Source organism: Lepidochelys kempii, chromosome 3 (assembly GCF_965140265.1).
Source record: "Lepidochelys kempii isolate rLepKem1 chromosome 3, rLepKem1.hap2, whole genome shotgun sequence".
In the NCBI taxonomy this organism is placed as follows: Eukaryota; Metazoa; Chordata; order Testudines; family Cheloniidae; genus Lepidochelys; species Lepidochelys kempii.
Window position 1 is genome coordinate 194611313 of NC_133258.1, and position 72089 is coordinate 194683401.

A 72089-nucleotide genomic window follows, 5' to 3' on the forward strand; every position below is an offset into this window, starting at 1 on the left:
CTTTTCGATATTTTTTGTTTTAAAATTTTTACAAAATCACCTCTTTGATTCCACGCTGGTGAGAGTCTCTGGAAGCCTGTCCTCCTCCCCACATCATCAAACAGGGGCTGTCCCAAGAAGCCCCCTTAAAGAAGGGTTCTTGCTACAGTGGGATGTGCAGAAATGTAATGCAGCTTTGGGCTGCCCAGAGATACGTGTGGCCAACGGTGGGTGGAATTATGTACAGCTATCATCACTGATGTATGTCTGAGCAATGTAGGAGCAAAGATTTGGGACCTGAGAGCAGCTAAATCCCAAGATCCCTGCTTAGTTTTCACTCTGTCCTTAGGAATACTCTCAATGAAGTCAATAGCAATTTGCTAGAGTAGAGATTTTAGGACTGGGACTTTGGGGGTTCAAACCCGCAGTCCCCTGCTCAGGCCCTCTGGGAGTTTTGTCTGATCAAGATCTCAGATTAGGAACGTAGGCCCGGTAATGTGTTATGTTTTCTACATACAAAGAGCAAACTGTGTCGAGATTACTTTTATTTCAGATTAAGGAAACCACCAAAGAAAGAACAAATAATAATGTTCAACGAGAGAGTGAGCACAGTGTCACTGCCTCTGTCACAACCATTTTGCTGTGAGCTGCAGCGCTACATTCCCCACTAGACAGAGAGGGGGACTTTTGTACATTTAAAGGTGCAGTACACAGAAAACAGAATCATAGCTACCCAAAATTCACTGAGTTACCTATACAACAATAAGATCCTTTATGCATGTGCGCGCACTCATACAAATCTGAGCTAGATGGATAATAACTAGACTTTTATGGAGTCACAAGGGTCAAACCAGAGAATATCTTTAAAATACTATTATTTACAGACATTCACGAAGTGCACACAACAGCACTAGATAGATAGATGGATAGCTATATATATATATATATATATAATGGAGTAGTTATAAGTACAAGCAACATTAGTTTTGGTCTCAAGGCAGATACTTGTATCTGAGGGATATTAGTTCAGTCACCATTGAAAAGCTCTAGTACGGATGTTGGAGTTTTTTGTGTTTTATTTTATTAAAGGAATTAAATTAACATATAAAAATATAAGACCTGTCCCTCCTAAGGAGGGACAGTTTGTGCCTATGAAAAAAACAAAACCCACATACGCAAAGGCAGAAACATTAACGGTGAGGAGTTGAGAGGGTAAAGGAAAGACACTCGCTTTTCCCATCTCCTTGAATCAGGTTCCACTTTGATGCCAGCTTGTCACATACTCCTCTTTATCTCCATTGTCAACTGAGTCACTTACCTGGGGGTGCATAGTTATAGTCAACACCCAGACAGTGAACAGGGAATCAGGCCAAAGCACCTTAAACACAATGAGGCAGGTTTCATAGCTCTTGTTTAGAATTAGACTCTTCATACTACATAAATGTGTCTGGTGCCTCTGAGTCTAGCCTGTTGGTCAACCCCCCAAAGTATGAGTGGGTCATGATCAGTTTCCCCTAAACAAGAGGGGCTCCAGAGAACCAGAAATACCTTCCATTAACATACCACAGATGAGTATTGGGTTCCTCGTGCCAGCGACTAGTCAGGCTCTCCCTAAGACATGATTCATGATTCAAGCCATACAAAGGTGTTACAAAGATCATCAAGATAGATGTTAAACAGTGTAAATAAAGTGTTGGATGGAAAGTAACGTGAAATAGGTAATGAGATAGGGCCAGCTTGTGAGCCCATTTCTTTCACTCATGAGCAGTTGCGCTGGTCTGTAAGGTGCTATTGGTAACATAGGGCCTACCGGAATCACAGTGAGGAGCTGGCCAGAACTTAGCTGGCTTGATTGGGACCATTAACCATGGAACCCTGCTTAGCTCCCAAGGGTGAAAGACTATTCAGGTCTCGTCGCGTCATCTCTAGGCAGCTGTTCAGCCCAGCCCCTCCCCCAGAGTTGGAATCTATGGCTCCAGCTCCCTGCAGCAGGCCATAAGATGCTCCAGCACTGGCGAGCCAAGTCAGGGGAGACAGTGTTAACTTTACTAACAATGCACTAAAGGGCCCTGGTCCTCGCTCCGATCTGTTCCCTGTGGCAGCAACTACTATGGCAGGAGTCGCCTCTGCAGCCAGAATACAGAGTGGGAAAATGAATCCAAGGAATTAGGGCCACCTGCTTGGGGATCAGGGCTGATTCATCTCCAGAACTAGTTGTCTTTGAGTGGATCCAGTTTACATGGTTACTTGGCTAATGATGAGTGCCCCATGACGAAGATGCCTCTCGGAATGTCCCACAATCTTTGAAAATATGCACCTCTTTCCTCTTTATTACACGATGGGCATTCTCATGAACAGTAGCTTCTTAAAATGAAAACAATATTGGGACAGATCCTCAGCTGGTGTAAATTGAGGTAGCACCACTGAAGTCAAGTCCATCAAAATTAATGGAGCTATGGTGACTTATGCCAGATGAGGATCTGTTTCTGTTAGTACTGATGTAAACTCCAGTGTGTACTAGTTAATATTTGGGGCTATTTTCATCGTTATACAATATGAATACTGTTCTCTCTGTGGGAATGTGTTTAATACCCAGGGGTTTTTGGCAATGTGTATACAATTTCCTTGGAGCAAAGCATTCTGGAAAGATCTCATATTTAATTCTGCAATTTGTACTTCAGTTAGCATAGGTTTTATGTACACATAGGTTGTCTTTGTTCATAAAGTAAATATTAGCTAAATAGTATGTTGCACTGATCAGCCTTATGGGCCCATGTGATGAAAGACCTTGTCATAATGCAGTTGCACAAAAGGACAGAGCTAACATTACCCTGAGACTCTTCATGCTGTATTTCCTGGCCTCTGTAGATTTAAAACCATAACATTCATGTTGCTTTAATACAGGGTTGTCTTTGCAGTTGTTTACTCTGTCAGGTTTCTGTAGCAGGTTGACCTTTTGTATGAGTAGGCCAGCCTGCCTTGCAGCCAACTTCTGTGGCCTTTTGGGAACTTGCCTACCTGGAAAAGCCTACTGTATGTTTTTGTTGAGTGAGGCACATGGAGTCTCATCCTCTGAAGTGCTGAGGATCATCAGTTCTCACTGAAGTCAGCGGTAAAATATGAATTACACCCGCTGTTGTTTGAGGATTCTCAGAACCTCAGAATCAGGCTTGTCAGGAGGTGTCAAATAAATGAGACCCTCATTTAATGTTTCTTAGCTTGTGAGAACTTCATCTCAAAGGAAAGATGAACCTTTACATGTTAACTCTTCACTTTTAGTTTTCCACCCAGTATAAACCAGAGTCTGTGACATCTTTCCTCAGCCTCAAACAGCAATATTCCCTGCCCAATTTATTAACCCCAGAATGATGTTCTGCATCCACTACATATTCATTATTTTTGAGGGGAAGGATAGTCTTCTAGCTAATGCACCGGACTTGGAAGTCAGGAGAGCTGAGTTCTATTCCTAGCTCTGTCTCAGACTTTCTGGGAGACCTTTGGCAAGTCAGTTCACATTGCTGTACATTCATTTCTGCACCTGTAAAATGGGACAATAGTACTTGCCCATCACAAATGTCTGTAGATATGTGTATGTGGGCAGCACAATGGATGCGTGAAGAATTAATATCAGTATGAGCTGTATAACTTCTTCAGGTGTGAAGATGGAGTTATTGTAGCTAGACAAATTCTGAGCCGTTTTCATCACGTGGAATAGATAGAATGGAAGCTCCTTCAGTGTGCTGTCCAACGTTTGGAAAGGTCTTGGAATCATTTCCCTTGTTGCCTTCTTTCCTCCATGAGAATGAAGTGGCAACGGAACATGGTTCTCATCAATACACTCAACAAACTCCATTTTCTGTTTATATAAAAGCTGATGTGTGTCATACTGAGAAGCTTTTGCCTCAGCCATTCAGCATATAGAAAAGTGGGACAGTCAGTGATCCAGAATTGTACTGTTATTTCTCCATGTTCATGGCTAATAGCCAGTAGCGGTTTATCAGAGGCCTTGAATTAGCATACGCTGTATGCTTATTTCTCAATAATTGAACACCAGACAAATCTCTGCACTCTGCCTGGCCTCCCACAAATTTTTGCCAGAGTGGAATATGCAAATTCCTGCGATCTTTTACACTTTAGCCCATACAAGTCCCTGTCCATTTGCCCATAGCAAACATGGCCACCTTTGCTTCTCAGCCCATTCCCTTCTCTATCAACCCCCCACATTCCTCTCAATCTCTTCCCACCCCCAGCTCCTCCTCCTTCCTCACAAGCAAAGTGTGTCCCCTCCCGCATATCTCAGATGAATGGATTCCTTTATTACCTTCACAGTTGTAAAGCTTCTACTCTAGCCTTCCTCGAACATCTTATCACCTCTTTGGCCTTAGGAGTTTGTTTAGGATACGGTGGCTATTGCCTAGTACACAGAAAGTTCCCTCAATGTTTCATCTAATGTTTCCGTCCAATGATGTCACTGCTCATCCATATGTAATTAAAATGATGAAGAGACAAATGAGAGCAGGATTAGATTTTTCCCTAGCTTCCACAAAGTGTTTATATAACTTAAACCATCCAGCCACTGCCCTAAATCCCTATTCTCCTTCACCAGTGTTAAGGTGTGCATGGGGACCCTTATATTAGCAGATATAGAATAGACTCATAGACTATCAGGGTTGGAAGGGACCTCAGGAGGTCATCTAGTCCAACCCCCTGCTCAAAGCAGGACCCAAGATACATGTGGGGAAATACATTTTCCCAATACTTACTCTGCCTTGTGGTTCTAAATGAGCACTAGTTATTCCACTTGATTTGGCCTTCAAGTAATCCAGCATCAGGATGGAAGGCTGTGATTTCACAGGGCATTGCACTCCCTTGTTTGATCAAAGCACACCGCTTTTGGCATGCAAGCAGATCTGAAATTGCTCCACAAGCATCCACTGAACTAGCACAGTGAATCTAACCTGTAAGAGGTCAATTCCTTTATCTGTCCAATAAAGAACACGCTGCACCTTGTACACTGCACCAGTGACTTGAATTGTTGCACAACAGATTGATAATGTTTAGTCTTTGGTTAATTATTATGTTTTATTAATTATTATTAATATTTAGGGCTTAGAGCACTTCACAGACATTTTAACTCCTTGCTCCTCACGCTACCCCTATCAGGTAAGTATTGTTATTCCTATTTTAAAGATAAAGAAACTGAGTGATGGAGGATTTCAGTGATTTGCCCATCTCCACACAGTGAATCAGTGGCAGGATTAGAATTTAGGGGGCCGACCTTCAGCAGGTGTAAAGTGGCAGGGCCCTGCTGAAGTAAATGGATCTCAGGCAATTTACACCAGCTGAGGATCTGTCCCTAAGTTTCCCAACTCCCCGTCCTGTGCTTGTTCCTCACTCCTTCAAGGGGAGTTATTTATAAGGGTGGCACCTGTCGAGACTGAGAGGCAAAGGATGGATCTCAACATCAAGAACGTTGTCAGTGGGCTGTGCCATACAGAACGGGGCTGTGCTTGTGGAATGCTGTGAATAGAGATTCAGCCCCAGAGCGTTCTCAAACTTGACTCTCTCTGCAAAAGGTACCTCATGTATCTGTACCTCAGAAGTTTGGTATGTAACACAAGGAAAGGAGACAGCCCAGTGCTCTATAATTTTGGATTTGGTGTGTGGCCTGCCTGACAGATGAAGCTCTTTCTTCAATAGCTGCCTAATGCTTCAGCCTTTATTTTTTTACTGCGGCATACGACATACGTTTTCATAAGAAAAAGGGATTCACCAGATAAGCAACCATGCCACAGGAGCCAAATTATCCGGCAAGAAGGTGGCAGGGGTTTGGTTTTATCAGTTGATTTGGTCATGGCTAACAGCCCTTGTTTTTATTCTTTCTTGAGGGCCAACAACGTGCACAGCATTGTACAATGCACAACTGTAAACACAGCCCCTGCTTCCTGGAGCTTTCCGTCCAAAACTATTGAGCACCGTTCATCCTCCATCTAAGCTTGTGTCTAGCAGGCAGGCGTAGCCATTCTCACCAACCGTGAGGGACATCCCAGGAGGATCTTAAGTACTCACAATTACTGCGTTTCATGCAGCCTGACGGCACCACTACAACTCAACTACTAACAATAAACGACTTTATTCAAATGTTTCACCCCGTGAGAAGTATATTGACACTTCCTCTGCTTAAAATAGAAGCAGCTTGTTAGGCAACCCCTCCATCACACCAGCAGGGGGAAGAGTCCCCTTTCTCAGGATAACACGGGTACGACTGAGCATTTCCAAAGCACAGCACTTGCTCAAATCGCTGGTCAGACAGTAACTAACGAACCCTCACAATGCCCCTGTGAGGGAGGTAGGTATTATTAGCATATGGCTGGGAACAGACTGTCCAAAATCCCATGCTGACTGGCTGGTGGGGCTTTCTTTGTCTATACGCACTCACGCACCAACATCCACCTGTGCACAGCTGGGCATTGATCACTGATAAATACATGGGTGGGAGGCATTTGGGGGTGTAGGGGGAATGTGAGCATGAAGAGGCACAGCTGCCAAGGGAAGTGAAGGTGTCAAGCTGCCATTTTGGTAGCAGTTTGGGGACTCCACCCCTTCTGTTACATTATTATTACATTCTAGGGACTAGAAACCAGGACCACAGTGTGTTTGGTACTGTACAACCCAGACAGAAAGACTTGGAACCCCCTTTCTACTGTAAACTCTACATTGGAAACTCAAAAACCTTCTACCTTTAGCATTTATACCACAGCAGCCTTGGAGCCAAACTCTTGCTCCAGGAAACATTTTTAAAAAGAGCATATACACAAATTGTGCGTGTGTGTGTGTGGTGTTTATAACCACTTAACCACTTTGCTTCTCTTTCCTCTAGTCTTCTTCTAGGAACTACTTTTCACAGAACCAGGAAGGCTATGTGGCACACCCCATTCTAAAAAATGGCCACTGAAGATGACTGAGCCGTACGCTAACAGCGCTGAGCCTTGTCAGACTGCGCATCAGACGGCTCCGGGAGCACTTCCTGCGTTGAGATTGCGTTTCAGGCTCACTCTTTGCAATGCTGCCGAGGCACAACGCATCAATAACGACTAACACACACAGGTGTGGCTTAGTACTGCGCTGTCTCCATCTGCAGAGGGAAATGAGGAGAGAGGGACAGATTCTCTTTTTTACCCTAAGGCCTCTTTACGCCGTGCTGGCAGTTTAAACAGACATTGAAGCCCCAGTGTCAAACTGTTGTAAAGGAGTCTTAGGGCAGGTCTGCATTACCGCTTGAGTCGATGTAACTTATGTCACTCAGGGGTGTGAAAAAGACCCCCCCACACACACACTGAGCGATGCAAATTAGAGCGACCTAAGTGCTGACGTTCTCTCTCCAACATAGTTTCCGCCTCTCACAGAAGTGGAGTAATTGTGCCAATGGGAGAGCGCTCTCCCACTGGCACAGAGCGTCTTCACCAGACACACTAAAGTGGAGCAGCTGCGTCAGTGAAGTTGCGCCAATGTAGCGCTTCTAGTGTCGACCTGCCCTATGTGTAAATGAGAATCTGGGTCAGAAAACTTAAGTGACTTGAGTCAGTGGCAGAACTGGGACTGGACCTTAGGGGTTCCTGGCCACCAATCCCCTACTTATCTCTAGCCCACACTGCCTCTCATAGGCCGTGTCCCCAAACCGGAAGCATTCCCTTCCATAGTACACTCCACCGTTGAATCACAGCAAACTGACAAATTGGGAAAAGGGCCACATCACGTCATAACAAAAACAACAGCACTTTGGAACTGCAATATAAAGATTGCTCCTCATACTGACAGCCTGAGCAATGTTCAAAGTACCAGAGTGAAACCAACAGGTCCCAATATGCTGACCCCTGCTACCCTAAGGACGAGAATACTCCTGTTTGTATAACTTCTTGGACTGTTCGAACTAGGAAACTTTAGATACCTCCCATTAGCCTCCTACCCAAAGCAAAGGCAGGTTCCTTGAAGTCTCCAAAGACCCTCTACCCGCTGAACAACAATGTGGCACTCTCTTCTCTGATGTCACACTCAGAAGTGCCAGCCACCTCTGCAATCAGTATTTGCATGAGCGTTGCTGTCTGGAATAGGCTGGTTGACTGGCATAATGAGGTGATCCTGTTGAAATATCGCTTTGTGGAATAACGTTTCCAGGAGTGATGTCAAGAAAACAATGGTCTTGTGCCAGAGAAACCCACCACTAAACCAGAGTCTGAGATATCTGTGGATAACCTGGTAGATCTTCTAATCCCACCTACGGTCCCTCTCTGCCTCTCCCTCACTGGTATAAATCAGTAGTAACCTTAATGAAATCCACACAGCTGCACCAGTGCTAAATAGGGTTAAGTGAGGGCCTTAGCACCTAAACTATGCTGTTATGATCCTGGCCCCTGGCTCCCGCCCCTTAGACAGTGCAACCACAGGAAAGGGAGGGCACCACCTCAGAAGATGCCATGGCATCCTGGAGTCTGTTGGGGAGGGCTATCTTTCAACCCCTGTGGAGTACACTGGCTGCAGGGAGAAGGCACAGGAATGACCCCCTTCTGATTCAAAGGCCAAAAAATACTTATTTCATACAAGGGAACTGGTATATTAATGGAAGGAAAATCAATTGACTCAACGTGTTTCCAGCCTGGAGACAAATCATGGCAGGGACCAGTGAAATTGTACGACTCAATTATGCACGTTAATGCAAAGTAATTTGAATTGTTTACAGATTGTATCAATATTACAATGAAATCCTGGTGATCTGTGCTGGCAGCAGTACAGATGTGATTGGCTTTACTGGGCGGGCTGCTGAGCATACAACAGCTGCTTTGTCTGCCGGCATGCAGTCCCTTTGCCACAGATTCTGTAAAGTGCTCTGAAATATGGTGTTCTTTGTGTAATACGGTCTGGTGCATCATAAGAACTATAGCTGAATACCAGGACCTTTTATATAATATTTTTTGTAATGATGTTATTTTAAGGACCCGATTTAATGCCAAGTGAAGTAAACAGAAAGTTTCTCATCAACTTCATTGGGTTTTGGATCAGGCCCCATGTTACAACAGGGACAGATGCTAAAATGTTTAGTGTTATTTGCATAAAAGATACTATAACCTTGGATCCATTACAATTTTGCATAGTACATGCAACTCAAAGAGTACAAACAAAAGGAACACCCAAATAGAAATGACAAAGTCATCATCTAGGACTGCACAGTGTTTAAGGCAGGTAACATCATGTGTAAGAGCAGACAATGAGAAATATTACTTATGACAAGGATTATCAAAAGAAATATGTAGTTTGACTGGCACTGAGAAAGTGATTTTCCAGGGAATCTCTGGGTTGTCTCTTGCTACATTAGAATAATGAAAGGACTGGCTCAGTTGACAAGATTAAAATACAGTTTTGCTACCTGCAAGATTCCAGATTTCTTGACCATTAAGAAGAATGGTCCTGAACAATCTTGTGGTCCATACAAATCCTCTGGCACATTTTTGCACAAGCAGGAGCGTTAGCCTTGGTTAAATTCCAACTCCAGTAATTAGCCTAGCTCCCTAACTTTAACTAATGCAATGCACTTTATATGAGGCTCCATCTAAAATCTATCCAGAAACTGAAGCTGGTGCACCATTCCGCAGCTCGTTTGTTACAGGGTACACCCTTTGGGGAACACATGATACCCGTGCTTTTGGATCAGCACTGGCAACCTATCAGGTACCGTGTAGAATCTGAACTATGAGCTTTGCCCTACAAGGCCCTCAATGGCCTGGGACCTAATGAGCACGCTATGCTGCCACAGTTGGGACTGTAGGATAGGGACATCTGGGTTGGAACCCCAGAGGGAGGGGGCAGGGTATTCTGTCAGGGGCCCTCCAATCTAAGGGTCATACCCCACCTTGGTCCAAAATATCACTAGTGTATTGACCTTCAGGGCAGGTGGTAAGGCCCCTTTTGTGTTCCTGAGCTGAGAGGAACTGGGAGGAATCTTATGGGGGATTGTAAGATTGTGACATTACTGTCAGGTGCTGGGTGGTGAGCACATGTTAATTACTGGGCAAAGGGGAGTCCTGCGAGGAGCCTCTTTATACCACTGTATTTTAAAAATGAGTCAAGGAGTGTCATGTGCTCTTTTTTATGAACATGTGTTTAAATCAAAAGAATAAATTTTACGTGCAGTTTCAGAGCTGACTGATTCATTTGCCGCTTTCTATCTTAAGCATGTGTGTAGCATTTCTGTGCACAATTAAGCATGCACTGCATATCACCTCATAGGTGGCTGCGTTTCATTGGTGCAGGCTGTGATCCCTGTGTACATCTTGTGTATCAGTTTGTAAAGGAAGACTAAGGGAGAGAAATGCTGCTTTTTCCTAGGGTAAACGTTCATTGCTGAGACAAGCCAACAATAGCCCAACGGCTCCCCGCTGTTCCACAAGCAATAATCAGGCTAAACACACGTGGGAGGCTCACACAGAGAGGAGCCGGGGTTATGCATTGCATTGATTTATGGGGAAGCCCCACCATTTGAACAGTGTTCATTTTGAGGCCCTGTCTCCGTGGCAGTCTGGCCACTTTTCAGAGTAACAGCCGTGTTAGTCTGTATTCGCAAAAAGAAAAGGAGTACTTGTGGCACCTTAGAGACTAACCAATTTATTTGAGCATGATTTGGCCACTGATTTCAATGAGATGTGGCTCTGACCCTGTGGGGGCAGTGTAGAAGTCAGGGAGCAGCTGACTCAGTTTCAGGCAGAATACCCTGTAGGAATTAAAACTTGCACCATTAAGTCCTGGCCTATGGTTTCTTCCACCTCTTGTGGTAAGAACAGACATGATAAGAGTGAACTGCTGCAGACAAGGGGCCTAACAGCAGCACATCCACCAAGCTGGCTATCTTCTTGAAGGGACAGGGACACCAGGGCAGCATACAAAGAGGGGCAGGCACAGCCGTCCCAAGAGCCAGGAGGATTATTAGGAATCACTGGACTCCACACTCCTTCCCCCTCTCATGCCATCAGTAGTCCCTACTCTGGACATCCAGGGAATAATGCTTTGGATTTTTCATCAGTTTAAACATTTTGAGTTTTTATATTCTTTTCTTGTCTGAGAAATGTTGCTTGGAAAAGGATATGTTCCAATATGTCTGACTTGAGCCATTAAAGAAACATGAAGAGTTTCTAGTGGCAGTAGATGCATGTGTGTGTTTAGGTGCGTAGAGCTTAATTATTTGTCACTCAGTGTTGTTATAGACAATTCTCTTGTAGACACAGTTATACTGTAACTTGCTCTAGAAGTTCTCAGCCCAAGTGTAATTACTTTGCCAAAACTGGGTTAAAACTGGTTTGTCAGTTTTAAATACAGAGCAAGGCAGATCTTTTGTCTGCATCCAATCTTTGTTATTTTAGAGTTTAAAGTTGCGGGGTTGATTTCTATCACTGAAAGCTAGGAGAATAGATAGCGAATGCTGCCACAGTGTCTGCTTCCTGGGGATGTTTGGATAAAGTTGCAGGGCAATGGACTGAGGATCAGACTCCCTTGAGCTATTCATTTGGATTTTAAAATTTCTGGTCTTCAGCATTTATTTGCGGTAACGTGTGCACAAAGGACAAGGGGAGTGGTGTGTTAGAAATGCACTTCCTTTTTCCCACTAGATACTATTAAATAATAGGTGTTTCTGAGAAAGTATTGGCACCTACATAACATTACCCTGCCATCCGGGATCCCCCAGCTCTCAGACCTGTTTGTGGTGCAAATTCCATCTACAACCAGTATGTGCTCTCTGTTTAGCCTGGCCCCCCAGACTTTTATTAATAAATATCTTTTTAACCCCAAAAAAGAATCCTTATTGGTACCATTGTCATATACATGTATGCATGTACGCACACCACACACATACTTGTGTTGTAGGAAACATCATAACATCATTATGAGTTGATTGCTCGCTCCAGGGAGAGACAGACACACACACACACACATGCCTAACACGTCTGTAGCTTTAAATCATTGCCACTGAAACTCAAAAGGTGAACACACAGCCAGTCCCTAACAGCAGTGCAAATGGTCTAGCATGTTAACAAGTCAGCAGTCCACCTGTTTGCAGGCTTTCCCCAAGTTCACAGTACTGATTCTTTTGACTCTGGCTCCGCAGTACTGGCTGGGGTTGGGACTTGGTTCCTGTGTGTTACCAGAGGTGATGTTTCCCCTTCAGATTTGCAGTTGGGAATTGCTTCTACATTGACTTCATTTAGCTCCTGCTCTTTTGCCTTCATTTCTTTTTGATTCAGATAATGAAGGATACCTGCTCCCAGGGCATCTCCTTCAACGTTCACAACAGTGGTGGTTCGATCCCTGGTCAATGGCAAAAGCACAAAGGCACCCTTTTAACGTAAGCAATACAATTCCATATATGGGGCCAAATTCATCCCTGGTGTAACACCACTGAAGTCAATGGAGACAGAAGGAATTCTTGTGGATAGACAGTGGCATTAGATGTTCTCTATAGGGACCATCACAGTTTTAATATAGAAGTGTACAGTGTTTTATGGGTGGCTCCAACTATTAGTGTTGGTTGTTCTCAATCTCTATGCTTCCTCTTCAGCTGCCAGTGTAACACTTCCCCTCTAGACAGGGGAGCACACACAAGTGATCTCCCTTGAGACAGATGTGCTTTCTCCACTATCCCACTGCTTCCACTTCCCTCCCTCCACAGCTGTCTCCACCAGCACAAGGAAGAGAGAGCCCTGAATCCATTCCTGAACTTGAGTCCCCTGCACAATGAGAATGAAATGGGTGGGGGTGAGGTGGGAAGGAAGAATGACTGTTGCCCTTTTCCCTTGCCTTGTGCATCCAACAATAACCTGGCCCAAGGATTTGCCTCAATAGCCTTCTCTGGCCAATGGTCTTGACTGCAGCCTAGGTCAGTGCACTGTAAACCGGTTATTTCACTAGCACTGCAGTGTCGGTGGTAAAGTACTTTAATGTTAGGCTCTCTGGGTTATTAAGATTGATAAATTTTCTGGCCATCGGGGCAGGGAGGGGTTAAGAGTCAGCGGGTGAAGCACTGCTGTAGCTAGACATACCAATTGGTGGGAGCTCACAGGCAGACAGCAATGATTAAAGTGCATAAGGGATTGGTTGAGCGAAAAGTCTAAGAGCCCCATTTTGGATAGCTCAGTTAAAGTGACAGGAGAGCTATCTACGCCTCTCAGGTATTCGCAGATGGTCCCCATGTCACTAAGCAGAGCTACACACAAGGAGTCTTTTAACCTTTCTCCCTGGGAGAGGAGTTATTTAGGGCAGTACAAGAAGGTAAATCATGAGAAGAAAGTTAGTCTGAATAGCGGGATAAGACTCTTCACACTGGGATCTGTTAGGCTGATTTCAGAAGGGAGATTTGTCTTGGTAAGAGCTGAGCAGAACTGAATAAGAATGTCAGAATTTGGGCCTTATCTGGCTCTTTCCAACAGCAAAGAAAGGAGAGGTGCAAAAATAGCTAACTAAATCCTGATGAACATTGCACCTGCCCCATAACATGTTCATGCAGCAGCATTAGCTCTGTTTTATGATCACTGGCTGTCCCTTGACTCCATACTTCTGCCAATGTAGGATTGTTCCCTACAGTATATTCCCCAGTCCTTTGTCTAACCTAGTTTGAAATGTCTGAAGCAACAGGATGTGTACTGCTTTCCCCAGGAGACCATCACACTGCCTAATGAAGCCAATGCTCAGGAAGCTTTTCCCCATTATTCAGCCTCAGTTCTCTTTTTCTTCTATCTAATTTATAGCAATGCCCTCTTGTACAGCTCTAAATAATTCCTCTTCAGGGAACTATAGTCAATGGGAATTTCATCTCAACAAAGATTAAGTAAAATTTGAATAAGTACTTTAGGATCTGCCCTACAGTTCTTATTTAATTGAAACAGAATTATGTTATTCTCGGCCTTTTCTGGTGAAGATAGAGAGAAAGAGTGTGTGCGCAAACTCGATATACAACTGTGTGAGTTGAGTTTTTATTTTCAAGACTATTGCTTTTGTTCCCCCAGTGCTGTGCTTCCAATTATATATGCTGCAGCAGATAATATATATTATACAGTACTTACACAATCCAGTCCACTGCTAATATCAAGGATAGATCGTTGGTGGGAAGTCCAATGGCCTCTAGGATAATAGCAATGGTCAGAACACCTCCAGCTGGGACTCCAGCCGCTCCAACGCTGGCTGCAGTGGCAGTCACACTGAGAACGTTTTCAAACACGAGTTAGTGCAAATTCAGTAACACACTCATTCAATGGTTACAGAGCATATTTTCCTACAGGGGCAATTTTAACCAAAGCAAAAGGAGGGGGGCAAATGTAACTTCTTTGTCTACAGATTCTTCCGTATTGGGCCATGTGTTCTGCTGATGTACAGTAATGGAAATGAATACTGTTGGGTACTGAGTGCTGTTATTCTGCAAGAATCAAAACTAGCTATCCAAGGAATGACTCTGCTGCTAATACTACCAGTGTATTTTCAGATGAGCAACGTGCATCACAGTTTATCTCTGCCATGTACATGAAAAATGATAAAAGCAATCAAAGTGTGCTGGATGCTTTGCAGTCAGAATTAGACCTGTTCCTGCCCAGAGGTGTGTAAGTGATCCAAATGGACAACATGCAAGCAAAAGAGCAAGGAAAGGAAGCGGATGGCTGGGAGGAAGGGGAGTACCCAGAATATGTCCCAGGGATGTCTGCGGGATGCAGAATGTTGGTGTCTTCGGGGTGCTAAAAATTACTTGTGGGATCACTGAGGAATTTTGGAGGGTCTTGGGGAGGGATCTGAAGGATGAAAAGGACGGCTCATGGTATATAGGCTATTTCAGGTGTGGAAGGGACAGCCCAGCATGAGGGTGCTTGAGGGAGAAGGTGTTTGATTAACACAGGGATGGGTGCAGTATTGATAGACAAATAGGAGGGCAAATAAGGGGCATGCAAAAGGATACGCGGAGTAACGGCTCTGAACAGGGCAGTCATGGAAAGCTAGGGATGGGACACAGGCCAGGGCAGAGGCATACGGCACGTGAGGGTAAGGCGTATGAAACTGACACAGAAGGTGATGTGGAGCTGCCAAAGCAAGCGCGAGGGGAGCAATGTGGTCAAAGGGCTGCGTGTGGATGACGAACGCGAGGGCAGCATTCTGGATAGACAGGGCACAGGAAAGGCCAGCAGCATGGGCACAGGAAAGGCCAGAGAAAGGGAAGTTACCGTAGACAAGGTGGGAAATTATCAAGGCAGGAAGGAACACAGCTATTAGCAGTGAGGAGGGGAAGGAAAGGACAGGGTTTGGATTGGTTGTAAAGAAAGAAGTGACTTACTGGCATCCAAACATGAGAGGTAAAGGAGAATAAGGGGTTAAGGAGGATATGGCAGGCAAGGGCATAGGAAAGGCCATGGAATTACCTAGCTTGATGGCCAGGGGATGGGGAAAGGGGAGCTTGAGATGGAGAGAAGAGTTCTGCACAAATGGCATTTTTGAGATGCTCAGTATCCATTTAAGATTCAGATCTAGCCCTTAATCTCCAAATTTATCAAACCTCCCTAAATTCCAGTACACGTCAAAACGAGATTTATAAACTTTAAAGACTCCTGTTGTATTGTTGGATAATACGTTCCACAACAATGTACAACTGCAGTTCAGAGGTCTGGTTTGGGTTGTCCTGGAGTCTCCAGGAATCAAAGATTATGTCATGTGATGAAATCTTCAGGAATACATCCAACCAAAACTGGCAACTGTAGGTCTGGAATTTGAACTGCTAGGTATTAAAAAATGATTTGTGTTTAAAAACAGAAAGACCCCAGGCTTAGCATGGTGTTTGGGGGCCAGGGAGATGTGGTTTGAATTACAAGCAACTTACAGAATAGTAAAGATCTGTCCAGCATTGAGGTCAACATTGTTCAGCTGAGCAATAAACACAGCTGCCACGCACTGGAATATAGCGGCTCCATCCATGTTCACAGTGGCCCCAATAGGAAGGATGAACCTACTGATCCTCTTGTCTACTCCATTGTTTTCTTCAATACACTTGATCATTGATGGGAGAGTAGCTGAGCTAGAAACAGACAGGAAATAAGACAACCATGGAGCAGTGCAGTCCTGTCCAACCCAGTGCATAAGCTGTCAGTTTATTATCATTCTTAGTATTTCCCTAGTACTGCTACATAGAATTCTAGGCCAAGATTTTCAACACTGACTAGTGACTTTGGGTGCCTGATATGAGGTCTTAAAAGGGCCTGATTTTCAAAGGGCAGGTGTGGGGTCAGAACTTTTTGAAAATCTGGACCTTTATAATGCCTCAAATTGGGCACCCCGGATCACTAGTCCCTTTTGAAAAGCTTGGCCAAGAGCAATGTATAACTATTCTCAGCAAAAGCAACAGCTCCTTTGCAAAGTGGTATTGCCTTCTTCCTTGGTTATGGTTAGGAAAGAGATTTTCTTTAAATGGGAAAGCAAACAGATTCCCCCGTCCCACACACCGTGTCGCTGAAGTTGTTGAAATATGGGCTGCACATCATTGCTAATAATGGCATCAATATTGCAAAAGGTTATGCCCGGATGTAGAGTTAACCCTTCTGGTGTCTCTCTGACATCAGTGGGAATCCGTAAGGGGGATACCATATACCTAACCACAGTCCTTTGCAGAATCAGGGCCAATATTTGCATCTGAAACTTGTTCAAATTAAAACGTGGATTTAGCATACCATTATTCCATTTCAGAAACAAGCACAATAGCACACCTTGAACAAGTGGCAAAGGCCGTTGCCAATGGCGTTATAAGTCCTAAGAGAAAGCTGAAAGGATTTTTGCGTGTGAATGCAAAATACACAAGCGGCAAAATGATTCCTCCATGGATGACGTGACCCAGAATTGAGGCAAAGATGTATTTTCCCAGGCTGGTTACCAGAAGGACAATATCTTCCATTTCCACAATCTTGCTTCCAACAAGGAACGTAATGCCAATAGGCACATACCTATATAAAGGGAAAAAAAAGGGTTGTCTTTGATTAATATAAAGCAAGAGGAACAAGCCTTAAAAAGACACCTGCCACTTTCGTTTTTAGGGACCAAATTCTTCCCACCAGGCAACTTGTGTACAGCACTCTTCCCCTACTGAAGGGGTGAAATCTGCAGTGAATTCCATGCCTCCAGAACCACAGACTACATGGGGCCATGCGCTCTATACACTTACACTAAACAAATTTACCATGAACTGTGCTCTCTCTTGGTTGCTAAAGGGGACGTTGTCAGGCTAGATAAGCTGTCATTGGCCCTTGGCCTGAAAGTAACATCCAAGAAGGCTGTAAAGTGGCACTGCCAGGAGCGGAAATGGTACAGGAATGTTGGCAGAAGCTATCAGGGAGATTGCATGCCCACAGGAGAGAGTGCAGGAGAAGATGTGTATTGTGGAGTTTTATTCCATCAGCGAGGATGCCAGGTTAGTTTCTGAAGCTCAGAAGGCACAGGGCCAGCCCACGGAAGGCATTTAACTCTAGTATTTGTCTACAACAACTGCACGTCTGGAGTCTCACTCAGGCCTACAGCTCTATACACACACCCATCTACGGACACACCAAATCTTCAGGCATCAATAATTTGTTTGTGGTTTCCTTTGTCAGCAACAGTTTACAATTCTCAAAGGGAGCTCCTTGGGAGCTGCATTTAGGCCCCAAACACATCTCCAGCCCAAGGAGCCCGGCTGTGTGCTGGGGAATTCCCTGGAGATGAAAAGAGAAGAAATTCTCACCACAGCACAGCAGCTGCTACTCCAGTTTCCAGGCTTACTCTAGTCCCTGGGCCCCCAAAGCAATAGCTGGTGGATCAGAATATGAGTAGATCCACTGACATGTCCTTTCCTCTTCCATCCCACAATCTGCCCCTGCCCTCAAGAGAGAGCCAATGTCACCTCTTGTACAGTACCCCAGTCCTTGCCCTGGCCTGTGTGAGCAGCAGCTCCCCCTCCTTGGCTGGTATGATGAAGGCTTCTCATCTTATTTCAATTTACTTTAACCACAGGCTGACAACAGCCCTTAAAGGTTTGATGGTTGGGTTTGGTTCACAGAAGGGGAGGAGATTCTAGACACTTATCTCGTAAGAACAGTTTTGCCCATCCCTAACTGTTACTTGAAAAGTGTGAGAGATTTTGGATAAATATCAGGAGGACACCAATAGCCTTAGAGAAGGAAAGAGAAGTGAGAATTACTGTACGTTGCCATGTCAGGCTCAGAAGCATTCCAATAATCCACAAAGAAAAGGATTACATATGGCTGATTAATGTGGAGAGTTAGCTTCATTAATGAGCTGAGTACAAGAACCACCCTCTATCAGTTTTTGATAGCCTAGGAATTACACTCCAGAGTGAAAGCCTTAAGCTGCTTTGAGACTTTTAAATTTATATCCCTAATGACAGAAATGAACAGAAAGGTCTGTATTTATAAGGTCAGATATTTTGTTGAATCCATTCCACTTCTTGGGGAAAAAACAGCAGTTCAAGTGAAAAAAAACCGCACCTGTCAGGATGTATATACATGGAGTTAGAAAAGGACAGAGCATAATTTGAGAGACTTCCTGAATGGTTGTGGTTCTTCTGGGTGCAGTTTCAGCACCTAGGGTAAAATGCTATTGGCTAAGCATTGTTTGATTGGCAGAATGATATTCCCATAGACAATTTAGCAGTTTGGGTCTCTTACATAAGATGTAACCTCCAGCCATTCAGTATACAGTATGTAATGAATGACAGGCATGACATCTGGGGCTCTGATTGCGATTTCACTTAAACTTGTGTAAAACGAGTTACTCTTCTAGCAGAGTGATTTTAGAAACATGCTTTGAAACTTTTCAGAGGTCTTTGCTGAGTATGACGTTGCTCACTGTGAAGAGTCATAACCAACCTATCCATATGGACATTGAGTGTTTCAGCTGGCAAATCTGATCTAAAATTAACACCTTCTCTTACCCCATCAATAATTACACCTTAGATTAGAAAACCTGGATGAGTGTTTAAAATTCCACTTTCCTCTTTCCACTGTTTCTTTACTTCTTGTTTTGCTCTCAGCTTAGACAATGAAAAACAAATCAGTGGATTCACTTTTACTTTCCTTTATAGTCTTAATGTTGCACGGGTCAAGTTGCAACTACCACACAGGAATATTTACTTTTTAAAAACTGAAATTAAAAAAAAACACTGGATTAAAATATATATATATAATATTGGAAACATTTATGATTGACCTTAGCTTTTGTAAAATGTTGGGACAAATGAGTTTCAGCTGTCTTTTACTGTAATTGTACTTATGGTTTTTCATTTCTATACTTTGGATAGTAGGATAGTTAGTTCTCCTCATACTTTAGCAGGGATCTAAAACTCTCATGGCAAATGTCACACAGAAATGTATGCATGACTGGTCTCTGAGTGTTCATTGACTGGAAATGGCTGGACTCCAGAGAAGGGGGTGAAGGGGAGGTCCCACTATTACAATTCTGCAGAAGGAGATAAAATAAACTATCATCAGAGGTTCAGCCTCCTTAGAAAATACATAGACATCCAGCAGATGTGGGAGGAGGGCTATCTCTGGGAGATTAGGAATGTTAATGAGATGTTGGTTTGTAGGTAGGGTTGCCAACCCTCCAGAATTGTCTGGGAGTCTCCAGGAATTAAAGATTAATCTTTAGTTAAAGATTATGTCATGAGTTGAAACCTCCAGGAATATGTCCAACTAAAATTGGCAATCCTATCTGTATGTTGAAAGTATTGGCTCCCATATTCCCTTCCCACCCAGGAACATGAAAGAGGTCTTTCCTATATGAATTGAGACATAAGATCTAAGGGGAAATCCTGGCTCCACTGAAGTCAATGACAAAACTCCTGTTGACTTCAATAGGGTCAAGATTTTCACCTATTTTGTCACTCTAATGGGAACTCCTAACTAGTCTTCTTATATGAAGGGACCGAGGTTTTCAGTTGTGTTTTGTCAGTTCTGTGTTCTGTACCCAAGCACTTCTTCAAAAGTAGACTTTCCTTGGAACCCGAGTAATGTTGTGTTATAGTTAAACATATTCTGTTTTCCGAGTGTTTTGCTATATCTGAGTTTGTATTCAGAGCCTGAATTTCAAATAATCATAAGATAAAGGAATGAACTAAAATATGGGATCACAACTGTGCACCTAGTTTGCACATGCAATTATTACAACTGTGCATGCAAATTGGGGTTTTGCATGTACAAATTCCCAACTTGCTTGTGCAGTCACAGTAAAGTTGCATAAAAATTGGGCATGTAATTGTGTACTCACCCAGGCTTCTGGTGCTTAGAAAAAATAGGGCTTGATTTTCAAAGTAATCAAAATTGAGTCCTGCAGCTGATTCCTGGAGGACTGCCTGTCATTCTCAAGAGACAGCCTACAGTGCAAGCGACCTTCTGGATATTGCTCATGTGCAAAGAAAGAGGCTACATTCTTTATTTTCAAGAGGCATCACAGATAAACACGGGAGAAAATATAGTGGGCAAAACAGCCATAAAGTACCAGACTCATTCCACTGATGCTATGCCACTCACTCTTTACTCTGGTGATGGATGTGGCATCAAAAACCCAGCTAGGTAGGTAAAGACAGACATTCCTAAACCAGGAAGCACTGCTGTCTTGGTAACGTATTTACAACCACACTTACCACATAATCCAAGACACCAAGACCATAGTTGCCTCATTGAATGAGTTAAAGAAACGAATCAGATCTTCTCCTTCTGGGCCAAGCTTTTTCAAAGCTACTCCCAAAACCAGAGCAAACAAAACCAGTCCCAGAATATTCATCCCTTCGATCTCTGTGGCAATAGGGATCTGTGGTATGAAAATAAACAGCATGTTTGTTAGGCATCATACTGATATGGAATTGAATAAAAATGAACCTATTGTTATTTTGCTGTCTGATAAGTCTGAAATCAGCATGGCAGAACCTCCCAAGGAAAGGAAAGGGACATTATGCAAAGCAACCCAACAACACTGCAGAGGAAATAAAAGGGAATGTGCTTCTGTTTCAGTATTCATGGGAACTAGTTAAGGTCAGATCCTGCAGTCCTTGTGCATGCAAACTTCCCCATTGACTCCAGCAGTAGTTATCCAAGCATCAGGGCAGAAGGACTGGTACAGGTCAAAATGGTGACAAATCACTCATGATCAGGACAGAACTGGGGCACTAGTTAAAGGTTAGAAAGTCTCTTCTCCATGGCCCTGGGGGGGAGCATGTTCTGTAAGATATTTCAGGTATCAAAGCTACTCCTATATTTTTGTAAAGCAGGTATCCGCCATAGCTAATTACCCATCGCTACTGATAATACATAGCATTATTTAGTGGGAGGAACCAAACCCTATTCAGGCTTATTCCACCTCCTATAATAACTCGTTTATGCAAACAGCCTCCTGCATTCTAGACTCATGGTTTGCGATTGGTTAGCTACAGATACATTCTACAGGTGGTATTTAGAAAAAAGGTGGGAAATAGTGAAAAGTTCTTAATCCATCTTTCTCTGTCAGCACCATCAGGCTTAGGCGGTGCAAATGAAAACATGCTTCATGTTCTCAGAAATAGTTTGGCTAATTGGTGCAAGTAAGGGGATAATAAAACTGATCTAGCTTTTCACATAAATGAGCTCACGATGTGCTGACAAGCGCTCTCTGCCAGTCCTTTTGAACTCACTTCCCTAGAAGTACTGTGGACTTGTTTGGCATAACAACAAAATAGGATCTGGCTGAGTGCTCTCATGGCTTAATAAAAATATAATCGTTTTGACAAACCATTTTTTCCCATTGACAACACATACTTCTTAATAGCCCAGGTTGTTTTATTAACTCATCTAAGCACAATAAAAGATTAGAGGTAATAAATAACTAGACTTCTGGCTAGTTGAAGTAGACATCTGCTCAACACCAGAAAGATAAATATATTCCCAGATAAAAGTTTAAAATGTAGAATAAATGTTGACAAAAATTCAGAACACTGATGCACTTCAAATAAAACCAGCAACTTTAAGAGAGAGAATCCTTGTTTGAAGAGTGGCGGGGGTTGGGTGCAGGGGTGTCTGGGTGCACAGGGGTTGGGGCAGACAGGGGGAGCAGCTCCCTGTACAGTGACCCCTTCCCCAACCCACGCACTCAAAACCCACTCCCCACTGAGCCCCCTCCACATCAGGAGCCCCCCACACCTAGAACCCCACCAACAACTCCCTAAACCCTCATTCCGCCGAGTCTCAGCCTGTGTATCAGGCGCCCCCCACACTCAGACCCCCACCCCACTGAGCCCAAACTAGCTGCACACTGATCCCCCACACCAAGCCCCCCACTGAGCCCTAACCACCTTCACCTGGACTCCCCTGCAGAGTCCCATTCCCCCTGCACCAAGCCCTTGTGCATCCAGATTCCCCCGTGCACCCAGACCCCGCACCAAGCTGCCCGCACCCAGATTGAACCACACAGAATACTGATACTCTTGAGAGGATACTGCACCAAAAAGTTTAAAAAATTTAAATTCTGCAAAGTTCTGCATATTTTAATTGTCAAAATAACACAGAAACACAATAACAATGTAATCACACCATTTTCAATTCTTTTGGTAATTTATTTCCAAATAATTGTCAGCAAATAGTTGAAAATGGTGTGATTATATTGTGTTATTTTGACAAATAAAATATGCAGAATTTTAAAATATTGTGCACAGAATTTTTAACGTTTCGGTGTGGAATTCCCTCAGGAATAGGTGATGCACAGGTCAGAAAGAACCCAATCTGAATCAGATTCCAAGCTGCGTTTGCTTGCAGGCAGTAAGGAAAAGGAGTGTCAGTAGAGCTGCTAAAATTTTTTCTAAATGAACATTTTTTCCATCAGAAAATTCCCTTTTGTTGAACTCGAAACTTTTCATGGGAATGTGTTCATATTGATGAATTTTCATTTCGGAAAAAAATTGAAAAAAAAATAATTTTAATAAGGTCAAAATGACCTTATCAGAACGTTTTGATTACTCACTTTGAAAAGATTTTTTGTTTTGAAATCTTATAGTATAAAAATTTCAAACATTAAAATCAGAACAAAATGTTTCATTTTTGAAATTTTCATTTTGCAATAAATGTTTTCTCTCCTCTACATGAAAGGATTTATTTAAGTATATTTACTTATGTATGCTTATTTACACAAACAGTGGAGTTACTCCTAAATTACCCTGGTTCAACTGAGAGAAGAATTTTCATTACCAGTGCACCAGGCCAAATTTTGCCAGGAGTTGACACCCCAGTGAGCTGCATGGACTCAGGCCCACTGTACTTATCTGACTGGAATTTAGCTGCCAAGCACGCTTTGGGATGCACTTTGAAAACCATGTTTCTGTTTCTTTTTCTTAGAAGATTTGAATGTGACTTTTGGCAGCTTAAAAGGTGGCATTCTTTTCTGTTCTCTTCTCTTTTAATTTTTACACCTTGCAGGGCTCTTTTTTGATGGAGTGCTGTGTTTCCTGGAACACCATCAAGTATTCGTAGTCTGACATTAATATCTGGCTGTTATAGCCAGTGATGTTGTGCAAAGATTTTTTCCCGATCACGTATAAAAAGTTTTTTTCAAACACCGGAATTATGCCAGGGTGGAGCCTCTTTAATTCCACCGGGAGTAGTCCTAGTGCCTCTAGGGAAGGGTGGTCAGACAAAACGAAACTAAAAGCATCATTCAGCAGCTGCATTTCAACTCTGCTGTCATGTTACTTATGGATGGATGATAGTTACATTTGGACAGGGACTTTTTATCTTTTAACAACACATAGCATTTAGTATTAAGATGGGCTCCAGACTAGATCTGAATGTGCTAGGTGCCTTACAGCAGTATTCTTCATCAAGATACAAAGTATTCAATTTAACATGGGGCAATCTTTTTCCTTCTTCTCCTTTTCGTGTGTCCGATGTTAATTACATTACAGGCCTGATCCAAAGCCCACTGAAGTCACTGTAAAGCCTCTCATTGATTTGAATGGCTACTGGATCAGGCCCTGTAGTATCGGTGGATTATGCTAGAGGGGAGTTATATTTTTGCTCAGCTATGTTCATTTTATTATCTCATGGTCCCACTCAACTCCACCCCATCTATCTGTTTTGTACTGCTGTTGCATCCCCTCTGTCACTTTCTGGGGCAGGGACTGTCACCTTTATTACTTGTCTACATATTGCCTACCACAAAGGGGCCCTGGACTGAGCTTCACAGATGCTTCTGTGATATAGATAATACTAATCATCTTTTAATTGTTATATTCCTTTTTTTATGTTCACTACAGATTGAAATTGGATGGTCTATATCTTAGCAGACCCTTTCTGGGATATAGATTTCATTCAGTGTGCTAAAAAATAAACAAACTGTAAGCTCTTCAGTGAGTTTTGAGGAACAGAACAGCGATCAATAATGTTTCTGCTAAATACCTAAATTAAGGCAACAAGATGTGTGTCCTGTCTGACACCAGCGAACAAAGCTCTTATGAAAGCTATTTTTGTTTTGTGTCCATAATGCTGCTTTGCTTGGCAGTTTTTTAGGGGTGATACACTCTAATGTTAGAACAGAAAAGGCTTTTCAGTGTCAGGCAGTTTTAGAGACTGGAATTAAAAGGATCTTCCTCAAAGAGTTTATCAGTGGGTGTTTTTCATTTCCCCATCTTTTCAAGGTGTAGTGAAAGACTCTAAATACTGCAGATTACTCAGTGGGAGCAAACTCCTGGAGTAAATTGCTAGGACTTCTTAATGACAACTGGCAAGGGGATTACAAGGATAATCCTGATCCTAGTATGTGCATTCTGGTTTACCAAAGAATGTCATGTGAGGTCTCAAATGAAAGCCAGGGTTACACTGTCATTGATATCATTGTGAAATGTATGTACAGATATCAGGTAAGGAGTCATGTTTATATATTGAAATGTGTTCTTATATTCTGTATCACAACAGAGATGGAGAAACAGGCTTTCTGTCAAACAAAAGATGTCTATTCACCTGTCTCTGTCGAGATGTTAATTAAGCATTGTAAGCGAACACAATGGTTGTCCATTTACATAGAAGTTATCAAAGAGAGGTAAAGCCAACAGGGCAGCAGCACATAGGAAAACAATCCATGGGGGTTATGCTGTCTCTGAAACATACATGAACTTTGGGGATATAAGCAGAAGGCAAAGAAGGCACCTCCGAATCCTGGGCCTAGGAAATAAATGGGCAGCGTCTTTACAGTCATGGAAATGGGATGAAACCTTGGGTGAAATGCTGCAGAGGACTTTGGGTGAGATAAGCTTCTTTAGGCAAGATAACAACTTGTTAAGTCTAGTCTAGTCTCTAGGAAGTGTGTTATAATTTTGTTTTCCATATAACCTTTTGTTTCCAGTTTCCTTACTCACTATCACTTGACTCTTTTATAATAAACTTATTGTTATTTTCTCTATAAATATACTTCAGTGCTGTGATCTTAAGCAACGTGCTGATCCTGAGTTGAATCATAAAAGCTGGTGTGTTCACTGTCCATTTGGGGACACCAGACTGGGTATTTCTGTGAGTGTTCCACGGATAAGAGGCTGAACACTACAAGGGGACACTTCAAAGGGACACGGACTGGAGTACACCTCCTGATAACCTGCAGGGCAAAGTCAGGGCTGGCATAGCTTGGAGGAGAGTGCTTGGGTGACCACCAGGCTGGTGAAGACTCTCAGTCCTGGGTACCCTGAGAACTGTCACAATGAGTACCTGCAACTTCCACTACAGGGGGGAAGGGTTTGATCTCTCAGGGGTCAGCATTGCTCAGGATTTGACCCAATGGGACAAAAGTGACTTCTGGAGGCAGCAGGATCTGGGAGGGGCCCGACAAGAAAATGGGGATGAGGGAAGCAGTTGACAAGCTTGTAGCTGCCATGCACAGATCCCACTGTGGACGAAGCACTCTTCTCCTTGCCTCCAGGAACCCAGTGAGAGACTGAGAATCCCGAATTCCAGCAGGCTGCAGACCCAAGGGGCCAGCCAGGATGAGAACCAGCAGAAGAGGGCAAGCGACAGCTGCTGCTCTGCTGGAGCATGTTAGAATCATGGATCCAGCCACAGAAGAAATGCGGTGGGAATTCCCAGTCTCATTATCCTGGTGGGTTGAGAAACAGGCTGGCCAGTGCACCTTCAAGCCAGTATAGGTTGTGAGAGAATGCTGCTGCCACAGCTACCAGTCAGGGGAGAAGGAAAGTGCTGAAAACCTGAGGAGGAGGCAGGCCGAGGCTCTGTATCTGCAGCACTGACAGGATCCAGCTCCTATCTCCTTTCCTCCACTGCCTTCCCCAGGTCCTATTGCTAGCAGGGAGCAAAAGAAAGTGTGGGCAACCCCCTGTACCCGTGGCTATGAAGTAGGCTGGAGGTGGAGGCTGTGAGAGTCTAGACCTGAACTGGAAATGCATGCAGGGGCCCGTTAAACTCCAAATTCAAGCTAAACATTAACTGAGTAAAAAATTCAGTGTGATAAACAACCCCCCCCACCACCACCAGAATGGGCTGAAAGTCCTGTTATGCTTGGGAAAGTGACCATGAAAAATAGTATCCTGGAATCCTGTGTTGGTCTCTAAATAACTTCCAGGTCAAATATAGTAAGTTTACAAGACTAACAATAGGCGTGTTTGAAAATCTCACCCTATGGGCAAGATTCCCCTGAGTGGGAGCAGAGGTAGGCCAATGCTGACCACTTCTGGAAATGACACCGAAAGTCTCCACAGGCCATACTTTTGAAAATAAAGACGGCAGCCATCTGCAGCACCTGCAAATCAGATGTCATTTTCCGGCTACTTGCAGATATGCCTCTGTTCTGCTTAATTTGTCATGTTCATCCCCTTGAACCAACTGTTGCTGCCTTGAATCAGTGATTAAATAAAATAAAGATGCAATGAAGCTGTAACTAGAAACAATCTCAACCAACCGACTGGTTTAAAGAATGCAAAGAGGAAAGGAGTCACGTCTGCGCTTCTCTTATACTTGTTTATCAAGAATAAGGACTAAGAAACTAAGGGCTACGGATTAGTCCTCCAGCGAGTAGGGCACTAACCTCCGACTCTGGAGCTGTGATTTCAATTCCCTTCTCCACAGACTTCCTGTGTGACCCTGGGCAAGTCACTTGGCTTCTCTGTGCCTCAGCTCCCCATCTATAAAATGGGAGTAATAACACTTCCCTACTTCTCAGGGATGTTGTGAGGTAAAGACATTAAAGACTATGAAACATTCAGATACTACAGTAACACGGGCCATATAAGTATGAGAGAGAGAGAGAAACTGCCTTACCTTCTCAAATGTAACATTTCCAATGGAGATGTTTCTTACTATTATCTTATAATCCGTTGCATACTGTGGATACAAAAAACAACACATTTTCTGTGGGCATCAGATTATCACTGTGACCCTATCTGTGTTAGTACGACATTTCATCACTGTAAGGTTACCAGTATGATTTCACCAGACTGTTTTGATCTGGGCCCAGGCTATAGATCAGGATAAAAAAGTATCTCTACAAACTAAGCTAAACTTGCATAGAGAGAGAGGGGACACTAGTGAGAATCAGAAATAATTCTACTGGTAATGGATAAATGGTGTTATTCCTAATTTATACCAGTGCAGTAGAAATCAGAATCAGGCCCATTAAGCCAACTTGACTTTGACCCTTCTTGCATAAGAGGAGGGAGCAATTAGGTATACAGTTCCCTCCCTGTGTGGGGATACCAGAGCACAATCGTCCACTGCACAGGTTTAAAGTGACAGTGTTCCTTTAAGTTGCCCAATAGCTGTTACCTCCCCACTGCCGTACATTGGTATTTCAGGTTTCAGAGGAACAGCCGTGTTAGTCTGTATTCGCAAAAAGAAAAGGAGTACTTGTGGCACCTTAGAGACTAACCAATTTATTTGAGCATGAGCTTTCGTGAGCTACAGCTCACTTCATCAGATGTTTACCGTGGAAACTGCAGCAGACTTTATATACACACAGAAATCATGAAACAATACCTCCTCCCACCCCACTGTCCTGCTGGTAATAGCTTATCTAAAGTGATCAACAGGTGGGCCATTTCCAGCACAAATCCAGGTTTTCTCACCCTCAGGTGAGAAAACCTGGATTTGTGCTGGAAATGGCCCACCTGTTGATCACTTTAGATAAGCTATTACCAGCAGGACAGTGGGGTGGGAGGAGGTATTGTTTCATGATTTCTGTGTGTATATAAAGTCTGCTGCAGTTTCCACGGTAAACATCTGATGAAGTGAGCTGTAGCTCACGAAAGCTCATGCTCAAATAAATTGGTTAGTCTCTAAGGTGCCACAAGTACTCCTTTTCTTATTGGTATTTCAGAAATAGATATTTGTAGACAAACAGTTTTAAACTAAAAGTCATGATTTACATTTTCAAAACCGAAGAGTATTTTGGGATTGGCATGTATTTTTGGTATATAGTGTTGCTGTAGCTGTGTTGGTCCCAGGATAGTAGAGAGACGAGGTGGGTGAGGTCATAGCTTTTATTGGACCAACTTCTGTTGGTGAGAGGGACGAGCTTTTGAGCCTTGTCTCTCAAATATATTTTTGGCAGCTTTTCAGACAAATATACTGACTTCAATTAGTATTCTTTGAAAAACAAACAGCAAATGGCCCAGAGAATTAAGGTAAATGAAGTCACTATCTGAAAAGCTCTAGCCAGCTAAAATTCACCCTTATGCAGAGGACAAGCACAAGGCCTATGCAACACCTACATCTTATTTTGACGGCTTAAGTGGAATGTATATGGTGCGTATTTTGGCCACCTATACAAATGTAAGTGTCACCCCTAAAACTTACCTGTAAATTAGATTGGGATATCAAGAATATTAATTCACACACACAAAAAACAAGGCCATAAATTTACTTTGATGCCTAAATTAAACACATCCCAGGAGCAAGGCTCTTGATTTATATTTTTCAAAATAGGGAAACAAAGAATTTGAATAATTGTGAATTGTGTCAATGACAGTGTAAAGAAATGCAGAATCTCCCCACTTAAATCTTATTACAGAATACCACTACACCAAGGAATACTGTGGCTATATTTCCCACTTTTATTTTATGTGGTACTTTGACCTGTACTATTTTATGGTTTTATATGAAACCTGATTTTGGAGTTCTGTCTTGCTTTGAAGAAAAGAGCACAATGGAGCTAACAATTGTTATTTTTCAGCTTGGCTATCTGAAAGAATTACCCTGTCTTATAGCAATAGAGTATCTTCAGCAATAAGTATCTTTTACATACATCTAAAATTAGAAATGGGCCCAAACCAACATCTTCTTCAAACTTCACAGCTCAGGCTCATCTAGTGTAAACGAGTTCATACATTCTGGTGCCAGCTAGTGTACTACCATGCTTCGCTCATAGCACTGTATGTCAGATGAGAAATGAGACTGAACTGGGGACAAGTGATGTAATGAATAATATTAGGCAGCAAAAGGTAAAGCTCTTTGCTATATTCCAGTGGACCTTTGGTGTTTTAGCTTTGTTCATTCCAGACTTAATTCCACACCATTGTCTATAGGCCATATGAATAGCTGGTCAGTGGATGTATGTTAGCCATATTGCAGACCCATCAATACACCACCACTGTGTGGGATTTTCAAGAGAGCCTAATGTAGCCAGGCACCTAACTCATACTGGCTTTCAAAGGGAGCTAGGTGCCAAGTTACTGCAGGTGCTTTTGAAAATGCCCCCAAACGGTGAATTATTGTGGTGGGGTTTTTTTGTTTGTTTGTTTTACAATTTACCACATGTGCAGTCATTTATGAAAAGCCAGCATTCCTTTGGCCTGCCTGCTTAGTGCAGCTCATTTCTGAAAGCTTACGTAGGCCTTACCGTTCGAAAAGCAGCAACAACCAGGTTGGAAGGAAACAGATTTCTGTAACAATAAAACAAAATAAAATAAAATAAAATATTTCCTGTCTAAAGAATAAAAAAGGTGTATCATGGCTTTTTACTTTGGAGAAACACCAAACCTATAGCAAGGGCAAATATTTTGGCATTAAAATGCTCTATATTTAATTAACTTCCATCAGTTTTATGCTTAAGTGAAGCTATTACTTTCCTCATTACTGAATAGCATGTAATTGAATTACAGTTAAATTAATACCCATTCTTTCTCCTAATTCTCATGTGATTTTTTTCTCATAGCAAGAGCATCATTATAATCAGTGAAATCAATTTCAGGGGACCATTTAACCCTTTAATATTGCAAGGGCCATTGAGTAGATCCAGGAAATCTGCTTCCCTAAATACCCAGTATAAAACCTGACAATACCACAGACAGCTGCTGCCTGCAGCACTGAAGTGATTAAAAATCCTAGGTTTAAGACAATGCAATCCCATGGAAATCTAGTCTAAATTCAACGTTGGTTTAAAATAGCAGTGTAAACTGCACATCAGGTGTAAGAGTCCTGAAAATGGGTATGAAGTGCAAAGTAATAACTCATTTAAATTTAGCATTCTGTGTGTGTGTGTGTAAAAGTGTAAAACAAGCCTAACAGGAAAAACAAATAGTTGGTGGTTATAAGATAAAGCCGTACCCCCTATTTTATTTTGCTCCCCATCAGTTATTTTTATTGCTATACTTCATTTCTGTTCTCTCAGTAGGTAAATTACACGTGTTTTGCACACCAATAGACTGTCAGATCTATGCAAGTTTCACAACATGAACCCATTTTACAATCATTTGTTCGATAGCTCTCTTTTTTTGGAATGCGCTGCCTTTTAATTTCACTGAATGCCACTTTGTTCTTGTGTTATGGAAGCTCGTAATCTACCTTCTTGAGACCATTCATTACTTTATATACTTTTATCTTGTCTCTTCTGATTTGTTTCCTTTTTCTCAGGTAAACAATCCCAACCTTTTCAATCTCTCTTCATGTGAAATTTTTTCATAAGAAGTAAAAAGGCCCATACTGGGTCAGACCAATGGCATCTACTCCAGCATCTTGTGTCTAACAGTGGCCAATGCCAGATGCTTCAGAAGGAATGAACAGAAGAGGGCAAAATTTATCAAGCAATCCATCCCCTGACGTCCAGTCCCAGCTTCTGGCAATTGGAGATTTAGCGATAGCCGGAACATGGGGTTGCCTCCTTGACCATCTTGGCCAACACTTCCCTATTCACTTTCTTCAGGCCATTCATGGATTTATAGACCTCTAGCATATCCCCCCTTAGTCATCTCTTTTCTAAGATGAACAGTCCCAGTTCTTTTAACCTCAAGTCATATGGCAGCCGTTCCACCCCCCTCATCATTTTTGTTGCCCTTCTCTGCACCTTTTCCAATTCGAATACATCTTTTTTGAAATGAGGTGAACAGAACTGCACACAGCATTCAAAGTGTGGGCGTACCATGGATTTATATAGTGGCATTATGATATTTTCTGTTTTATTATCTATCCCTTTCCTAATGGTTCCTAACATTGCTAGCTTTTTTGATTGCCGCTGTACATTGAGCAGATGCTTTCAGAGAACTATCCACATGACTCAAATATCTTTCTTGAGTGGCAACAGCTAATTTAGACCCCATCATTTTGTATGTATAGTTGGGATTATGTATTCCAATGTACTTAGTTTGCACTGATCAACATTGAATTGCGTCTGCCATTTTGTTGCCCAGTCACCCAGTATTGTGAGATCCCTTTGTAAACTCTTTGCAGTCAGATTTAGACTTAACTATCTCAAATAATTTTGTATCATCTGCAAACTTTGCCACCTCACTGTTTACTGCTTTTTCCAGATCATTTATGAATATGTTGAACAGCACTGGACTAATTACAGCTCCTTCAGGGACCCTGCTATTTACCTCTCTCCACTGTGACCATTTATTCCTACCCTATGTTTCCTCTCTTTTAACCAGTTACCATCCCAGCTAATCCTTAACAATCCTGTACTTTTAAAACTGTAACATAGGATGTTAAGGTTTCTATTACATCTCCTACCTTTGTATTAACTGATGCTTAACAAGCCTGTACCCGCTGCCTGTGTGTAATATTCTTCTGTACGCTACGTATGTAAAAGCATATGTAGCGAGTTACCCACATTTCTAATTGTAGGCTTGATCTTTCACCTATCTGTAAATGACCTTTCTGAGAAAGAGAAAAAGCTTTAAAGAGAAGTGTCTACTCTATTTGGATATGTTAAAGACATCCTGCCAGCTGGCATGATTCTGAAGGGAGGTTCCTGAGGCAGCTACCACACAGTATGCATGATATACTGTTTATTTACCTTGGGTCTTGAGGTGAGATGGGGAATGGTCAGGCTTAACACTTAGGACATGACAGGAATCGGAGGATAAAGTTTGTGGTGAAAATACTGCCAAAAGGTATGTCTTAGGCCAAGTCTACACTTAAAAGTTTTGCTGGCATAATATGTCAGTTAGGGGTGTGACCTTTTTTTTTTTTTTTAACATAGCTATGTCACCAGTTATATTGCCCAAAATATTTGCCAGCACAGTTTATTTCACTCACCAAATCACTATAAGCTATACCAGCAAAAACATAGTCTTGTCAGTATAACTGTATCTATGCTAGGAGGATATGGCTAGAACATCAGTAGACCTGATCAGTCTACACTATAAAGATATAGCTTTACAGCAAAACTTTTAAGTGTAGTTGAGGCCTTAGGGTAGGGAAGAAATGGAAGGTAGTAAATCCAGGGAGCGGCAAAGGGAAAGTAAGCGGAGAAGTTACGTCTTTGAAAGGAAAGAGAAGCTAGTTGAAGGTAAGGGTATGTCTACACTAGCACTTTTGTCGGTCTGGGTGTGAAAAAAACCCACACCCTTGACCAATGTAAGTTTCACCAATAGAAGCAGGGGCATGGACAGTGCTATGTCACTGGGAGATGCTCTTCCACGAACATAGTTACCACCATTCATTGGGGGTGGTTTAATTATGCCGATGGGCAAGCTCTCGCCCAGGCCGTCAGCACAGAGCAGCTACAGGGGAGAACTTACAGCGGCACAGCTGTATCTGTAGACATAACCTAACATATGCTATCAACTCAGCTGATACACTGTTTGGTGTTCTCCTATTCATAGCTCCTTTATCCAGTCACACTGTATGGACTTTCCCACAGCCTTGATGATACTACGAAGTACACAGACTTTCACAACACAATTGGTTGTTAACACTCACAGCCTTTTTTCCTGTTGCTTTTGTCAGCAGCATTGAAAGCATGATAGGACTAATTTGGGGCTTATTGAGTCAGATCGCATTGTAGCTGAGAAATATGATTTTATTTAATAGAAATTCACAATATAAATGTTTTGCTGAGCTATTAGAAAAGAAAAAGAAGAAAAAGAAAAAGAAATTCAAGCAGGCTCCAGTACTGCAAACAGTTATGCACATGATTAACTTGATGCACGTGAGTTGTGCCATTGACCTCCATGGAACAACTCACATGCATCAAGTTAAGTGCACATGTAACGGTTTGTAGGATCAGAGCATTAGGCCTAGTACTTAAGCACATACTTAAATTTAAGCATGTGCTTAAATCCCATTGGGTTTTAGTAGATGGCTTAGTGTGGCTGAAAGCCCCAATTCAGCAAAGCAAGTGGCATTTTTGGCTCCAACCGCTAGATAATGCTTCAAGGCCATTCTGAACATTGGCAAATGCAGTGCACAGAAATGTGACTGTACTTCCCCAATCACCCGACCTGATTTTGACCTTGAAGACAGCAAAGAACATTTTAAGGTTACACAAGGGTATAATTATGGGCCAAATTAATTAACACAGAAAGATCAAAAGGAACCCCATTACACTGGATGTTTTGCTCAAATAATAAAGTCACTTTAGACTATAGATTCATGGAAGTATCTAATTTAATGTGTTATTCTTATTTGTTGTGCAATCTACTATTTAGGAAAAAACATTTTAAGTCATAAAAGCCTATTATCAAATAAATGGTTTAATCAGCTATACACTAAGATGCGATTTTACACACAGTAGAGTCATAATTCATTAAGATAAGTCATCATGTGAATTAAATCAGCCTTTGATGACAGACAGGCCAGTGTGAAAGTGCACAGGCTTTCAACTTCATCAGAGGATGAATCTGTGCAAACACCCCCATATAAAGCACAATACATAGTTCAATCGAATGTGTTCCATAGGAAAATGTCACCCCACAACTGACTGGCTGTTTGGGCTGATCATGTGCTCACATCCCAGGCAGTGTTTATCATGCGCAGTGAAGCAAAACTAAGAGACCTTGGAAAGCCAGCCCCAGTTCTGTCAGTACGAGTCTGTGTTCATTATGTCCCCAATTCAAAATGGAAAATTCACACAGAGAAGCACAAACATACTTCCTGTTCATGTGTGCCACCATAAAGGAAGGATGGCATTTAGGCAAATGTGTAATTGCACATGAAAATCAGATACAGCCATTGGACAATATTTTTTCTCAATACACCATTGTACACCTGGAATTTACATGGGTTACTATGAAACAAAGTAATAAATAATTATATAGAGCACCACAGATCTTTTACACTTTACAAAGGAGATCAGTATCATTATCCCCACTTTACAGAGGGGTAACGTGAGGCACAGTGAAAGGAAAGTGACTTGCCAAAGATCACCTGCCCAGGCCAGTGGCGGCAACAGAACCCAGGTCTCCTGAGTCATAGACCAGTGCTCTATCCACTAGGATCCATTGCTTCCCTATAACTTTTTTTGGGGGGGGGGGCGGGGGGATAGGGGGGAAGAGAGAGAGGATAGAAGTAATTCAGGTGATGAGACAAAAAAATAACTGCCAGGATCACCACAAAAACACACACACACACATACTCACATTTACTGGTCCCCCGTATCTAGTGCTCTTTTCCTAGCCTACTTTCTGCTATGAAGGATAGACAGCTTCCCACAGTATGCTGCTCCAATTAGAGCTTGTCTAGATAGGAAAGTTGTTCTTCAGAAGTGGATTATGTTAAACAGGAACATGGCACTCTTATTCTGGAATATGAGTGTCCACACGGGGAGATACTCCTGAACTTTAAATTCTCACCCTTCCTTAATCTGAATTAATTTTCAAATGTTGACAACCCTCCTTTCTGGAATTAAGAGTGTCCACATAGGAAGTTTATTCTAGAATAGCAATTTCCGCAGGCAGAAAAGCCCTTAGAAACCTGTGAAACAGGGCTGATCCAAACTCAGGAAGGGAACCACAGGGGAATGGTCCAGAAGGTCCACAGTAGTTGTGGATAAGGGGTGTGATGAGCTTGGGGAGTAGGGTTAGATTAATGGGTTATTTGAATGTGTAACATTAAAAGTTTAGTTTGCGCTAAAAAGACCCCAAACCCTGAAGTACCTGTTATATTTTACAAAAGCACATGACTGTTATCACTATACCAGCCACCCTTGAGCAAACACTGGGGTTGTCTGATACTGAGTATGTTGGTTATCTCGCCAGCATGTGGTTCAGTGATAGTACATTCCTTGCTACCCTTACATAGGTGGTAAAACTGAATGCTGTCGGTGCTGGGAAGGAAGAGAGTTACATAACTTATACGGTACATTCAACATGCCTGAGTTAGAGATGTATTTCCTGTTTAACTCAGAGGATCTGCTACAGATCCTCCCCTCCCCAGGAAAGGGGACTGCCTCACACATAGGAGCAACTTTAGCCTCAGGGGGGTGGTAGCAAATGCAGACCACCTCTGTGCTCTGAAGGGGAGGAGTGCTTCCCACTGTGCCTCTCCTCAGTGCCCAGGCCAGCGAGGATGGCTGCGAGCTGGGCAGAGAACTCTCCACTTGTCACAACACAGTGTACGTTTTGCAAAAAGAAAAACAGCCAGCACTCACAGGGGGCATCATTCAGCATGAATGGACAGCACTGCCTCAGGGTCTGGGGCACTGGCAGAGCAGAGTGAGGAAGCTTGCAAAATACCCGCCCTGTACCTGATGCAAGACGCACTGTCACCCCACTTAATTTAATCATTTTAAAAGGAACCTAGATAAGGAGATAACTACGGTTAGAGGAGATTAGACTGGGGTCTTCTCTGTTAAAGATATACACTCATTCGGAAGCTTTTATCCTGTTCACAAATGCACAACCTTGTAAAAACAGCTACTGTTCCATTCCCTAATAATTCCAAAGAATCAGTTCCACCAATAACGTAGGGGATGTTAGTTTCTGAATCAGAGTGCGGCAAAAAGCAAGTGCAGACTCTACAACTCCTGTTTAAGTTACAACATTCCCTTTTTCATCGTGTATGCAATAATTATGAGGTTTCAGAAATGGACATAGCCTGTTGCCAATACATGACACTCTGTGTTTAGCATTTCTTGAAAATACACAGCCCAAGCAACTGTATAATTGTAACTACTAACCCACCATTCCCTATCCCACATCATAGTCATTACAATGCAAGACTTTTATCCCTTTTGGTCTCAGAGTAGACTGTTGCTATTTACTGATAGTCTCATTTTTATAACTCTTTCAAAAACAGATTGATTTAACAGATTCATTTAATCACAGAACAGTCCGCTGATTGTTTCTAAGGCCCATTACTCCACCACAGTTGCTTAGGGCTAGCCACTGGGATCTGTGAAACCCATGCCTATCCATCCCTCAATTTACAGGGCTAATCCATGACTGTGAGATTTAATGCCACTAGATTGTTGATTTAAGGCCACCTTTTAGAAATAATCCAGAGGTTATAGTCCAGTGTCCATGTTCAGGGTGACTCCAGTCAGTGACTGGGGATCTCAATCCTTACGGCTGCAGGTTCCCCCTCTTGAAACCCAAAGGCAGAGTATTCTCTGCAAGCTCAACTGAGAATGGGACTAAGTGCAAAAGTACTCCTGCATTCTGAGCCTGGCTCTGATACTGATTCCTGGGGGTCTCGATCCAGTCTGTTTCAGTTTCTCCATCTATAACATGGGGATGATAATTTTTCACTCCCTCCCAAGAGTGTTACAACTAGAGCTAGCCAAAAATTGGAATTTCCACCCTGCAGAAAACGCCGAGATTTTGAAATCTGGTTTCACCTCAACTGGGAGGAAAATATTCTCTTTTGTTTTGTCCTTCAATAAATATTTCATTTTCATATGTGTCGCCACTTCAGAGGTCTGGCCTAGTGAATGAGTGATCAGTGGCCAAGCCTGGGAACAGAGCCAAACCCCAGCCTCCCATGGAACAATGCAAAGCACTACTTCTGGCCACCAAGCAATAGACTTTTAAAAAACCAGAACTGCATGTCCTGGTAAAAGACAGCTTTTCTAATCTCCAGAGAATCTATGTTAAATATTGACTCTCCAGGCTGGGTCCCAGTTCCCATTCACTATTTCCACCTAGGGGAAGGTTTACACTAGGTTTCAAGCCTTGTTGTGCCTAAAAAGTACACTAAGAGTGTGAGTGCCACTTATGATGTCACTAATAATCACCTCACGGTCCAATTCACAGATACATGGCTTCTCAGGCCAGAAGGAACCATTATGATCCTCTAGTCTGAACTCCTGCATAAAACAGGCTATACCATTTCACTCTTCCACTAACTCCTGCCTCAAGCCCATAACCTCGGGTTGAGCTGGAGTGTATCTTTCAGAGAGACTATCCCGTCTTAATGTTCAGGTGTGTCATTGCCACCTGTTTTTCCCAAGCTAATTATGAACTGTCTTGATACCACTGAAAACATTTTAATTGATTTTTGACCAGTCTACATATTTTGGCATTTGCTGTTGCCCCAATTTGAACTGAACTGCGTAGCAGAATCTCAAAGGACGTTTCCAGACACCACAGATAACAGCCAAAAAAATCAAAGCCACGTGTCCTTGGGTTTAACTGAAGTGTTTCATACTAAAAAAAAAATCATAGTGCATCAGTGTTGTGTGCTTTCAGTGTGAAAGTGATTTGCACTGGCTTCCAGTTTGATTCCAGGCACAGTTCAGTCTTGATTTGAACCTGTGAAGCCCTAAATGGTTTGATGCTTTGCCAGCTTAAAGACCTCCTCTCCTGTAGCATTCTGCCACAGCTGAGATCAGCAGAAACATTTTAAAAAGCAATACTAGGGCGAGAGGGAAATAACCAGTGGGGTGTTTTCCATGCAAGTCCCTCACATAACTTGCTCTGCCCCTGGTCAGCCAGAGCCTGGATTTGTTAACCTTCTGGACACAGTGCAAAGCTCTTCAAAAACAAAAACAAAACATGGTGCTTGGGGAGGGGACAGAGCAACAGTCTAGGGATGGTGTTTCCAGGTTTCAGGGTGGGATTCTGTGTTGAGCGGGCCAGTGTGTTGGAGGTGATACATGGGGGAGGGCGGCGATGGTGTGTTGGAACAATCCATTTCATCTGATATTTTCAAATTGGATTTTGTCCCATTATCGTAGTGGCCCCCTAGTGTGTTTTAGAGGGGTGCTTATTGCTAGGGATTGATTACTTGAGAGACCGATTGCTCCTCTTCCTGTGGGACATTGCCACAACTGAAATCAATGCAGAGGGCCAGAGTTGGGGCACTGCTGCCAGAGCATGCTCCTCAAGGGATTCTTGACTTTGGAATTTGTTCCCTTCCCTCATTCACCAAAGGCTGGATCTGTCAATCATCAGGACATGCTGCATGGATCTTCTTTTCTCCAGGACATTTGAGGACAGGTTGGCTGAGGTACGAAGGGGTTTTTCTGTCTGCTGGGGAAGGTTTTTATGGTTGGTGTGTATTTCTTCATATGGATGGGAAGAGTAGTCCATTATCTTAGGATATTTCATTAGATTAAACTATGTATGGGCACCTTGAATATAAGATAGGCACTTAGTTATCTTTGTATAAACCAAAATGGGGGAAAAAATCAGTCAATGCTTTTTCTCTAGAAATGGCACCAATGTGCACATTAGTGTTGTTTACTGAGCCAGCAAGTGTTGTTTTTGTTTTGTTTTTTAGCATGGCGGATTACATTCCATTGGTAACTGTGACACAGAAACCCACTGGGCAAAGGGATCACTGTTCTTTACAAGCAGCTCCTGTCTCAGACCTGACAAACTCACTACACCTAATACACTGCTTTCATGGAATTTACCCATAAAAGGTAGCACGTGAGATCTCTACTGAAAGCTTGTAACTTATCAATACTCAATCATTGTGAGATCTTTGTACACATAATATTTAAGGAATAACAGAACTATATTGAAAACTATGCCTATGGGATTGGAGTAAAAGTTAGTCACCAGAGGATAATATGGCCTGATGATGGCCCATTCAAGCGGTAGAGAGTTGTTATCCCTCCTTGGTCAGCCAGTGATGTAATGTAAGGTTCAAATGTCTACCCTTAGCCCATCTCAAAATAGTCAATGGAAAACCATCAAAGACAACGGCAAACAATCAAAACCACTTAGGGGTAGAAAGGAACATTCCGAGGGGTCACCCGGTCTGTGACTAAAGATAAAAGATGGATACATCACAGGGTGGAGAAAGACACTCTGCATCCTTTCACTGAGGAGACATCTGATGGAGTTGGGTTGTTTCATGAAAGACTGGATCCTGGTTCCTGTGAAGCCAGCGAGCTCTAAACCTTTGGGGGGAAAACCTACTTTATGAGATAGAAAAATGTAACTATTAATAAGGGAGGGCCCTAGTTTGCGTTTTAAGATTTTGTTTTGTATTGTAACCATTTGTTTCCATCACTCTCTTGTTTCTAGTGGAACCTCTATTCTTCCTTAAAAATACATTATTTTGTTTTATTATAAGTGCTCATAAGTGCTGTGTGTGATACAGCAAGCAGTAGTTTAAGGTAAAACTGGTAAAGTGGGGTACACTGCTCCATTGGGAGCAGAGGATCTGGGATTTCCGTGAGTATCCCATGTCAGGGGCTGGATATCACAGGGGATCACTTCAAAGGGATTGTGGTGCACCTCTTGTTTACCTGCAGAGCAAAGACAGGATACTGGCACAACCTGGAGGAGAGTGGGTGAGTGGCTAAAAGGCTGGTGGTGTTAGGAATCTAACACCCCGCTATCACAGGGAAGACTCTCTCTCGCAAGAGGCAGATGGTAGGGAACAAGATGACTCACAGTCCTGGGAAGCCCCAGAGCCATCACAATACACCTTATCAAACCCCTGACTCTGAGCTCTATCTACTTCATTTAAACTCAGCATTTGCATTTAGATGATGCTGGGGGAATCTGTCTACTGCTCCCAAGTTTAGGTGGAACTTCAGAAATCCTACCAAGCACACTTGGAAGTGCTCGGCCCCCGTCCATCCTGTATGCATTCAGAACACTCAGAACTCCAGGATCAAGAAAATACCACACACATGCCCAGCATCCTATGAATGCGCAGCATACAGCTTGGGTCATTATCATGGTCTTCTAGACTCTCAGAGTTTAGCAGTGACAGGTATATTCTTTCTACATTTTAAAAAAATTGGTTTCCCCCACCCCATCGATTCCAATTCATCTCAATGGGCATTCTATAGCCCTCAACAATAACACAATGTATATTTAAAAAAAAAAACAAAAAACCTTTGAACTAACATGTTTGTTACACATAAGAGCTCGGTCACTTTGCTTTTATATTGTAACTCTTCTCCCCAGCCCAAAAATAGACAAAATATGAACAGGAGACTATCAGTTCTTATAAAAGGGAATTTATCTCCATACATTCATACCCATTATACTATAACAATTTCCCTCAGTATATTTTTATTTGAAGACACTGCACTCCAACTTGCAGGTTCTCATTCATTCTGCCACTTTTTTCAGATTATGTAGTAATTTCCTCTTTGATTAACCTCCGCAATGGGACTACTCACAGGGTAAAGTATTACTCAGCGTGAGTAAGATGACACTATCAGGTCCTGAATACTACTAATATATTGTGTAAAAAGAAAAGGAGGACTTGTGGCACCTTAGAGACTAACCAATTTATTAGAGCATAAGCTTTCGTGAGCTACAGCTCACTTCCTCAGATGCATATCGTGGAAACTGCGTGTGTTACACTTTGAAAGAGCTGAACAAAGATTAACCATTGAATAGGAGACTGCAGTTGGAAATAATTATGAAATTATTAAGAATCTCTCCCTTGGATGATGAAAACGCTGGCTCTGTGTGTTTCACTGAAATGTGTCTTTTAAAAAAAACAAATCTCTCTTATTCAGATTTTCCCAGCATCTGCACACTAAAAATAGTGAACTGTAGAAGTGTTACTGCAGACTCTGACCCCCGCCCCAGCACCTATTTAAAATTAAATAACAACACCTACTACGCAATAAGACAAAATAAGAATAACTGCTACGTAATTAGAAATGGGAGCTTTCCCTTTGAAGGAAGTTCTCATGGGGCTGTAATTTTTTCAGCTGGCTCCCTTTCTCTGCAATAGGTGGAAGGAACCTACAAAATGTCAGGATGAAAAAGGAGTGGGGTGGAGGATAATACAAAACATATTAAATACAATCATGCCACTGTATAAGTCAATGGGATAGCCTTAACTGGAATACTGCGACCAGTTTTCATCACCCCTTCTCAAAAAGGATACTGCAGAATTAGAGGGAGTTCAGAGATATGCAGCAAGAATGATTTGGGAGCAGGAAAAACTTTTATATGAAGAGAGATTGAAAAGACTGGGATTGTTTGCCTTCACCAGGGGATGCCTTTGACAGGGAAATCTTGAGTAGGAGTAGAGAGACTATTTTAATTCTGTGTTTGGCACTGATGCAACAGCTGCTGGAATACTGTGTCCAGTTCTGGCACCCACAATTCAAGAAGGATGTTGGTATATTGGAGATGGTTCAAAGAAGAACCACAAGAATGATTAAAGAATTAAAAAACATGCCTTATAGTGACAGACTCCAAGAGCTTAATCTAGTTAATTTAACACAAGTTAAAGGGTCACTTAATTACAGTCTATAAGTACCTACACGGGGAACAAATATTTAATAATGGGATGTTCAATCTAGCAGAGAAAGATATAGCATGATCCAGTGGCTGGAAGTTGAAGCAGGACAAACTCAGACTGAAAATAAGGCGTACATTTTTAATGGTGAAAGTAAGTAATCATTGGAACAATTTACCTGGTAGATTCTCCCTCATTGAAAATTTTTAAATCAACACTGGATGTTTTTTTAAAAGATATGCTCTAGGAATTATTTTGGGGAAGTCCCATTGTTGCCTGTGCTATGCAGGAGACCAGAGAGATGATCACAATGGCCCCTTCTGACCTTAGATCTATGAATGAGAGGGGATATGATAAAAGCATGCAGAATAATGAATGGTCTACACACCTTGTATTCACCCAAGAACCCCGCGGGCTTTCAATGAAACCAAAAGGAGCCAAATTCAGAACTGAACAAAGGAAATAACTTTCTCACACAACATGTAACTAACCAATGGAACTCACTACTACAAGATATGACTGAGGCCAAGAGCTGAGCAGGATTCAAAGTGGGATCAGACACTTCTATGGGTAGAATTATAATAGTAAAAGAAAAAAAAGTCTAGAAACCCTCCCGCTTCAGGGCATAAACCAACCTCTAATTAAGGGGCTTAGGAGAGGTTACTGCACATTACTGGGGGCAGGTTACTGCACATCCTTCCTCTGCAGCGTCTAGTGCTAGCCACGGTCAGCGCCAGGGTCGAGCTGGGGCTGATCCCCTAACAGGTGGTTCCTCGGCTCCAGCAGCAGACACCCCCCCCCAGGTGGGGGGCCAGCTCCCGCCTTAGCACGGGTACGGGGGGCAGGCAGGTACCTGGCGAGGTCCAGGAAGGAGTCCACCGTCTCTTTGCTGGTGGGCAGGGCGTCGGCCAGCCCCAGGGCGTTGGTGTTCAGCGCCTGGGCCCCGGCCCCGGGTCGGACGATGAAGGCCAAGGCTACGGCCAGCGCGGAGGCCACCAGGGTGGTGCCCATGAAGTAGGCGACGGCGATGCCCCCCAGCTTGCCCAGGGCGCGGGTGTCCAGGCTGGCGGCGCCGGAGACCAGGCTGCAGACCACCAGCGGCAGGATGACCATCCGCAGCATGCGGAGCAGCAGCTCCCCGGGGAAGGCCAGGGCGGCCACCTGCGCCCGGCTCAGGCGGGCGCCGCGGACGGCCGCGCCCAGGGCCACCCCGAGCAGCACGCCGGCCACGGTCAGGATGACCAGGCAGTGCTTCCTCAGGCAGCGGCCGCAGCCCCCGCCCCGCCGCCGGGCCGGCTCCGCGGGCAGCGCCCGGCCCGCCGTCGCCTCCCGCCCGGCCAGGGCGCCGCTCCGCACGTGGCCGTTCCAGCTCTCGCTCGGCCTCTCCATGCCGCCGGCCCGGCCGCCCGCTGCCCGCTGCTGCAGCCCCGGCTAGGCAAGGCGCCCGCGCCGCCGCTGCAGCCCGGCGGGGATGATGCAAGGCTGGCCCTGCCCCTCGCGCCGGCCGCCGCCGCCGCCCCCCCAGCACCGAGGGCCCCCTCCCCCGGGCCCGGCCCCCCCGGCTGCTGGGGCTGTCACAGCGGCTCGGAGCCGGCGGGTTGTCCGGGGGGAACTGAGCCAAAGGGGGGGGGGGGGAGGTCGCAATCCCGGCTGAGGTTTATTTAGGGCCAGCGCCCTCCTCCGCCCCTTGGCCTCCCGGTTCTTCCCATAAAGGGTCAGGCAGCCGCCGGGAGAGATGCTCCCAGCAGCGCATCAGGCCACAGAGCCAGCCTCCCGCTCACAGCCCCTTGCACTGGGCTGGCTTCTTGCCCTGTGTGTCTAGACAGCGCCCGGGCTCAGGTTTGATTGTGTTTGTACAGCACATTAGTCCAGCGAAACCCTCCTCCTGTCTGGGGATGCTAGTCTAAATTCTACCTTAACATACACAGTGACAGAAACCAATAACCATCATCATTGTGGGCCCAGGCACCAGCGAATAGGGATGACATTTCCTACTGCTGGCAGCCTGCTTGGAGTAGAACAGTACAAAGCAGGCAGATTTACAATCTCCATCCAGGCTACCAACACTAACCTCACTGTGCGGACTGAAAACGGCTCCAAAGGACCATTGAAACAGATGGAAAGAAGTGCTCCAGCCAAGGGAAATTAAAACTCATAGAAATGAAGTTGAGCATGCATATCTTTTCCTCTGAATCAAGGACAATTTGTTTATCCTTCCCACCTTTTAGTTTGTTCTCCTATACTGGACTTTACAAAAATGATGGTGAACGTGTCTAGAACAATGGTTCTGCTGCAGTATTTTTATTTTTATTGCAACATCACCCAGGAAGCCTACTCAGGATCAGGGCCCCATTGTTCTAGGAGTTGTCTTACCATACAAAGACAAAGAAAGGAAGGATGGTTCAGTGGACTGGGTGCTACCTTAGGTGTTAGAAGAAAAGGAGTACTTGTGGCACCTTAGAGACTAACCAATTTATTTGAGCTACAGCTCACTTCATCGGATACATACCGTGGAAACTGCAGTAGACATTATATACACACAGAGACCATGAAACAATACCCCCTCCCACCCCACTGTCCTGCTGGTAATAGCTTATCTAAAGTGATCATCAAGTTGGGCCATTTCCAGCACAAATCCAGGTTTTCTCACCCTCCGCCCCCCCCCCCCCCCCCCAAACTCACTCTCCTGCTGGTAATAGCCCATCCAAAGTGACCACTCTCTTCACAATGTGTATGATAATCAAGGTGGGTCATTTCCAGCACAAATCCAGGTTCTCTCACTCCCTCACCCCCCTCCAAAAACCACACACACAAACTCACTCTCCTGCTGGTAATAGCTTATCAAAAGTGACCACTTTCCCTACAATGTGCATGATAATCAAGGTGGGCCATTTCCAGCACAAATCCAGGTTTTCTCACCCCCACCCCTATACACACACAAACTCACTCTCCTGCTGGTAATAGCTTATCTAAAGTGATCATTAAATTGGGCCATTTCCTGCACAAATCCAGGTTTTCTCACCCTCCGCCCCCCCCCCCCCCCCCCACAAACTCACTCTCCTGCTGGTAATAGCCCATCCAAAGTGACCACTCTCTTCACAATGTGTATGATAATCAAGGTGGGCCATTTCCTGCACAAATCCAGGTTCTCTCACCCCCTCACCCCCCTCCAAAAACCACACACACAAACTCCATCTCCTGCTGGTAATAGCTTATCCAAAGTGACCACTCTCCCTACAATGTGCATGATAATCAAGGTGGGCCATTTCCAGCATAAATCCAGGTTTTCTCACCCCCCCACCCCCATACACACACAAACTCACTCTCCTGCTGGTCATCCAAACTGACCGCTCTCCAAGTTTAAATCCAAGTTTAACCAGAACGTGGGGGGGGGGGGAGGGGAGGTGGGGGTAGGAAAAAGCAAGGGGAAATAGGCTACCTTGCATAATGACTTAGCCACTCCCAGTCTCTATTTAAGCCTAAATTAATAGTATCCAATTTGCAAATGAATTCCAATTCAGCAGTTTCTCGCTGGAGTCTGGATTTGAAGTTTTTTTGTTGTAAGATAGCGACCTTCATGTCGGTGATTGCGTGACCAGAGAGATTGAAGTGTTCTCCGACTGGTTTATGAAGGTTATAATTCTTGACATCTGATTTGTGTCCATTTATTCTTTTACGTAGAGACTGTCCAGTTTGACCAATGTAAATGGCAGAGGGGCATTGCTGGCACATGATGGCATATATCACATTGGTGGATGTGCAGGTGAACGAGCCTCTGATAATGTGGCTGATGTTATTAGGCCCTGTGATGGTGTCCCCTGAATAGATATGTGGGCACAGTTGGCAACGGGCTTTGTTGCAAGGATAGGTTCCTGGGCTAGTGGTTCTGTTGTGTGGTATGTGGTTGTTGGTGAGTATTTGCTTCAGGTTGCGGGACTGTCTGTAGGCAAGGACTGGCCTGTCTCCCAAGATTTGTGAGAGTGTTGGGTCATCCTTCAGGATAGGTTGTAGATCCTTAATAATGCATTGGAGGGGTTTTAGTTGGGGGCTGAAGGTGACGGCTAGTGGCGTTCTGTTATTTTCTTTGTTAGGCCTGTCCTGTAGTAGGTGACTTCTGGGAACTCTTCTGGCTCTATCAATCTGTTTCTTCACTTCCGCAGGTGGGTATTGTAGTTGTAAGAAAGCTTGATAGAGATCTTGTAGGTGTTTGTCTCTGTCTGAGGGGTTGGAGCAAATGCGGTTGTATCGCAGAGCTTGGCTGTAGACGATGGATCGTGTGGTGTGGTCAGGGTGAAAGCTGGAGGCATGTAGGTAGGAATAGTGGTCAGTAGGTTTCCGGTATAGGGTGGTGTTTATGTGACCATTGTTTATTAGCACTGTAGTGTCCAGGAACTGGATCTCTTGTGTGGACTGGACCAGGCTGAGGTTGATGGTGGGATGGAAATTGTTGAAATCATGATGGAATTCCTCAAGGGCTTCTTTTCCATGGGTCCAGATGATGAAGATGTCATCAATATAGCGCAAGTAGAGTAGGGGCTTTAGGGGACGAGAGCTGAGGAAGCGTTGTTCTAAATCAGCCATAAAAATGTTGACATACTGTGGGGCCATGCGGGTACCCATAGCAGTGCCGCTGATCTGAAGGTATACATTGTCCCCAAATGTAAAATAGTTATGGGTAAGGACAAAGTCACAAAGTTCAGCCACCAGGTTAGCCGTGACATTATCGGGGATAGTGTTCTTGACGGCTTGTAGTCCATCTTTGTGTGGAATGTTGGTGTAGAGGGCTTCTACATCCATAGTGGCCAGGATGGTGTTATCAGGAAGATCACCGATGGATTGAAGTTTCCTCAGGAATTCAGTGGTGTCTCGAAGGTAGCTGGGAGTGCTAGTAGCATAGGGCCTGAGGAGGGAGTCTACATAGCCAGACAATCCTGCTGTCAGGGTGCCAATGCCTGAGATGATGGGGCGCCCAGGATTTCCAGGTTTATGGATCTTGGGTAGTAGATAGAATATCCCAGGTCGGAGTTCCAGGGGTGTGTCTGTGCGGATTTGATCTTGTGCTTTTTCAGGAAGTTTCTTGAGCAAATGCTGTAGTTGCTTTTGGTAACTCTCAGTGGGATCATAGGGTAATGGCTTGTAGAAAGTGGTGTTGGAGAGCTGCCGAGCAGCCTCTTGTTCATATTCCGACCTATTCATGATGACAACAGCACCTCCTTTGTCAGCCTTTTTGATTATGATGTCAGAGTTGTTTTTGAGGCTGTGGATGGCATTGTGTTCCGCACAGCTGAGGTTATGGGGCAAGTGATGCTGCTATTCCACAATTTCAGCCCGTGCACATCAGCGGAAGCAGGAGAGTGAGTTTATGTGTGTGTGTGTCCCCGGGGGGGGCGGGGAGTGAGAAAGCCTGGATCTGTGCTGGAAATGACCCACCTTGATTACCATGCACGTTGTAGGGAGAGTGGTCACTTTGGATGAGCTATTACCAGGAGGAGAGTGAGTTTGTGTGTGTATGGGGGTGGGGGGGTGAGAAAACCTGGATTTATGCTGGAAATGGCCCACCTTGATTATCATGCACATTGTAGGGAGAGTGGTCACTTTGGATAAGCTATTACCAGCAGGAGATGGAGTTTGTGTGTGTGGTTTTTGGAGGGGGGTGAGGGGGTGAGAGAACCTGGATTTGTGCAGGAAATGGCCCACCTTGATTATCATACACATTGTGAAGAGAGTGGTCACTTTAGATAAGCTATTACCAGCAGGAGAGTGAGTTTGTGTGTGTATAGGGGTGGGGGGGTGAGAAAACCTGGATTTGTGCTGGAAATGGCCCACCTTGATTATCATGCACATTGTAGGGAAAGTGGTCACTTTTGATAAGCTATTACCAGCAGGAGAGTGAGTTTGTGTGTGTGGTTTTTGGAGGGGGGTGAGGGAGTGAGAGAACCTGGATTTGTGCTGGAAATGACCCACCTTGATTATCATACACATTGTGAAGAGAGGTTTCAGAGTAACAGCCATGTTAGTCTGTATTCGCAAAAAGAAAAGGAGTACTTGTGGCACCTTAGAGACTAACCAATTTATTTGAGCATCAGCTTTCGTGAGCTACAGCTCACTTCATCGGATGCATACCGTGGAAACTGCAGCAGACTTTATATACACACAGAGAATATGAAACAATACCTCCTCCCACCCCACTGTCCTGCTGGTAATAGCTTATCTAAAGTGATCATCAGGTTGGGCCATTTCCAGCACAAATCCAGGTTTTCTCACCCTCCACCCCCCCCACACAAATTCACTCTCCTGCTGGTGATAGCCCATCCAAAGTGACAATCACTTTAGATAAGCTATTACCAGCAGGACAGTGGGGTGGGAGGAGGTATTGTTTCATATTCTCTGTGTGTATATAAAGTCTGCTGCAGTTTCCACGGTATGCATCCGATGAAGTGAGCTGTAGCTCACGAAAGCTGATGCTCAAATAAATTGGTTAGTCTCTAAGGTGCCACAAGTACTCCTTTTCTTATTGTGAAGAGAGTGGTCACTTTGGATGGGCTATTACCAGCAGGAGAGTGAGTTTGTGTGTGTGTGGGGGGGGGGGGGCGGAGGGTGAGAAAACCTGGATTTGTGCTGGAAATGGCCCAACTTGATGATCACTTTAGATAAGCTATTACCAGCAGGACAGTGGGGTGGGAGGGGGTATTGTTTCATGGTCTCTGTGTGTATATAATGTCTACTGCAGTTTCCACAGTATGTATCCGATGAAGTGAGCTGTAGCTCACGAAAGCTTATGCTCAAATAAATTGGTTAGTCTCTAAAGTGCCACAAGTACTCCTTTTCTTTTTGCAAAGACAGACTAAGACGGCTGTTACTCTGAAACCTGTCCTTAGGTGTTAGGAGACCCAGCTGCAATTCCCTGCAGTGCCACAGACTTCCTGTGTGACCCTGGGCAAATCACTGTGGTTTAGCAAAAAATAGACACCTAATTTTTAGAAAGAAAGCAATTGTTGCGTTATTAAATATTACCAGTTAAAATATACTTGGAGGTCTGTGGGCAAGATATATGACAAGGCAAAAGTTGTATACATTGGGTAAAATTTGCAAAAACAACTAGACCCAAGACAGCTGATTTTTATAAAGTGCTGAACACTTGCTATATGAATATTAGGCCCCTTTAAGATGTTTCAAGCTGGGCACCCAAGGACTGAAGCACCTAAAATAACTAGTTTCAGAGTAGCAGCCATGTTAGTCTGTATTCGCAAAAAGGTGTCCCCCACCCCCACCGGTAATAGCTCACCTTAAGTGATCACTCTGGTTACAGTTTCAGAGGAACAGCCGTGTTAGTCTGTATTCGCAAAAAGAAAAGGAGTACTTGTGGCACCTTAGAGACTAACCAATTTATTTGAGCATGAGCTTTCGTGAGCTACAGCTCACTTCATCAGATGAAGTGAGCTGTAGCTCACGAAAGCTCATGCTCAAATAAATTGGTTAGTCTCTAAGGTGCCACAAGTACTCCTTTTCTTTCTGGTTACAGTGTGCATGGTAACACCCATTGTTTCATGTTCTCTATGTATATAAATCTCCCCACTCTATTTTCCACTGAATGCATCTGATGAAGTGAGCTGTAGCTCACGAAAGCTTATGCTCAAATAAATTTGTTAGTCTCTAAGGTGCCACAAGTACTCCTTTTCTTTTTGCTAAAATAACTAGTCACTTTTGAAAATACTGGCCGTTATCCATTCTATGACTTACATGCTTTATATATCCTTTCTATGCTAGACAGATGTCTCATTTGAAATGGAAATCCAATGGAATGGATCCCACAGATGTGTTCTAAACAAATTACGTCAGTTCTTAGGGTGAATGTAACAGGTGGTACATCTACACAGTGATTAAAAATCCCGTGGCTGGCCTGAGTCAGCTGACTTGGGCTCCAGGCTGAAAAATTGCCGTGTAGATGTTCAGTTCTCGGGCTGGAGCCCAAGCTCTGGGGCCATGTGAAGGTGGAGGGTCTCTGAGCTTGGGCTCCAGCCTGAGCCTGAATGTCTACACAGCAATTTTGAGTCTCACAGCCCAGACCCCATGAGCCTGAGTCCGCTGACCCAGGCCAGCCACAGCCATGCCACAGGTCTTTTATTCCTGTGTAGCTATACCCAGGGTGGCTTGCCTTGAGCTACACACACCTGAGAGGACTCGGGTGATTCTAATATAGAAGTCAGGAGGAAGCTGCAGAGAGTAGTTGAGGCTGTTAGAGACAGGAGGCCTGCCAAGAAGCTGGGGTCACTCAGGAAATGGTTGAAAGACTGCAGGGAGTGTGAAAGGCTTTGGTAGGGAAGACCCTGTCATTAAGGGAGCTGTGACAGAGAGGAGCTGCAGTAAGCAGGAGGCTATTGTTAGAGACCCTGACTGAGAGGAGGGTTTGGCCCTGAAAGCCAGAACCATAGGGCCACGCTTCAGCTGGGTAAAACCTGTGAGACACCTTGCATTGGGACTTAGCTCTGGGAAGAAGGGCTGGGGGCTGAGGGAGTGATTGAACTGGCCTTGGGCCCTTGAGGGGGCTGTTGTAATTACTTATGGACTGTGAGGTTAACGGGCCTGAAGTGAGGAGAAATTGGTAGCAGTGCCTTTGTGCTACAGTCATAGACAAGCTTCTATTGTCATTCTGACTTGCCATGTTTTAGAGGAGGAGGGTTCTGTGGTTAAGGTAAAGGAATGTGGGTATAGAGACCTGGGTTTAATTTCCAACTCATCTATGGCTGTCCTGAGTAACCTTGGGAGAATCTCCCACTCTCTCTCTACCTTTCATCTTTAAAATGGAAGTAGTAACACTGTGCTTCCCTTCTTCACATCTTCACATGGTGGGTGTAAGGTTAAACTAATGTCTGGAATGTGCTTTGAGAGCCTCAGAGCAATGGTATCAGGGAAGAGAGTACTATTGTTATTAGTGTTGACATATTGACGTGATGGAGTCACCGTCTTACATGTAAAACTAACACATGTATATAGCCCAAAGAGGTAATCTATTTTAAGGTTTTCTATAGAGCCTGTTAGTGTAGTATCTAAGATGTGACCAAGTAAATAAGATTCACGTTTCAAGGCCACAGAGGACTTCAAGGAGCTTTCAGTTGCTCTAAGTCCCTAGATTCTATAAAGTTCTTCTTGGGGGCTTCTTATAACCCCAGTTATGGTGGGAATGCTTTATCATGATCCTGCTCCCAGATAGTTGGTCTTCTCTATGATGATGCAGCTTACAAAACTCAGCATGAAATATTGCGTCAGATAAAATGGTCTTAGGTGAGGGAGCTTGACTGTGGAACAAACTGCCAGAGGAAACCAGACTAAGCCAACATCGGATCATTTTTAAAGCAGGCTGTAAATATGCTTCTTTTTGATGAAGCGTTCCCATCAGAACTAGAATACATATAGATAAATCAGGTATATGCTCCTTTCTTGTGTGTGTTCAGTTGTGTAAGTATATTGATATATAGTATCACTATATATGTGGAGTCCAAACATACTGAAAATCAATTCCAGAAGTCAATGCAAGTTTTGTATGTAGACAAGACTATATGCATAAGAGAAACTGGGGGGGGGGGGATTCAACCTATAGCAATTCCCAAATGCAGCCCTAGGCATGCAGTGAGGGCAAAGGAAGATCTTGTTTATAGATCCACACCTGCAAGGTACTAAGTGGGTGTACCCTCAACTCTCAGGAGTTGGCTGTAGATCAGTAAAGTGAACAGATACATGAGTGATTTCCCCACAATCATTTAGATTTTCCCATATTTTAATTTGTTGATACAAAAACTGGCACTTTGCTAAGCTCTGTTAGAGCATGGCTGGACAGGGGAGTCCATAAAATCCTTTCCATTCTCATCCTATTTCTGATGTGATCAATTCAGAGATTGAAAGAAAGATGCCTGAGATTCTCTGCTATGCTGAACTTCAGCGACGGGGGCGCTGTCGGGCAGCTGTTTCAGACTCCCTGATTCTCAGGGTAGATCTGTCCCGCCCTGGTATAGGTTAGAGCAGTCTTGGGTCTGCTCTGATCTATGCTGGTTGTCTAACTCCCTAAGGTGCTTTATGCCAGCTGTACATACTTGGGGAGAGGACTGCTACAGCCATGCCATTGTGCCATTTGGGAGTTTTCCTACACTGACAGCTGTGTGTGGATCTGGCTTCTTTCTGGCCCCTCTGCACTGCCGAGGCACAGCTACAGATCTGATCCTCTATTATGAACAAACCTGTCTGTGTCGTGAGCTTGCTGTCAGCAAGTATTCCTTTAGGAATCTGAAGTTATTGGAAGGTTGACCCCTTTCCAATTTTTTTTTTGGGGAAAGACAGTTTGAATGGTTGAGAACAGTATCCTGAAAGGGCCGTCCCACAGGGTGACACTCTTCTGAGGAGATAACCCCTTTTTGCATGGTCTGTGGATAATCTCCAAATTGAACTCTCCAGCCAAGCCATAGCATGGTGACCTAGCGAGATCTGTGGAAGACACAGAGCACTTCCTTGAGGTGCAGACTATACCTGGGCAAAAAGACAATATTATGCCTAGGGTGCCAAACTACTTGGATGGTTTCCTACCATGAATTGTTCCTACCAAGGGGATCTCCCTAGATAGAATGGGGACTGTTGCAAAAGGGACCTCTCTGCAATCATTTTTCCAGAGCCCTTGCAGTGCCGGTCCCATTGTAAACTCTATGTAGAGTATATCCTCCCCCACACAGTGATCTGGGCTCTTTGAATAAGGGTGGTTCCAAGTTATATGAAAACAAGGACCTGTAACCCCTGCTAATGTGAGGTCCCAAGAATATTGCTAATGTCCTACTACATAAAGAATTACTACTAACGATTAAAAAGACCCTCCAGTGTAATCCTGTCCATGTCGATCCACCTTCTTTTCAGTCTTTTTATGTTCTCACACGCAGTGGAAAAAATTCTGATTAAACACACGCATGCACCTGCACATTGTCAGATGGCAAAAGCACACAGTAGCTTTGCAAATATCACTTGATTGCCCAAACTCCAACTCAATATAAACTTGACAGACAGGGCTGGTTGATCTAGGGTGAATATTTAACTTTATTCCCAAAAGCCAGGCAGTTTTACCAGGAAGAAAATGACACAATAAAAACTCTAAGGGTGTGATTCTCATTTACAAGAAGGCCCCTTTCCAGTGCTTTGGCACAGTAAAGGGGACTTGAGGTGGGTGTAGATTACAGTCACAAAGCAGCTTAAATTTCCTTTTACACTGCCAGAATGGTGCAAAGGGGCCTTAGGGTAAATGAGAATCAGGCTTTAGGAGAGTACTGAAAAGCAAAGTAGACAAGACTGTTCCCCTGTGTAGAAAAGCCAGTGCAGGGAACAGAGTCCTTCTCTGTGGGGTCTTCAAGGAGTGTTCTTTGGGGGGCAAGGAAAGGGGACAGTAGGAAGAAGGAAGGAAGGAAGAGGAACAAGCAGGAGGTATAGTCCCCCCCGAACAGGGAAACATACCATAGTAAGAGATAGGAGATGTGAGTCTCTCAATAATGCTGGGTATGCGGTATCCAGCATGTGGTGGGTATCGAGTGCTGGGCTTAGTCTTTTCAAAACAAGCTGGTCTTAAAGGCAATGTAGTTAGCTCTCTTAAGCTGCATGGCAGGACATCCTCAAGCTCTGGATGGAGAGGGGAGGAGAGAGAAAGATACAGAGGAACAACTTCAAATGATGCTGGAACCATTTGAGTTTTAATAGTTTGAATGAAGAGCTCGCGTGTGTGTCAAAAGTGGAGAGTGCCAATTTCTTCTTCGGTTGTATGAGTGTTTGATAATGTGCACTCCCAGTGGCGGGATGTTACGATTGCATTTAGTTTCCTAGAGGTTGTACTTTATCTGATATTCTTGTTTTTTAGTTAGACTCACTTTAGCAAATACAGAAGAGGGCCATTATCATAAAAGGAAAAACTAGCAGACCCTGAGCTGGCATATGTCAGCTACGCTCTATTACAGTCAGTAGAGTTATGTTGAATTACACTAGCTAAGGAGCTGGCTCTAAGCATCCAAATTAATACCCAAGCTAAATATAACCTGGAAAAGTGTAGTATCAGCCTGATTTGCATAAAATGAATAGAACATTCAGTAAAAAGCCACCTTATGGAGAACAATAGTATGAACTGTTTTAAAACTATTTAGTGTTGACTTAGTACAGTGGTTTTCAATTTGTGGTCAACCCAAGGGTCCGCGGACTATGTCTAAGGGGTCCGTGGAAGTTTGTTGTTACCATAGAATAGTGTTTTTTAACCTGTGATCTGTGAACACCCTGGGGGTCCACTGACTACGTCTAAGATTCCAAAGGGTCTGCACCTCTATTGGAAATTTTTTTAGGAGTCCACAAATGAAAAAAGGTTGAAAACCATTGACTTAGTAGAAGTAAGTAGCAAACACAATATTTATTCTTACATATTTTATCCCTGACTCTGGTACGCGGTAAAGCAGGCGTGTGTACCGTGCATCCCTAGGAGCAACCCACACATGTAGTACCTCCAGGCTTATTCTGTAGAACAAAGCCCATCCTACATCACATGATGGCCTGTGTAGTACTCTCTTAAGTACTCCTCTTTCTCCCTTGCCAGACGTTGGTCCAGCAATGTGACCACTGGACAGAAGATCACAGAGACAGCTGGACTCCGGGGTTATGCAGGCATCCAATCATGTCCGTGTGTGTTTTGTTCCACTTCCCAGCTGCAATTATGTGCTATGATGCATTGCTATATCTATGACATGGAGCTTTGGCAGCCTGTACGTCATGTGTGTAGGGGTAAGGGTTGCCTTGGGGGCTTTTTCTGCTTATCTTAGTCAAGCTATGCATATCACTGATGATTGACCTTGTTTTGGCAGACTCACTGCCAGTATCATCAATTTGTGAAGAAGGGATTGGTAAGCAGCCTTTACTGCAGGAGGGATGGATAATTGGCTCAATGAGCAAGATCCCACATACCTCCACTTCAGATAGATCCTTGATCCCTGCCTTAGAGAGGTAGGCACACACCAGCACTTGGTAGAGGTACAGAAAGTGATTCTTCCTTTATTTCCTTGCCCAGGGTTCCCTCTGTACTAAGGAGTAACTCTCTTTGTGCAAACACAGGTAACTTGGCTCCATTCTGGTATAGGCTTATAAAGTGGCTCAGCACTATAAAGACTCAACTGCTGTCCTTAGTCTCTGTCCAAACATGACAAACATTGCCCCAATGCCAGTGTGTTTTTACTGTTTATTGTCTTTTAAGGAATGAAAGTTATATGCAGGATGAATCACTTTAATGGGAGATACAAAAATCTGTGTGCATGGATGAAGAAGGGCAAACAATTGTTCATTGCCTTCCCTTGGCACAGGAACAGAGCTAAATATGGGGGAAAGTCAAAACACTGATACGAAAGTCAGGTGTAACATGAATGCAGCACAATGTCAAAGTAACCGATGAACCATTGGAAGGCAATAGATAATTACAACAAAATGTCACATGGGCGTTAATGTCACTCTGCCTTGCTTTCCACTGCAATGTTTAGGTCATAGTAAACAAACTGCCACTTTCATTTTCAAACCATGTAAACTTGCTGACAAACTCCCGGGAGTGCGACTTGGCAGGTTTGGACACACGCAGAGGATAAACCAAGGGTACCTGGTGAGGGCAGCATGGCAAGAGAGAGTGGTAGGGAAGAGACCCTAAGGAACACTGAGGAAGTGAGGGATGAATTGCAAAGAAGGTGGTAAGCAGGTGGACCTTAGTGCTGCCTTGGACAAATGAAGGTGGCAGATGCATTTGGACAAAGACCTGACCCCAGTTGATGTGATAAGGGGAAGAAGATGAACTAAACACTATTCGTTCTTCACACAGCTATAGCAGTCAGGATTATGGGCCCAGTCCTGCTGCTGTTGAAGTCAATGGGTAATATATTCAAATAGGCCTAAGTAACTTAGAACCCAGAACCCCCCTGCAGTGCAGCCACCAGCCCCCAGGAGCGCTGGGAGGGCAGGCGGCGTGGCCCTGGCCCCGGCCCCAGCCCTAGGTGGGGTGAACACTGTGGGACTGGAGCCACATGCAGAGTGGGAAGCAGGAGGGGGGACTGAAGGTGGAATGTGGGCTGGGCCATGCCTGGCTATTTGGGGAGGCACAGTGTAGGGTACCCACTGCCCATGACCAGTATGTAGATTTGGATGGGGGAGGAGGGAAACAACACAGACTAGAGCACTGGTTTGCAACCTTTCCAGACTACAGAACCCCTTTCAGGAGTCTGATTTGTCTTGTGTACCCCAAGTTTCACCTTACTTAAAAACTACTTGCTTACAAAATCAGACATAAAAATACAGACATGTCACAGCACACCATTACTGAAAAATTGCTTATTTCTCATTTTTCCATATAATTATAAAATCAATCGATTGGAATATAAATATTGTACTTACATTTCAGTGTCTAGTATATCGAGCAGTATAAACAAGTCATTGTCTGTTAAATTATGGTTAGTACTGACTTTGCTAGTGCATTTTTAGATAGCCTGTTATAAAACTAGGCAAATACCTAGATGAGTTGATGTAGCCCCTAGAAGACCTCTGAGTACCCCAGGAATATGCATACCCCTGGCTGAGACCCACTGGACTAAATTACACACTATTGCATATTGTTATTTCAGGTAAATGCTATTTGGTTAAGGATTTCACTGAATGGCCTAGATTGGGGCCAAATTTTAAATTGGTACCGACATGGGTATACAAGGATAAAAGGAGTATTCCCCACTATCATACCTCTCCCACCCTCTACTGTAGCCAGGAATGGTTGCAGGCTCTGGTAAGCATAGATACTGCCCTCTGCTCATGCGCCCTGGGATGCCAACCACCCCAAGGTGGGCATGAAGTTCTGAAGTGGAGGCAAAGCCATAGAATGTTAGGGTTAAAGGGGACCACAGGGGTCATCTAGTCTAATCCCCTGCCAAGATGCAGGATTTGTTGTATCTAAACTGTCCAAGACAGATGGCTCTCCAGCCTCCTTTTGAAAACCTGCAGTGAAGAAGTTTCCACAACCTCCCGAGGCATCTGTTCCATTGTCCTACTGTTGTTAGAGTTAGAAAGTTTGTCCTGAGATTTAATCCAAATCTGCTGTGCTGTAGTTTGAACCCATGGCTTCTTGTCCTGCCCTCTGTGGCAAGAGAGAACAACTTTTCTCCATCTTTTTTATGGCAGCCTTTCAAGTATCTGAAGACTGCTATCATTCCCCCCCTCCCCCGCCTTAATCTCCTCTTTTTCCAAACTAAACATACCCAGTTCCTTCAGCCTTTGCTCATATGGCTTGCATTCCATCCCTTTGATCATCTTTGTCTCTGGATCCTTTCCAGTTTCTCTACATCCTTTCTATACACTGGTGACCAAAATTGGATACAGTGCTCCAGCTGAGGTCTAACCAGCACCTAGCAGAGCAGTACTATCATCTCCCATGACTTGCATGCTATGCCTCTCTTAACGCAACCTGACATTGCATTTGTCTTTTTTTGCAACAGTACTGCATTCCTGACTCATGTTGAGGGTATAATCCACCACAACTCCCAGATCCTTCTCAGCAGTGCAGCTGCCAAGCCAGTTTCCCCCCATTTTGTATTTGATTTTTCTTCTTTAAGTGTAGCACCTTGCATTTGTCTTTGTTGAATTTCATTTTGTTATCTATAGCCCAGTTCTCCAATTTATCAAGATCCCTCTGAATTTTAGCTCTATCCCCCAAAGTATTGGCAGCCCCACCTAGCTCTGCGTCATCTGCAAGCTTGATCAGCGTGCTCTCTATTCCTACATCCCGGTCATTAATAAAGATGTTAAACAACACTGGACCCAAAACGGATCCCTGTGGAACCCCACTTGAGACCGCCCTCTAATCCGACATCATTCCATTAACAATTATTTTTTGTTTGCGGTTGTTTAACCGATTATGTATCCACTTAATGGTAGTTCTGTTGAGCCTGCTTTTCTCCAGATTACTTATCAGACTGTCATGACCCCATTCCCTCACTTCAACACCAAGCAACTCCTGCCAGAGCCCTGAGAGGTTACGACTGGAACTGCTTGAATTCAACATGACTGAGTTCAAAGCAGTGTTCGGGGAGAAGAGACCTCCCTAAATCCTGAGGGTGAGTGGGAAAGAAACGTCGTTCTCTCCAGAGCACTTTTCTCACTTCCTGTTGAAAACAAGGGTGGCTGGCTATCAGTGGGCCTGACCTTTCAATCATTTTGGAAAGTTGCAATGACAGTAATTGTAACTGCATTGATTTGCTTTTTAAAACATGTAATCAGAAATGAGTTGTTCCTAAATGACCGGCAATGCTCAGTTATCATTGCCCATTGAAGGAAACTGGTCTATCGCTGCTAGAGAGCAGTGTGAAATGACACAAAAGCTGACCTCCAGCTATATATACTCCATATAGGGTCAAATTCTGCTCTGAGTTAACCAGGGTCAATCTGGAGTAACTCTACTGAAGCTAGTGGATTTACATCTGTGTTAACAAGAGCAGAATTCGACACACTGTGTATATCTGGAAGGGGAGTTTTCCCTTTATTGCTGCAAGTTACTCTTGGCTTCAGTGCTGCACAACTTGTGTGTGTGTGTAATTGTGTGTGTGTTTGGTTTTTCAAGGTTTCAGCTCCATTTCTAGAGTCTCCATCTTTCACAATTTGCAGAGTTCTTGCTCTGCTCACTCAGGCATGCTAAGGACCTTAGATTTATGCCTGAGGAACAGAGAGAGTGGAGGGGAAAGGAAGCTGGAAATCAGGCCCCACATTTTCAAACAGAGACTTGTGTGTGTGCCCATAATCAACCCTAAAAGCAATAAGGGAGAACAATCCCTTCTGAGTGCCGTTGGTAGAATTTAAATGCTGAAATAACAGTGCCATGGATGTGCTACTAACACTTATTGAATGAGTCCAGGAACATTATTCATGTCACTATGTATGGAAAGGGATGGGGAGGGAGGGAAAGAGAGTAAGGTTTGTGGGATTCTTAGATCCTGATTTAGGCAAGCTTCTTTATTCAGTAGAGGAGTGAAGCATGTGCTTAAATCAATAGGACTTCAGTACATATTTAGATGCTTCCCTGAATCAGGGTCTCAAGGAATGTGCTTCCCCTTGGGCACCTAGATGTCTACAATGCAGCGGTTATAGGCTCGCAAATGTAGCCAGTTGACAGGCAAGGCAGAAAAGCCCATCTTGAACAACACGTTTCTTGCAAAGGAGCTTTAGGAAAGTAGGCACTTGCAAAGCCAGCCCCCCTTTTTAGGGTGAAATAGCCACTGTATTAGAGGCACAAGAAATGCAGAGCATGGCTGCTGTACTTTGTTTCTGATGGATAAAGAGAGGCAGCAGAGACAGCAGCTGGAGCAGGCTGAAAGCTTTCTGAGAGCCACAGGAAAAGACCCCATTATTAGAGAGCACTAAAAGCCCTTTCGTTGCTAAGGAAAGCCGAACTAAAGAACGTCAGATGGATGCCTGAAGCTGCCAACCAGAGGGTTATTAAGCCCTTTGCAAAGACCCCCCCTCAACCTCTTGGCAGCGGTGATTTTGGATGGGTACTTGTGCCAGGCCCACCTATTGAAATACTTTAAAAAGGAGTCTATGGAGAGGGGGAACTTGGACTGCTGTGCGGGGCCCCATTGACAAAGCCATGCCTGGGAGCTCTAGATAAGCGCTGACATTGCAACTGGTTCTGTATGAAATGGGGGAAGCGGGGAGTGCTAAGGAAAGCTGGCTGTGCTGAAATTAGGACAGTCAGTTAATCGCAGTTAACTCACGCAATTAACTCAAAAAAATTAATTGCGATTAATCTTATTTTAATCGCACTGTTAAACAATAAAATAGCCATTGAAATTTATTACCTATTTTTGGTTGTTTTTCTACATTTTCAAATATATTGATTTAAATTACAACACAGAATATAAAGTGTATAGTACTCATTTTATATTATTTTTATTACAAATATTTGCACTGTAAAAATGGCAAACAAAAGAAATAGTATTTTTCAATTCACCTCATACAAGTACCATAATGCCATCTCTTTATCGTGAAAGTGCAATTTACAAATGTACATTTTTTTTGTTACATAAGTGCACTCTAAAACTAAAGAATAAAAACGTTAGAGCCTACAATTCCACTCAGTTCTACTTCTTATTCAGCCAATTGGTAAGAGAAACAAGTTTGTTTTCCTTTACAGGAGATAATGCTGCCGGTGTCTTATTTACAATGTCACCTGAAAGTGAGAACAGGCATTCACATAGCACTTTTGTAGCCAGCGTTGCCAGGTATTTACGTGCCAGATATGCTAAACATTCATATACCCCTTCATGCTTCGGACACCATTCCAGAGGATACGCATCCATGTTGATGATACTCATTAAAAAATAATTTGTTAATTAAATTTTGACTGAACTCCTTGGGAAGAATAGTATGGCTCCTGCTGTTTTACCCACATTCTGCCATATATTTCATATTATAGCAGTCTCGGATGACGACTCAGCACATGTTGCTTGTTTTAAGAACACTTTCACTGCAGATTTGACAAAACGCAAAGAAGGTACCAATGTAAAATTTCTAAAAGATAGCTACAGCACTCAACCCAAGGTTTAAGAATCTAAAGTGCCTGCCAAAATCTGAAAGGGACAAGGTGTGGTGCATGCTTTCAGAAGTCAAAAGAGCAACACTCTGATGCGGAAACTACAGAACCCATACCATCAAAAAAGAAAATCAACCTTCTGCTGGTGGCATCTGACTAGAATGATGAAAATTAACATGCATCGATCTGCACTGCTTTGGATTGTTATCAAGCAGAACCTGTCATCAGCATGGAAGCATGTCCTCTGGAATGGTGGTTGAAGCATGAAGGAACATATGAATCTTTAGCGTATCTGGCATGTAAATATCTTGCAACACCGTCTACAACAGTGCCCTGTGAACGCTATTCTCACTTTCAGGTGGCATTGTAAACAAGAAGCGGGCAGCCTTATCTCCTGCCAATGTAAACAAACTTGTTTGTCTGAGCGATTGACTGAACAAGAAATAGGACTGAATGGACTTGTAGGCTCTAAAGCTTTACATTGTTTTATTTTTGAATGCAATTATTTTTTGTACATAATTCTACATTTGTAAGATCAACTTTCATGATAAAGAGATTGCACTACAGTACTTATATGAGATGAACTGAAAAAAACTATGTTTTCTTTTTACAGTCCAAATATTTGTTATAAAAATAAATATAAAGTGAGCACTGTGCACTTTGTATTCTGTGTTGTAACTGAAATCAGTATATTTGAAAATGTAGAAAACATCCAAAAATATTTAAATAAATGGTATTCTATTATTGTTTAACAGTGCACTTAATCACGATTTATTTTTTTAATCACTTGACAGCCCTAGCTGAAATGTGTGTGTTGGGGGAGGGACGTTGGGGTGGGAAAGACAATAGAAAATGAGATGCAATGGGGAAGCACTTTAATGCCAAAGGGCATATGACTCCTTCCCTGCTGACTTTTGTTTTCAGTTTTCCTACTTCAGCGTGGTCTGCACAGGAGGTGGTGGATCTCACTGCTGTGTGGGGATAAGAGTCTGTGCAGGCAGAGCTCCGATCCAGCAGAAGAAATGCTGACATCTATGCAGATCACTTGTGGAATGGGGGAGAAGGGCTACACGAGGGACACACAACAGTGCTGTGTGAAAATAAAAACTTCACCAAGCGTACCAGAAGGCAAGGGAGGCAAACAGTCGTTCTGGTGCTGAACCCCACACATGCTGGTTCTACAATAAGCTGTATGCGATTCTCGGGGGTGATGCTACCAGCACCCCCACAAGCAATGTGGACACCTCAGAGGTGGATGATATGGTGGATGAGGAAGAGGAGGGGGAGGAGAATGGGAGACAGGCGAGTGGTGAAACCATTCTCCCCTGTGGGTCACAGGGCATCATGGTGGCCGACCGTGATACCGGGGAAGGCACCTCTGGTGAGTATGCAGTTACAATGAAAGTCCAGTTAAACTTTAGTGGGCCCACACATTCGGTGGTATTGCATGTTTACTGTGAAGAAAAAGTGAGGTGCTGTGGTTCTCTGCTTACAAGAGGCCGCTCTAGCTATGCAGAGGGTGGCCCCCAGAAAAGACTGTTTACGTGGCCTGGGATAGCCCAGGAATCCTCCATGGATATCTCTAGGAACCTTTCATGGAGACACTCTGCAATCCTTTACAGAAGGTTTCTGGGCAGGGCAGTCTTATATCTTCCACCATGGTAGGACACTTTCCCATGCAACTCCTGAATTAATTCTGCTGGCATCATTGCGTACACAGCATAAGGACCAGGTCTATACCCAAATGCTTACAGCATCTCCTTCCTTTCCGTCTCTGCTACCCTTAGGAGACTGATATCACATAGGGTTGCCTAGGGGGCACGGGGGAAGTTCTCATTAAAAGTGCTCTTACACGAAAAAGAAAAAGGGCATGTAGACCCACCCCAAGCCCCACATTCCGGATTGCCAGACCATGCGGCCATTAATGTGCCTTTACTCTGCTCAGCATGAGCCAGCAAGTAGTTTAAGTGGCTGATAGGGGACTAGGGCCCCACATGAGAGATTCCGCAATTTGGGAGTGAAAACTTCCCCTCACCCCCACCCCGTTCCTAAACGGCTTCCTGTGGTGATATGGGGAAGGGCTATTGTTTAACTATCTACCTGTGCTTCTGACATGAGCCTGCCATAAACTTCATTAAAAGTCACCCATGACCCGGAGGGGCACGCTCACCAGGGCTGGAGCAGCAAAATGGCACAGTGAATGGTTATGGATTCCGATTATGTTATGGCTTCCACCTAGTGGAATAAGGGTTTTGTTTTTGTTTTTTTTTTAATGAAAATGGCCTTCCTAAGGAAACATTTTATTCATGTACAATGGCTCCTTTATTTTTTCCCCCTGACTGACAGTTGGAAATGTGTCCTTCGACATGTCATCCACACCTGAAAGCAGACTTTCGCTGATTAGAAGGAGAAACAGAACGCAGGAGGACAGATAATGAACACCTCCGGGACAGCTGACACAGAGCTGAGAGCATGGAGGATTTCACTGTCCGAGAAGTTAGACATGGAGAGCAGGAAAGCTTCCAATGAGCAAGAGTGTTTGGCGCAGGATGAGATGCTTTGGATTATGAGGGACCAAGCAGACATGTTGAGGCGTCTGGTTGAATTGCAGGAACAGAAACAGGAGGGTAGAGTCCCTCTGCAGACCCTGGTGGACAGCCTGCCAGCATCGCCTGGCGCAGCATCACCCTCCCCTAAGTGTTCCATGAGACATGGGTGAAAAGTCCATTGTCTCTTTCACTTTACTTGGGGGGGTGGGAGGGTATAAGGAACTGAAGGTGCCCGTTCACAGAGCTCTGATAATCTGGAATGTGGTGTTATGTTACACCACTGAAAATGTTTCTCCTATTCCAACTTTAGGATCCCTTTTCCCCAAAGGGACCTTTTCCTTCTGTTCTCCCTCTTTCCTTATGTTTGTTAAATAAAGTAAATGGATTCAAGAAATAAATGTTCTTTATTGAATAGAAGCAGTGGGCTTGGGCGGGGGGTTGGCTTTACAGGGACAGTGATACAAGCCAGGTGAAGGTTTGGGAAAGCACAATGCAGACAAGCAGCTCACATTACTGTGACTCATTACTGAAACAGCTTTTCAAAGCCTCACAGATACACAGCACCCCTTGCTGTGCTCTTCTTATTGCCCTAGTGTCTGGCTGCTCAAAAATGGCTGTCATGTGATCTGTCTCGACTGCCCACCCCTGCAGAAAATCCTTTTTCCTGCCACAGATATTATGGAGCACACAGCAGGCAGCTATAACCATGGGGATGTTCTCCTCACTAAAAGGTCCAACCTTGTTAGTAAACTTCTCCAGCACCCTTTCAAACAACCAAAGGCACATTCAACCACTATTCTGCACTTGCTGAGCCTATAGTTGAACTGTTCCTTACTGCTGTCTAGATGGCTGGTGTATGGCTTCATGAGCCATGGGAGCAAGGGGTAGGCTGGGTCCCCCGCGATAACTATAAGCATCTCAACGTCGTCAATGTTAATTTTGTGGTCTGGAAAGAAAGTCCCGGATTGCAGCTTTGTTAGAAACAGACCTGAGTTCCTAAAGATGTGCGCGTCATGAACCTTTCCCGACCATCCTACGTTGATGTCGATGAAACACCCCCTGTGATCCACCAGTGTTTCCAACACCATTGAAAAGTATCCCTTTCAGTTTATATACTCTTTGGCAAGGTGGTCTGGTGCCAAGATGGGGATGTGCATGCCATCTATTGCCCCACCGCAATTAGGGAACCCCATCATGGCAGAACCATCCACTGTGTCCTGCGCATTTCCCAGACACACTATCCTTCGTAGCAGAAGTCGATTAATGGCCCTGCACACTTGGAGCACAGCAGCTCCCACGGTTGATTCCCCACTGACTGGTAACTGTCTGACATTGCAAGCTTCCAAATAGCGATCACCACTCACTTCTCCACTGTCAGAGAAGCTCTCATTTTTGTGTTGCTGAACTGCTGGGCAGGGGAAAGCTCTGCACGTAGTTCCTGGAAGGTGGCCCTCGGCATCTGAAAGTTCTGCAGCCACTGTTAGTCACCTCATACCTGCAAAACGATGCAGTCCCACCAGTCAGTGCTTGTTTCACAGGACCAGAAGCGGTGCTCGACAGATTGCAGCTGCTCTGTGACTGCCATCAGCAACTGTGAATTGTTTTTTTCCCACTGGCTTGCAGCAGCACTGCTTGCAGGAAATCGTGTGGCAGGCCCTACTTCAGCTCTGGAAATACTGCAGGAGAAGGCACAAGGTGTTTGAGATGCTCACTGCAAGAGTGCACAGCTGAGAAGGTCCATGCTTCTGGGTTTATGGCATATGTACAGCAGTTTTAAGGCACAAAAACCACTAGGTTGTTTGCTGTTGATATGAGAGAGGGATGCCGACGCAATGTTCCCATTCTCCCCTGCGACAGTGTTTTGGTCCTATGAGGCATTGCACAAACTTCCCAAAGCAAACTGCAGCAAGTTGCACTTTCGGATAGCTACCCACAATGCACTGCTTTGTTTATCGATGCAGATGCTGCTAGTGAGAACACACTCCATCGAGACAATGAGCATTCTCCCTAAGAAGCCAGGCACAATAGACTTCATTAATTTGGAGGCTCGAGGTCGAATTGGATAAAGTCTACTTAATTGTGTAGAGTAGACAATCCCTTAGTCTAGAGTCCTATCACCTGGACCACGCTACTTCCCATAAACTAATAACCTCATTTCTAGGACCCTGGAGAAGTCCATCCATGACAGGGAAGAGCAGCCCTGCCAAGGTAGTGAATATCTGCACTCAGTCAGCCAGCTCTATGTGAGTGTCGGGGCAGGGAGGGACAGAATGCATGGACTCCACCTGATTCTTGTGCTGCTCTAAATTGCACCAGGACTGTTCTTGCTCTAAGATCAGGGAAGTAGAAAAGTGGCACAGACCTGCACCAAGTGTGAACGCAGAGCAGCTGAAGAAGTCTCCTATTCTTTCTGCCTTCTTTAGATTTCTTCCTGTTGAATTTTTTGTTTTTCTCTCCTTCCCCCCCACCCCAAAACCGTACATTGTCTATTTCTTCTACCTACTCCCTGTGACCCAGGGACCTCTGATGCCAACTGATAGAGGGCAGAATGGATGCATTAGGATTTACAGGGATCCCCTGGAACCGATGTCTACATAATAGTTAGTCAAAGGGTGGCATGTAAGAGGTCTCTATTGAGAGCCCTTGGTGGTTCCCAGTCAATGGGAGCTGCGGAGCCAGTGCTGGGGGCAGGGGCAATGCGCGGAGCTTCCCTGATTGCCCCTGCACCTAAGGGCCGCAGGGACATGTTGGCTACTTCCAGGAGCTGCATGGAGCAAGGGCAGGCAGATAGCCTACCATAGCCCCGCTGCATCTACGACCGGACTTTTAACAGCCTAGTGAGCAGTGGTGACCGAAGCCGCCAGAGTCCCTTTTTGACCAGGCATTCTGGTCGAAAACCAGATGCCTGGCAACCCTACCTCCTCCTGCCCCTGTTCCACCCCCTCCCCCGACTCTTCCTGCCCCAGCTCCTCCCCCTCCCAGAGCCTCTTGCATGCCACTAAACAGCTAATTGTGGTGGGCGGGAGGCTCTGGGTGGGGGGGTTGAGAGGGAGGAGCTGATCTCTGCAGAGCTGTCAGTGGGTACTGAGCACTCGCTATTTTTTCCTGGTGGGTACTCCAGCTCCTACGCAAGCGTCTTGTTAGTTAAGCCTACGGTCTAGAAGGCATTTTATGATTTTGTATAAGAAGCAACCAATTGTTTTTAATACATCTGACCACTGGCTATTAGTCAAATCTCTGTTCTTTGTTAAATAAATTCACACTTATGTTCACGAAGTGCTCTGAGTTAGGCACAGTGGCAGTCCTGAGGCGTAGCTGGGGAGCCCTGCTGCTTTGGGAACAGCGTAGGGGTAAACACTGGGAGTCTCCAGTGGAACTGGGGCTGGGCACTCCAGGGGGGATGCTCGGGGTTGGAATGTGCCTATTGTTAAGCTGGTGGAGTTAGGGAAGCTGACCTGCAGTGGGCACAGACAAGGCTCCCTCATGTGAGGGGCAGGTGACAGCAAAGGGCCTCACAACCCTGGGTATCCCTGGGAAATGTCGTGTTCCTTCCTCCTCTCCTGTCCTTCCCCATTCCTATTTCCTTCCTTCCTCCCCCCCCCATTGTCCATCTCCCTTCTCTCCTCTGCTGCCTTAGCAGCTCCTCTGTCAGCCACGTCCCTCTCCGCTCTGATAAGCTGCATGGTGAGGAAGAACTGCCACTAGATCGAATAGGACACTTCCTCCCGCCCGTGGAGCTGCTCTTGAACTGGCACACAAGGGGAACAGGACTCAGGAGTAGAACCCCCATTAAGGTTGGCTACAGAAGGTCATCGTGGCCATGGGGCCATGAGGCCATGGCTATACAGTGATCGACACCTGTATTTCCTGCCCCAAGAGTATAAAAATTATCAGTCTGGTCTCCCTGAAACAATTAGATTAGTTTTAAAATCATAAGATTTACAAAAAGCGGGGGGAGGACAGTATCTTATCAGCTTTCTGAGTTTTGAGCCTCTGAGGGTCAGTCAGTTCACATTTTCAAGTTTTTCCTCTACAACCCCGAGGGCTCGACTTGTACTTATATTTTAAATGGAAGCTGAATTTCTCACCTACTCGGAAGCCTCCTGGAGCTGAGGCTGCAAGACACACAGTAAATATCACGAGACACCCAGTAAAATTGCAAGAGCTAGCAGCACTGACAATGAGCCTAATCAACACAGTATTAAAACGAATGAAGCAGGTAACAGTAGTGCAAATCCAGAATCTAAAATATGGCCACTAAAATAGACACAGATGTAAAAAGTTATTAGAACCACTAGAAGAATCTAGAGGAAGAAAGAATAAAACTGAGTCTTTGAAAGCAGAGGAGAGGAGAGACATGGAAAAACAACGTCTTGGAAAAAAAGCCCAGGGTTCTGGGCTCTCTTTCTTGAGCAACTCCTCAAGCTGAAAGAACATTAAATAGCCATGCTGAGCTGCAGAAAACCAAAGAAAACAAAGTACTTGCTCCTGGAATTTGGGGAAAGGGCCAATACTATAAAAGAGAAAGAATACAGAAAAATATTTAGTTCCAGTAAAAACAGAGAAGAACATTTGCTGAATATAACAGAGGGGTGCATGTTTCTATTGGCCAATAAAGAAGACGGAGAAAACCAAATGGCGAACAGAACATTTTAAGAGGTGGAGAGAAGTTAGAATTTCAGGCCTTCACCTCTGCATGTCTGTCAAACAGTATGTGTTTACACATGTTATGAAGGCTTATGCAGAGAGCAATAGTAAGTTGCAATAAAACATCAATATCAACACAGCAGCTGTACCATCTAACGCTATCACTTGGGGAAAGAAGGGTTGGCACCTAGGTTACGGACTTACAGTCTCTGGATTTCTTACAGTTTATCACACAGCTATGTGTTTGCACATGCTCTAGGCCAGGGGTGACCAACCTGAGCCTGAGAAGGAGCCAGAATTTACCATTTACATTGCCAAAGAGCCAGTCATACATCAGCAGCCCCCCCATCCGCTTCCCCCACTCACTCCCAGCGTTTCCCACCCACCAGCAGCCCCACCGATCAGCACCTCCCCTCCCTCTCTCCCTGCACCTCCAGATCAGCTGTTCCATGGTGTGCAGGAGGCTCTGTGGGGGAGGAGCGAGGGCACTGCAGGCTCAGGGGAGGGGGCAGTAAGGGGTGGAGTGGGGGCTGTGGCAGAGCCAGGCGTTGAGCAGTGAGCACCCCCCCTGGCACATTGGAAAGTTGGCGCGTGTAGCTCCAGCCCCGGAGTTGGTGCCTATACAAGGAGCCGCATATTAACTTCTGAAGAGCCCACGTGGCTCTGGAGCCACAGGTTGGCCACCTCTGCTCTAGGCAGTCATGGACCCTGCCAATGAGTCCTAGTGAGGCAAGTGGGGAGAGGGGAATGAAGGCAGGCAACGAATTCTAGCTAGAGGTTTGGAATTCCAAAGCTAGGTGCGTCCCTGGAAAATGGCTGAGGAGTAAATGCAGTGTGGACGTACTTCTGTGGCAAATTAATGGTCGCAGTCCAACCTTTTGTTCAGTAGCCTCACTACGGGCTTGTCTACACTTAAAATGCTGCAGCTGCACTGCCGTCGTGACTCTGGGAAGACACTACCTGTGCTGACGAGAGGGCTTCGTCCATTGGGGGAGGTGGAGTACCTACACAAGAGGTGGTAGCTCGGTCCACAGGAGACTACTACACAGCAGGGATTAAGAAGCAATGGTCTCAAGTTGCAGTGGGGGAGGTCTAGGTTGGATATTTGTAAACACTATTTCACGAGGAGGGTGGTGAAGCACTGGAATGGGTTAGCTAGGAAAGTGGTGGAATCTCCATCCTTAGGGGTTTTTAAGGCCCGGCTTGACAAAGCCCTACCTGGGATGATTTAGCTGGTGTTGGTCCTGCTTTGAGTAGGGGATTGGACTAGATGACCTCCCGAGGTCTCTTCCAACCCTAATATTCTATGATTCTAGGTCGGTGTAACTGTGTTGTTTGGAGGTGTGGATTTTTCACACCCTTGAGCGATGTAGTTACTCCAACCTAATTTCCTAGGGTAGACCAGAGCTTATGTCCTCTCACTCCAGATTTTCTTCTTTAGGTCACGTGATTTGGCCTGCCTCATTCTTATCACTTTTCCCTTTCTGAGACAGCTTTTTTAAAAAGCTGTGATTCTTGTCTGGGACTGACCAGGAGACAGCATCTCCGATGGGATGGATTTTCTCCATCTCTTGTCTTTGGTTTTGTTTTGCTTTTAAAATGAAAATAGAGGGGGGAGTTGTATTTATTCATTGGCGCTGGATTGTGCTCAACCTTCTACAGGCAGTGGCAATGGTGAGAGGGAGAGCAACATCCATCTCCTTGCATGACCTGCACAAGGACTGATGGTAACAAGCAGTCCTGTGAGCAGGGCCTGCTTAACCCTTGTTCCCTCCATGAAGCAAATCATCCAAAAAGGGGTTGGGGGAAATTGTGCAATCTTGCTCTGGGTGGTTAAGGCAAAGGTCTTGGAGTCAGCAAGTCTGTGTTCCACTGTGTGATTCTAGACAAATAACTTTCAACTGTCGAGAGTCAGTTTTCTAATCTGTATACTGGCAGCAAGGATGTCACTTAGCTTCTTCACAGGAGCCTTAACATTTTTAAAGCGCTCTGAGAGCCTTGCATGAAAGGTGCTTTAGACGTGAAAATTATTACTCATGCAAATGTAGGTAGGAGCTTTTCACAAGTTGCCAAGTGCCATATACAAACCGTTACCCAGAGAAATAAGGTGAATTTAGAATGTTGGGACATACCAAAAATAAGTTTAGATGTAAAATGAGTCAATAAAACAGACCTTGCAAGGTGGAGAATCCCACCACAGTGGGACCATAGGGGTCAAAGGCTGCACCCATGTTCAGATTTGGCAGGTGGTAAGGGTGTAGGTACTAGAGACTACCCAAAACTGAGGGAAAGACCTTACATTGAATACGTAAAGGAAGAGGAAGCTGATGAAGGTATTCAGATAATAACCAAGTCAACATGAGAAATAAGAGCAGCAAGAGATCAAACTGACCTCATGATTTTAAATAGGCTATAGAAAAGTGACTTTAGAAAAGTTTGGCCAGAGTCTTATACCCCATCCAAATGCACTCTATTGGAATTTAGTCCTTTATCACTTGTGGCAGAGCTCCAAGCTTGTCCCTGTGGGTCCCACGCTCCCAGGCAGTTTATGCTAGCTTCAGAGGCTCACTGCAACCCTCCACATAGCCCTTCTCTCTCTCTAGGGCCAGGGATACAGTCTACTGAGACCTTTTCATCATAAGCCAGCAATGGAGGCTGGTGAGAGAATTCCCACAGTCTCTGTTACTCCTATGGCCTCATGCCAAAACAGTTTAGCCTCCTGTCCTGAGAGGGGCCTGTTTTCCCCTCCCAGGAGATGTTTCTGTAGTGGTGGGTTGGGGGAACCTAGGCCCCACCCTCTACTCCAGGTTCTGGCCCAGGGACCCTAATGGTAGCAGCCAAACTTTTACTGCCAAAGTTGCTACATTTCCCTGGGCCACTTTCCCAGAGCTCTCCTACTTCTCCCTTACCTTAGGGCTCCCTTACTACTGGCTTGAGGATATCTTCATTAACCAGCCCTTCAACCACACTTCCTCTCCCCTAGCTTCCCTCTGCCTGACTGGAGTGAGCCCTTTTATATTATCAGAGGGGCCTTAATTAGAGTCAGGCGGTCACATTAGCTTAATGGCCTCACCTGACTCTTTGCAGGTTAATTGGAGTCAGATGTTCTCATTAGCCTGGAGCAGCCAGTGCTCTGATCAGTCAGGCAACAGAAATCTGTTCATCCAGATACCAGTAGACCCATCTTTGGCTCCTCTAGTAAGCCCAACTGGTCTAGAGGAAGACTGCTGCTGGGTCTTGGGCTCTTGCTGCTGCTGCTGCTATTGCCCCAACTACTCCCCTGGCTGGGCCGGACACCACCCACCCCCCTTCTCTGTGACCTGGTTGCTGGCTAGCTGCTGGACCCCCCACACCCTTGGGTGCTACTGCTCCAACTACAGCCCCTTGGGGGGAGGGGGGCTGCTGGCCTGCTCCCCAGAGTGGGGGAGTGAGGGACCCCTACCCCAGCCATTGCTACTGTGGACACCACCACCTGTGAGGGGTCCTCTCTGCCTGCCTGGCCACCGGGCTGCTGCTGCCGCCTTTGCTGCTCAGGACCTGCCGGACCCCGAAGGAGGAGGGGATGAGGCCATCTGCTGCTGGGGGAGCGTACAGGGACTCTGCAGACCACTGTGGAGGGGGCTTGAAGGCTGAGTAACTTTTGAACTGTGCTCTTGTGGTGGGGGTTTTGACTGTGTTTGTGGGGACACGGGGTGTGGTGTGGAGCCCTCCCCCCCCCAGTCCATCTGTGTGTCCCGTCCCCCCCAACTCCCACAACCATCGTCGGCGCTGCCCCCTCCACCACCCCCAGTGGACACTTACCATCTGCCTCAAGCTCCTGCCTCTGGGACTCTGCTGCTTGCTTGGCTTGCCGCCCCCTTTCACCACCCTTTGGGCCTAAAGCAGCCCCCAACCCGAACTGACATTTTTGTGCAGGCACACGTGCCCCCCCTCCCGTGGCCTGGCTCCCTTCAGCAAGCCCCCAGCTTTGTCCCTTGCTATCTGCCCCATTTCGCCCCTGGCAGCCTTTTTGCCCTCCCTTTTACCCCAGCACTTCGCTAGCTTCAGGCTGTTTGCCTGCCCCGCCCTTTTCCCTCTGCAGCCTTTGTTTGTTTGCCCTGCCTCTGAAGCTAGCTCCTTGGTGCCCTGTCCTACCTCCAGCCTGGTTCTCCCCCCTTCCCACGTGGTCCCCCTGTCCTGATTAGCCCCTTACTCACTGCGCCCATGCCCCCTCCCATGCGCTTGTGCTCTTCCCCCTGTTTGAGTTTGCCCCATCTCACTGCACCCCCCTAACGTTGTCATGACTCCCCTCCCTTAGTGCAGCTAGAGGAGACCGATTCCTATCCTGAGTCGGTGACTGTCCCCCACAAGCCCTTGATAGCCCTCCTGTCCAGCCCACCCCTTTTGGTGCCCTCCTCCCCTGCCTGC

The 72089-nt window shown here is 44.5% G+C and overlaps 1 protein-coding gene across 2 annotated transcripts; it reads right to left on the reverse strand.

Annotated features, from left to right (window-relative positions):
- Nucleotides 1-507: 507 nt before the first annotated feature.
- On the reverse strand, nt 508-43363 carry SLC1A4 (solute carrier family 1 member 4). 2 transcript variants are annotated; one of them, XM_073339476.1, is made up of 8 exons: nt 42733-43348; nt 29893-29935; nt 27318-27380; nt 20681-20847; nt 16755-16988; nt 15875-16069; nt 14082-14216; nt 508-12330 (listed from the first exon to the last, which is right to left on the reverse strand). In XM_073339476.1, exons 1-8 carry the CDS (start codon nt 43266-43268, stop codon nt 12096-12098), a joined length of 1608 nt encoding a protein of 535 aa, XP_073195577.1. In that variant the 5' UTR covers nt 43269-43348; the 3' UTR covers nt 508-12095. The 2 variants fall into 2 exon arrangements, with proteins under 2 accessions (XP_073195577.1, XP_073195578.1); XM_073339477.1 differs by lacking the exon at nt 29893-29935 and having other exon boundaries at nt 42733-43363.
- Between the last annotated feature and the right edge of the window lie 28726 nt (nt 43364-72089).

Coding starts and splice junctions, on each gene's coding strand:
- SLC1A4 (XM_073339476.1), bottom strand. CDS start 43,268: ATGGAGAGGCCGAGCGAGAGCTGGAACGGCCACGTGCGGAGCGGCGCC. Junction 27,381..29,892: donor TTGTTGCTGCTTTTCGAACG/GTAAGGCCTACG, acceptor TTGTATCCACAG/TATGCAACGGATTATAAGAT. Junction 14,217..15,874: donor GGACAGATCTTTACTATTCT/GTAAGTTGCTTG, acceptor AAACGTTCTCAG/TGTGACTGCCACTGCAGCCA.